Raw genomic sequence first — 72089 nt, forward strand, 5'->3', positions numbered from 1 at the left:
CTATGTGCCTGTGGTTCTGTCAGTGTGATCATGTGATGTATCTGACCCCAGGAATGTGTCAATAAAGTTTCCCCTTCCTGGGACAATGAATTCACGGTGTTCTTATTTCAATTTCCAGGAGTGTAGATTATTTATAAAAAGTACATGAAATAAAGATCAATTTCATATTATCATTATTCATAGTTACCTCCTTTGCACTTGTTGCATCTTAATATTGCTCAGAAGGTAATTATTTTGGCAATTGAAATCACCCATATCCCAAAAAGAATTGAATATCTGCTCTACACATTCATGAACTTTGCTCCAACAGTTTGTCCTGTTGTATCAGGTATGTACACTCTGCCATAATTTCTACGACGTTTACATTATTCCCTTTTCCAATTGCTCACATTTCTCCTATTTTTTCTGCCTTTAGGTTCTTTAGCAGGTGATATTTCAGGAGACTTTTCACATTCATCAGCATCCTAAGCCAAAAAAGTATTCAGAATGAGAAAGACCAAAGCCACTTTAACACACAAACCAAACGTTAATATATTATACAAATAGGCTTATAATATTTAAATTATTACCAGTAATGCAGTAATTAATAGGAGAAGTAAAATTTGTTCATGATTCACATATACATATTTTAATTAGCGAGTATATAACAGTTATAATTACGCAATAATATTTCACTGTGATAAAGACCTAAGCCTCAATGTTTTAAATGTTTAAAAAGTAAGTATTTTAGACTTACCACGTCATTTTCAGATGAAAATTCATCAGAGGGACAATAACTGCTGCCACTGGACGAAAAATTGTCTTCAGAACTAGCCATTTCTCTATCTGAATCTTCTTTTTCGCTTATGCATGGAAGTAGCCTCTTCTTTGGAAGCTTTGGGTTGTTTCAGACGCGAAAGAGACTGCTTCCTCACAGTATGAGAACAAGTGTGAACTTCTGCCATCTAGTGAGGGAAAGTTAAAATATTTATGCAGTAGCTTCCTCTGTTGAGTAGACGTTGAACTAGCACAAAAACGTATTTTGAGAAAAGTGTGGCTTTGAGCTATATCATTCTCGCCCCCCCTTCAATTGTTTCTGTTACATGTTACGCTAACCGTATAAGATCACCAAATTTACTGATGAAATCAGCGCATAAAATTCACATCTATCCATAAAATAAAAATTTTGAAAAAAGGAGGAACTTCTGGAACGTCAAATTTTTAACCGACTGCTAACAAAACGACTGGCAAAAGAAAATACAGAAGGTAAGTGCAACAGCACTACTACGCCATAAGTTGACCGTAAATGTGGGACTGAATAGTATTTTTCCGGTACCCACAGCGTAGCACGAATTTTTTTCAAAATTTCAGTTTTTTAGATGATTATTAGATTTCTGTTAGTAAAATATACGTGAATGTGTCACAAGATGGCAAATCATTTTCATTGATTGCGCGCGAATAAGTCATTTATCAGTCTACTGTTTTACCAGAGACATATTTTACAACATTGAATTACACGAAAGAGCGCGACGTCATATGTGATTTGTTTACGTGCAGTACGAGCCACAATAGTAATGAAGTTCGGCTGGTTTACGATTACATACAGCTATGGTGAAATTAAGATCACAAACGAAAACGATGTATAATACGTCAGATGAGGAATCAGTTGCCCAACCTATAGCTGACACAGAGATAGAAAACACTGCAGATACAGATACCGCAGTCGCAGCGTTCGTGGTACTCAGTTATAAGCGACAGACGAAAATGTCAACTCTAGAAACTGTTCCGGATTCCGCAGATGTACCAGATCAAGCAGAGCCAAGCATTATGCAGATGTTAAGAATAACAACACAGATAGGGAATGTAACAGTCCAAATGAATGCACAGATAGAAAATGTCACAGCACAGATCGGGAATGTAACAGCCTAAATGAATGCACAGGCCAAAAACGTCACAACGCAGATAGAAAATGTCACAGCACAGATAGGGAATGTAAAAGCCCAAATGAATGCACAGGCCGAAAATGTCACAACGCAGATAAAAAGTGTCACAGCACAGATAAAGAATGTGACAGACCAACTGAACCAGCTAGACAGTGATGTAAAAACCCTTACTGAAATACACAGTAACCTGACGACACAACTAAAAAGAGAGGTAGCGGACCAGGTAATAGAAGTGGTGCGTGAGGATCTAAACTGCATGAATCGGGATATTGATAATTTGGAAACGACAGTTAAGGATGTGCCAAATCAGATAAGTTAACTGAAAATTTCAATGTCATGAGTGTACAGCAAACCGAGCTCAATACAAAAATGCAGGAAGCTGAAAATCAAGTTGAGGATTTGACAAAACAGCAAAAACAGCAATTCGAGGACTTTTTAGAAGAAACACACATAAACAGTACTCTAGAAACAGAGCTACAAAAAGCAATAAGTAACACAATGGAGTAAGTATACACTACACAAAACACATCTGTAATTAAACTGCAAAGTGATATAGGCCAGATACAGAAAACTTCGATACAGGACTTAGCAGGTTGGCAGAATCAAATAGTTCAGCAACTAAACAGGAAACTTGGTACAATGAAAGAACGAATCCAACATGCAACAGAAGAACTTGTCAACAAACCCAAAGGCAAGAGCGATAGTGCGGTCAGTGAATATCCTACCCCTAATGTTCTAAACTATGAGGTGTACGGTAACCAACGACACCGTGACGAAAGAAGAGAACAGCAGATAGCTGAACCCACTTTGTCATCAGTTTTGTTAGAAGAGTGTCTTATAAAACACCGTAAATTCCGAGTGTTTATCCCGGAAAAAAAACATGCATCCGATAACTTTTTATAAAGTCATTCAAAAATGTTGCCTAAAACGTGATCGGAACGGCAAAAGATACAATTTGTTACGGCTTATATCGAAGGCGATGGAGCGTTATGAGCGATGGAAATGTCAGAAACTTGTCAGACATTAGAACAATTTGAAAACGCATTTCTTTCAAAATATAAAGAAAAGCCTTATTCAACCCTGAACAATATAATCCAAAGTTTGGATCACTCCGAAAGTACTTTGAGAAATATTTAAATAAAACCAGTGACACACACACAGACGTCCTACGCATTCTGAAAGCTAAACTACCGCTAAATATCCGGGAAAAGCTAGTACAAGTACCCGAATGCAATTTGGAGTATTTTCTATCTGTCTTAGAGTCTATTGACTTAATTAATGAAGACGCAAGACAAAGCCAAACCAATCAAATTAATGTCCGTAGCAGCGGCGGCAACCAGTCTGCGCAGCGCCAGCCGCAGTACGGCGTCAACAATGTAGCGTGCGCGCGGCTCAGTCTGCCAGGCCCGAATTCGGGAGGCAATTTCAATAACTATCATCAAAATTTTAATCCAGGATTTAAAAGAAAAAGAAAAAAATGGGGCCAAAAACTACTCTGGCTATTCCGATAACCGGAAGCGAAACTGGAATAGCAACGATAACGGAAACCTGTAGGGTAACGCACACAGTAACTTTCAGCCTCAATTTAGCAACAACACAGCTAACCCACGAAATGTGCATTGGCGGTACCCGATTAGCAATCAACAGTATCAGTACCGAGATCAAATTAATACGATGCCTGTAAACTCAGAGCAAAATCATGATTGCAATGTGCAATGGAGTAACAACACGCCGGGGGTGAATAATATAGAAGTGACGAGTGAAACACCTACAAACAGGAATAACGGGGCGTTAAACTAAATGTGGCCTCATTATGCTCCCCGATGTTGACAAAGGATAGCCGTGGGGGCGATCCAAAGTAAGACGGGTATTGATCTCTAATACAAAACAATCTCAACGCGTAAGAAACATTTTGACAAACAGCTACACGATGTTACCAGATTTGTGGTTATAGAAAAAGTATTACTTAAGACCCATGTGAAATCTTCTGTCAGCGAAGAAAAACGCAAAGTGGCAAATAAGATATACTGGTCCGTATATTATTGTACATATTCCGCATGACGGATGTTATTTACTTACGTATCCTCACAACCGTAAAATCAAAGGACTCTATGCACACAGAGACTTGAGGAAATTCCACCATGTTTAAGTATCACACTTTATATCTATCTATGCACACGAGTGAAATTGGTAAACTATGATAAAAAGAAGAAATACGATTAGGTTCAAGTAGGTAGATCTTCCTACGCAGCTACGTGAATCAGAGCATTTCACTACTTCCGTTTACATTTGTCAGTGATTGTGTGCTCAATACACAAGCAAGCTAGGACATATACGTCAATTGATGACTAGCACTGTTAACATACGATGTACTTGGAAGGTCGACTGAATAGTTTCTGATCACAGTGGTATTTTAGTTTTAAGTTTAAGTACAAAGGATTCTGGAGCGAACAATTAGCACAGACCTAGGAACAATGTAGATGTAAGTTTTTTTTTTTTTTGCCACTTGTGTTTAAAGATTATAAGGTACATGGTAAGTTACAGAAAATATTGGACTCCCTAAGGTACATAAGTATACGGTCGCGCAAGTACATGCCATGTAAAGGGGGAAAAATTATTTTTTGTTGACGTGTCCACACCACTAGGCTTTATTTATGAATATAACGAGCAAAACGATATTAAATTTTTTTTATGCTCCGATGATATGATTTCTGGCTGCTAATGAAAGTTTAGCGTGTTATACACCATACGCACGACAACCTGATCTAAGTGCATCCCAAGATATAGTTTAGGAATAATAAGAAAACGAGTGTGATCTTACTGAAATAAAAATAATTTTTCAGCTTTATACACAAGTTTGAGTGCAAGTACACTGCTAAGATACGATTTGTAAACATGATATGAGGCATACATAACACCGTCTCTTCCAGACTAAAGTAAAAGACATATGCACAAGGTAAGTTACAGGAAACTGACGGGCAGAGAAATTGGACAATGCCGAAACAACCTTAATTCTTTACAGGCGGCATTCATCGAGATGCTACGAGGCTACAATCGGCGAAGAGAAGCAACTATATTACTCTTACGTCACTACGACTTACGTACGATCTACGTTACAGAATATTACCAAGATCACTTAGAAGTACACTATTTGACACTCAGCAACACCAGAAAGTTTTAATTATTTGTCTAATCTTCAGCATGAGAGTACCAAGGATCTATGCTGACTTTAGAGCAATGTATGTTTACAATATTTTGTCTAATTCGAGTTGGGAACGTTTTGTGAAGAATTAGAGTAAGGAAGGACTTAGGTCACGTTCGATTATATACATTATCCAACGTGACCTAAGTCCTTTCTTACTCTTATATATTTTTTTTCACAATAAAGGATGACAGCCAAAAACAGTTGCAGGATAAAATTTTTTATTAAAATTCTTGACCAAGGTTTCGGTACATATAAATATACCTTCATCAGAAGTAAAACTTCTAAAATTACATCATGCAATGGAGAATAATAAAAACAATTATGCCAAAGGCGTCGTCAGTAATTAAAACATCTCCATTTGTACAACATGTGTAATGGGCACAGTGTTTTAATTACTGACGACGCCTTTGGCATAATTGTTTTTATTATTCTCCATTGCATGATGTAATTTTAGAAGTTTTACTTCTGATGAAGGTATATTTATATGTACCGAAACCTTGGTCAAGAATTTTAATAAAAAATTTTATCCTGCAACTGTTTTTGGCTGTCATCCTTTATTGTGAAGAATTTTAACAGTTGCTGCCGCAGCCATGTTTAAAATCATGACTCTTATATATATAACTTACGTGTGCCGGTGATACAATGATGCACACAAGTAAACGTGAACACAGACACAGCCTCAGAAATCAGTACAGCGGCCAAGCTTCATTATCAATCTGTTGTTCGTACTGCTTAACATTTAAATTTTTCTATTTATGTATGAATATTAGTATTGATTTTTTTCTTTCTACTTGTTTTTGATGTATACCATGCATTGTTACTATCTTCGGTGACGTAAAGATGAAATTCTTCCCCCCACAGTAACTCGCAGGTAGTAAATGAACATATTTTGCCTCATTTGGAGACAATTTCTAAAAGTACTTATTGTGCATTCATTTTTTGTAGTGTCATTTCAGCGTGTAAGTGCGTCTATAGCACGACCTAAGTTAGGGAGGTGGTGCTGTTCACGAAAACTTGTTCTCTTATGCCCTGTGAGATGTCAGATAGTATCGCGATTACGAACTGTACAGGCACGTATGTTCTGTGAACACATTCACATAACTTCTATAACGAAATATTTTGAGCAATATGTACCCCCGATAAAGTTTTTAAAGAGGAGCAAATAACGAACGTGGGTATAATACTACTACTAAGTGATCAGGCCCAGTGGACCGCACGCATCTAAAAGTTTCCTCCTCCACTGTATTCTGTCCATTGCTGCTATCTGCCATCCGTTCACGACTATTGACACTTGGATTAAATCTTCATTGAGTACATCCCTCCAACGCTTCTTGGGTGTCCTTGGCGGTATCTTTCCTGAAGGTGTGAAATCCAGGAGCTTCCGAGGCCATCTGTGATCCTCCATCTGGGCCACATGGCCGGCCCACTGCATTCGTTTGGCTTTGACAGTTCCTGCTATGTTGGGCTGCTTGTATCGTTCATGAAGCTCTCGGTTGTATCTGATCCTCCATTCCCCTGTATCTGCATCCAGAAACGAACCGAAGATCTTCCGAAGTACTTTTCTCTCAAAAACAAGGAGCTGATGGAAGTCCTGTTTCCAGATACTCCATGTCTCACAGCCATATAGAACAACAGTCTGGATCAGGGTTTTGTACAGTCGAATCTTGAACTGTCTGGAGAGATATTTGGACCGAAGGAGTTGTGCTAGGCTGTGGTAAGATCGGTTTCCTGCTTGTATTCTGGCATTGATCTCTGCTTCACATGACGAGTTCTCAGTGAAAAGCGCCCCTAGGTATTTCAATTCTTGAACTCTCTTGTGGGAATGGTCCCCAACCTGCAGTGATTGTAGATGATCAGCAGTCTGACAATGACCACGCATCATAACGAAGTACTCTGTCTTGGTTTCATCTATGTTTAGCCCAAATTTGCTGGCGGCCTCCTTTAGTGCTTTGGTCGTTTGCTCCAACTCCTCTTCCGACCTAGAGAGTAAACAGATGTCGTCTGCATAGGCTAAGTATGCCAGTCTCTTTCCTTAGAGTTCAATCCCTTCGTTCTCTTTGAAGGTCTCGCACGATCTTCTCGAGGGCAAAGTTGAACAGGATAGGAGACAACCCATCTCCTTGCCTGAGTCCTGTCACAATTTCAAACTCCCCAGTTAAGCGATTTCCCATCTTCACCTTTGTATAAACTACTAAATACTAGCCAGTGGTCTCATGAGCTATATATATATTGTTTCGGACAGAAAGAAAACCAACGGGACGGTGTATAGTTACCCAACGACAGTGAATTATTCAGTGTCAGTGACATCTACGCATAGGAAAAAGTGAGAATACTATTATACCACAAGCCTTCTCCTTCGAAATAAAGAAGACTTGGTAAATCGAGAAAGCCTGTTACGGCACGAGTATTTGTGCAAAGTATAGGACAGTGTGCCGTTGGCAAGCTAAATAATAAAGTGCAGTACTTACCTTCGTGCAGAGACCGTAGGAGGTGCCCTATGGTCCCTTCTCACAGCCAAGGTGTACGAGTGGAAGCAGATACAGTAGAATCGTAAACGCTACGAACCCTGCATAAAAAACTTCACGGAAATGTATTGATCGGCACGCGCGATATCGCTATCCGGCAGTGTTTGCAGGACTATTGGACTCTAATCGGCGCATAGCGTGCCGCCAGACTCATTGTTGCGCGTGCGGTTGCTTGTAACTGACACATTGTTGACTGACAGCGTGAAGCTGCAGGGCAATTTGAATAGGAAGCAAAAATCTACGTCCAAATGGACGCTCACCATCGTGCAAAGAGGCGTAGATACTCGATTTCCTGACCTACTAAATAAAGTCTTACCACTACAGCTCATGATTTACGTCCCACGTTACAAACAAAATATAAGAAACGACACCCATGTTCATTGAACAGTACCCATGTTTGTGTATATGTTAGTGTTAAGCTATAATAAGTACTAATCTCTGTGAATTTCATTTGTTGTCCGCAGCTCGTGGTCGTGCGGTAGCGTTCTCGCTTCTCGCTTCCCGCGCCCGGGTTCCCGGGTTCGATTCCCGGCGGGGTCAGGGATTTTCTCTGCCTCGTGATGACTGGGTGTTGTGTGATGTCCTTAGGTTAGTTAGGTTTAAGTAGTTCTACGTTCTAGTGGACTGATGACCATAGATGTTAAGTCCCATAGTGCTCAGAGCCAATTTCATTTGTTACATGTTTATCTTGCCCATGATGAGACAACTATGAAACCCAGGAAGGACATGATCAAATAGATCCTGGTATAAAACAGAAAGTGGAGAGCATAAGCAACTATGATGAAGAATTTCTCCCAGTTACTACTCCAGATACCCTTGCAGACATACTGCCTGCATCGATACACTAAAATATACGGCGTTCTTGTAAAACATTCTTGTTTTCAGCAAAAATGTGACTGCAGAATCATAGAAAAGACTTGTGAAATGTAATGTTATTGTCGACGTGCGACTGAAGATGTTTTTTGTACGTAGGAACAATGACACTGTGAATCGTCGTAAAGAACTGAACTATAAATTTGATCTAAAAGACGATGTAATGTAATTTCCAGGTATTTGATCAAAAAGATGATGTAATGTAGTGTCCATGTATTTGATGTAAAATGTGATGTAACGTAATATCCATGTATTATGTAAAGGACGATGTAATAATTTTTGTATCTAGTATGTATTTATTTTGTGTGCCCTAGTGTGTACGCTTTGTTTTCCTTGCCAAGTGCCAGAACTATATAAACTGAGTGGTGATGAGAACTTGTAACAACAACTACTGTACATATAATAATTTTTTCTTCTGATTTTCGATAAATTAGTGTAATCGATGTTCTGAATTCATTTCTTTTCTTTTCATGTCATTGTGTTGAGGAAACTATAAACCACTTTCGATGTGAATATTAATATTTATGTCAAATTTCAAGCAATATTATAACAAAATGGAAATGTAAGAAATGTTGAAACTGTTGTAAGATGTTAAAGTTGTACTTGTGTTTCTGGTCCATACGTATGCAATGTATTAGGATATGTGGAATGCAAAACCTAGGGTGAATACCCTGTCTGTAGGGGGAGCGGTAAAAGGTGGATGGCAAGCGAGCGCGGGAAAATGCACACGGGCGCGGCACGGCATAACGGGCTCAGCAGTAGTAGTCGGAGTTGGGCTTTGATCTGAGCAACACGTTCTGGATCGAGGAGGCTCTCCTGGAAAACGTGATTTCGTTGAGCCTCGGATGTGCCGTTTCCGACGCCTATACAGCATGGCAACATTCCAGAGGCACTAAATGGAAAATATTGCGACGCTATGAAGAAGTAAAGTGCCGATACATCAAGAGCCATTGCTGTGCTTGTAAGTATGCTCTGCGCCTCGCCATCTCGCCGCCCGCCAACCGCCGCATCGATACGAACAGGTTGAAACTTTTAGTACCGTATTCGTGTGGACCAGTGTTACTTTTGTTCCTGACTGTTCAATAACAACTTAACTTTTACCAGAATTGTCCTATCATTTAATTATCCACATCACTAACCTAGGCAGGGTCCTTTCCACATGTTGTGCAATCCGAGTGTCCCGAGATGAAGATTCAAAGTTTGTTAATAATAATTACCTCCAGACCTGTCTGTTAGAATAATGTTTAAAGAACTTTGCTGTTAACGAATATTTAGGCAAATAGTATAGGTCTGGCAAAGTTGGAAGATAATGTTGAAATTGGTTTAGTAATGAAGTTTAATTAATTTGAGACAAAAATAATAGTAGTTACATGAGCAGATAATATGATAAAAAGAGTAGAAATTCATATATTGGAAATCTTGAGTGCTAAATGCTTTCAATAGTTAATAGTTTCAATACAGTGATCATAAGTTTCAGGGCCCCCCCCCCCTTTTTCTTTTCTATTCATTTAAATTCTGAAGTGTACTGAACTGATTTGACCAGCAAAGTTAAAGTCAATATAAAACCAAAATTTATTAGTGTTTTACCTTCTTCAAAATGGACATTGTATGTGTGTTTCGAAAGTGTTATTTCTAGGGTAATCTATGCCCGATTTTAATCAGATCAATAGACAGTACGAAGTTGGTAGTAAACATTATAGTGTATTGTTGTGTATTTATGGCTTGTTCATATTAGTACAGAAAGTGAAATTATTAGTTCAGTAGATTTTACCATATTATGCAGTGTTGTTACGTGTTGTTTGGTAGGAACGTACTTCAACTTGTACTTGGGATGAAACTCAGTTAATGCCTAATTAGGCTGGCGACCGTATTATTAACAATTTGGTAGCATCTGCGGCGTTGTTTCTTGTCCGACTTAACGTGTAGTTGCTCTTCAGACTTGCTTGACGTATCAATGTTGTTACTGAGTGGGTGTAAGTCCGATTTTGCTTCCATTCATGTACACGCGGTCAACATATATACCAAAATCCTTTCTTATAAGGTGAAGCCCGTCAACTTATCATAGTATAAGTTTTAATGACATATTGCGTGTGACACTTGAGTGTTACAAACTCCATTACAGAAATCAGCAAAGCCATTTAAGCACGCGTGTAGAGGAGTCAAGAACTACCACTGTGTACAGTGGGGAAGCTCATTACCCAGAATTTGACATTTCTTCAGACAATTCGCCCAAGGGGCAATGTAGAGGAATTATGTAAATTTTTTTGTGAATTTATAGACACTAGTTCAACTACCAGAGATTACTGTGTAAAGTATTTGCTAAACAAAAGGAGCTTCACGCTCTTCGTTTATTAGTTTTAGAATAAGTTACCTTTCGCTGTTATCCTGTCCTAGTGTTAAGCAGTGTTGTGCCATTTCTTACTGATAACATTGGGTTAAATAATGTGATTTTGAAACAGAGCAATTTCGTCTTTTGTGATACCATGAGTCCCAGCTCCTGAAATTCTGTAAAATTATTACTATTATTTTAATTTTATGCTGAGAATTTAGGTGGAGGCGACGATCTTCAAGGCGACGCTGCTCAACAACAGAAGTGAATGTGTTCATCTTTTTCCATTCGTGGCCGCTACCGCCAATTTCAATATATTTACTGCGACATTCAGAACATGCAGTCTTTCTTTTAATTTATTTTCGAAGTTCACGCATTTACGTTCTGAGATGAATAAATGCATTTAACTGTAATTCTTTATTATCCAGGTCACCGGGGATGATTACACTCAAAAGGGACGTGCCTATATCCCATTAGTTATGTTCGCATATATTTGAGTGTGTGCAACCGTAACTATATTTAAGACTCTTTTCCTGCACAGTATTGACTTTATTCTTTTTTTTATTTTTATTTTTTTTTTTTTTTGACCACTCATTCGCGAATGTAAGTGCCGTCTTATTTGATGTAGTCAGTCGGCCGTATTCTTTAACAACATTATTTGTAATATTCAGTGGCTTAGTTTCCACAATTCATCTTTGCCTGTGTCGCAACAGCGCTTCACGCGAAATATTTATTACGCGACATCCACAATAACTTTTATTTCAAAATTTCGAAGACGGACCCAATAAAGATTCTTCTAACAACAATAGCAAAACGTAATAATATAAGAGGACGCGTTACAATCTCTTGGTGTCCCTCTACAATTTTTACGCTCCAATGCTAAATTTGTGCCCGCATCTCGTGGTCATGCGGTAGCGTTCTCGCTTCCCACGCCCGGGTTCCCGGGTTCGATTCCCGGCGGGGTCAGAGATTTTCTCTGCCTCGTGATGGCTGGGTGTTGTGTGATGTCCTTAGGTTACTTAGGTTTAAGTAGTTCTAAGTTCTAGGGGACTGATGACCATAGATGTTAAGTCCCATAGTGCTCAGAGCCATTTGAACCATTTTGGTAAATTTGTGATCCCTCGATGCATCAGAACATGTCCTACCAACCGGTCCCTTCTTCTTGTCAAGTTGTGCCACACAATCCTCTTCTCCCCAATTCTATTCAATACCTCATTAGTTATGTGATATACCCATCTAATCTTCTGCATTCTTCTGTTGCACCTCAGCTTACTGGTTTATAATTTGTAACACGCCTGAGAGGACATGTAAAAGTGTCTTACTAGCTATCAGCTGTTACGAATAGCTTTGAAGCTTCTCTTTATTTGTTCTCTTCTTTGCACCACACACGTATTAACAAGAAAGTTATTCCCTACTAACGCCTTGTTCGTCACAGTGTCTGGATATACTTTGCTAGTATTATTTTATTATGTAAGTTCCAGGTGATGACTGATTTTGTCGAAACTATAGCTATGCTGTTTGCCTAGGTGGACGCTGCTGATAAGGAAATACCTCGTAAAGAAATGGAGGAGGGGGCAGCTGTGGATCTCAGCACCCATGCTTAAGTTGCTGCTTCCAGCAACTGAAGAAAAGATTTCTTTATTTCAGTAGTTCTTGTTAGTTGCGATTTTTTTGTTATCTGTGAGTTATTTGTTCAGTTTTAGTCGTTTTTCATCTGTTAGAGTTGGTTTCTGTTCAGTTTTAAATTTTCATTAACAATCTTTGGTTCATTTATAAACAAAAAATAATTTTTTGTTTTTCGTCAACTGTTGTCTAGTTTTTTAAGTGTGTTACTGTGAAATGATAGTTTACGAACATACTTTCTAAGAAGTTCATTTTCCTGTCTTTTATAGCAGTAAATAATAGACTCTTCGCATTCTGGAAACTAATAAAAGATAGCAATGTATAACAAAACGTCACAGCCGGCTGTTAACGAATGCCAAACACGCAATCCCCACGTCCACTGCACTACACATAATGTATAGTAGATTTCTCATTTGGTTGACAGCTAGATGCCATTAAGAGAAATAATATTCAGAGAAATAATAAACAACATCGATTCGATTTGTACTTGAGGCGACTGTGAAGATGGGACTACATTCACCATACGCAGCTGTATTACAACCAACCACTACGATGTGCGTCCAAGATAGTCTAAGGCACTTGAAAACCTCACTACAGTGCCATAAGTAAGGTAAACATGTACCTCCACCTGTGCCACATATTTTAGCTTAGTGTACAATACCACATTCACTTCACAGTTACACACTTCATAGGACGCTGAGAGGCTCATATAATTTTATAGTTTTTGGAGTGGGTTGGATAAGTGTGTGTAATGAGGTGTAGCTCCATGTCTCCAATGACTATGGGTAAAATCGTGGCCTGAAAATATGTCCACACTTGTGAACAACTTAGATGGGAGTATATACCGGCCATAAGATGTTCAGGACTCCGTTGGATAAAACATTGATGGAACGTTGCGGAGGACACCCCTAATCTGCCTTCTCCTACGAAGCTAACTTCCATGTAGCAGATGCGTACATAACCGTAGATTATGCGCTTGTACCGATTTAAATCTGCGCCTTAAATCTGATGATTGGGAGATTTGTTACATATTTTCTGTGATGCTCCTTACGCCTTCCTAGAGTACCGTACCTTTCTACTCGTAGTTTGTTTAGGAATATTGTATTCTTTATATACACAAATTTCTCACCTCCGTCTTCCATTGATACAGGGAGTAGCTACTTCAGAAAAGGCAGTTAAACTGTCAATAAAAGGCAAGCTCTCACGGAAGAGGTTTGTCTCGCTTTATTTTCAGGTACGCATAGCTGTATGATTGTATGTATAATACATATGCATTAATGTAAAAGTACAATTTTTATTTCCTATATACATGGAAAGTGTTTGATTGTTCTGCCTCTTTCCAAAATTGTGATTTTATTCTCTGTATCCAGCCATGGATTTCACCGAGATACATAAGTGGATCATAGGTCGGTACAAACTGATTTTAGCTCTGTTAATCCTGGCTCTGCTAGTTCGTTGTTATTCAAAGAGTTCGCGAGCTGCACTGATCTCACCTTGCTCATAACTTTGAGTGAGGTCATTTGCGTAAACCTGTTCTGCTATCTTCACCCTACAGATACAGCATCCACTGACTGCGATCAGAAACTACGGAGTAGAGGTAACGTAGCTTGGCATATGACATCCGAGAACTGGAAACCTAATAGAGCCTAAGAGAGATATGAAAAGGCAAACGCCTCTTGGGCCGATATGTTTTGTCCCAACTGCGGAGGAACGTATGAATGGACCATAGCAGAACGCAAAGTTCACGAAAGTATCTCTGTCACTGAAATAAAAATAGAAAATAAAATTTGCAGAAAGACTGCGATGAACGTTATTTGAACTATTGGTTCGTTGCAAGACTAATAACACGTCTCGCTTTTGCTACTCGAAATACACGGAATGCATACTGTGAACGTAAAAACTATTTCGGCACCAACATACTCCTGATACGAAACTAATCCATCAGACATACTACTAAGTTAGCGAGAACACAGAATACATAGTTACGTGCTGTAAGAATTATTTTCCACGTCGGATGGAAGACAGAAATAAATACGTTAGATAAGATAAAACTGTAAAGAGCCGTCCGTTTCGTCGGTCCGCAAGTGTTTGAAGGCACAAGAAAAAGTACGGTAATTATATGCTTTTGTAAGTCATTCGTCGATTGAAGTTGTCATTCTCGAGTAACTCAAAGAAAAACAAGCGCTTCTGAGACTTCGTAATCGTTAACTAACCGCAGGAACGACATAAAAGAACAAATGTCACAAGAAATCAGTATCTATCTCACAGTAAATATTAATGCCATACTTAAGAAAAAAAATCTAATAGCTGCAGTATGTCATGAGACAGACTACGTGTCTTATAGTGAACTGTGCTTCAGCAACTAAATAAAGAAAAAGTGCACACAGTTAACCGTAATATCGGAACGGAAACAAAGCCTTCTGTTCTGAATCATAATAAAATTGAGATGAACATCCTATGTTGAGACAACCGCGCAAAGAGAAGTAACTTAAAAAATATTGGAAGCAAATCCAGGTTGTTGTATGCGCGAAATTTTAATGAAATATAATGCATCAATAATGAATAGTCATAACATGTAAGCTTTCACGGCAGGCGTCTTCCTGTATTAAAACTTCCGGGCTGAATTGCCGTGGTCCATATATAAAACTGCTTTTTCTTCCTGACGTTTCGTTGCCCACTGCAGCAACATCTTCTGAGGTGAGTCGGCGACTGGCTGCTAGACGCTGGAGGTCCCGCTTATATAGAGCGCTTAGATGGCGCCACCACCCATCACGTGCTTTCGACTTTAAAACTATCTCTGGCTAGTGCCATCTCTCTCGATTACAGGTAATCGATAGTCACTCAGTTCGTACAGAGTCGACCGCCATATCTTGTTTAGTTTTAATCCTTCTTCTTTTTTATTAAAATTATTTTCGTGCTTGTAAATCTCTATAGCTTCTCTATACAGGTCCTAGCTATCACGTTTGTCTCACTAAATTTTATTTCGTGACCACCGTCTTTGCAAACGTGTTCCGCTACAGCTGATTTGTCAATTTGTCGAATTCTACACTTCCTTTTATATATGGACCACGGCAATTCGACCCGGAAGTTTTAATTAATGAAGACGCCAGCCGTGAAAGCTTACATGTTATGATTAGACGCCTCTACGGGGAGGATATGTCGATTATGGTACGACGACTGGAGAGCCTACGTAAGAAGAAAGCTCAACAACTTTGTTCGCTCACTTTTTTGCTACGTTTTCGTGACACTGGGACAGTTCCGAAGTGTTTGAAGGCGAGAAGAATGTTCCATACAGCGCAAGCGAACCGTATTTATTTACGCATGGAATTGGCGATGCTGCGGGAGCGGATCCATCAAACACGTCGAGGACTTGCGGTAACTAGTAGTCAACTGTTAAATCTTCATTTACGTATTAGCAATACTATGCGGTTGGGTGATTGGAATAAGGTGGATAGATTAACATTTAGATCTATGGAACTTAGCGCAGAAGTGTCTTCTAATAGGCAGAAGAAGTAGTTTGAGCATTTACATAAACCGGAAACATTGACTACAGACAATTCCCACACAGATATCAACTTGTCCGGGAAAGAACTATCCAAGGAGCATGTCTCTGTTCTCTCGAAAGGAGGAAATTTTGCTATCACTCCATCACAGATTCCCACGGAAGATATTGTTTCCAATACAGAAGCAGGGATTCGTCTGTTATCACCGCATTCTACCGATGAAATCAGGATGGAAACAGCCAGGATATTACGTAAAGCCAAGCCACCGAGCAGTAATTTATCCCTAGGAGAAAGGAAGGCGTTACGTGAGATCAATGCGGACAGGAATGTTATTGTACTTACTGCTGATAAGGGTAATGCTACTGTCGTGCTGAAGAGTGAGGATTATCATAGAAAGATCAGTGACTCTTGGATCCTACCACCTATAAAAAACTGAAAAAGGACCCTACAACGAAAGTGTTAAGTGCTACCCAGCGATTAATGAAAAGCTCTTCCATTCCTACAGAAGATGAAAAAATACCTTTGCAAAACAGAAGCTTACCCTCCTAGACTGTATGGCTTACCTAAGGTACACAAGCCCAATGTCCCATTGAGACCGATAGTAAGCGCCACTGGGGCTCCTACTCAAGAGCTGGCTAGATATCGTGCTTCTTTGTTGCAGCCGTATATAGGTAAAACTGACACTCATATTAAAAATTCCATGCATTTTATCGAAAAACTGAGGGAAATCACAGTTATTCCAAGTGACATCCTTGTCAGTTTCGATGTAGTATCCCTGTTCACCATGGTCCCTGTTGACGAAGCTCTTTCTTATATAGCTGATAAGTTTCCTACTGATATAATAGCTTTGTTTCGACATTGTCCATCCTCGACTTATTTTCAATGTAACAACGAGTTTTATGAACAAATTGTTGGGGTAGCCATGGGTAGCCCTTTGAGTCCCGCTATTGCTAATCTATTTATGCAATTTTTCGAACAACAAGTGCTGCAGTCGGCCAAAAAAAGCCCTTTGAAATGGTATCGATACGTGGATGGCACCTTTGTGATACGGAATCATGCTGAAGCGGAACTGAGTGATTTTTTGGTGCACATAAAAAGTTTCAATCCAAAGATACAATTCACCATGGAGAAAGAGAGTGATGGACAACTACATTTTTTGGATGTATTGGTTATTAAACGGGCAGATGGGATTTTATGACACAAGGTATATAGGAAAGACACATACACCGATCGTTACCAACATAAGGATTCGAATCATCATCCTAGGCAGAAGAGAGGAGTCATCAAAACTTTAGTGGATAGGGCTAATAACTTCCGTGAGCCAATTTATTTGCATGATGAATTAAGCCATTTGCGAAAGGCTTTCAAGAGAAATGGGTACACTGACAACGAAATAGATCGAGCGCTCCACCCTAGAAGATAAGTGTCCGAAAATACACGACGACAACAACCGTCGGCTGGAAAAGTTTTTCTTCCATTTATTCATAACATCACGGACCGTATTGGCAAAGTTTTGGCCAAGTTTCAAGTGGAGACAATCTATCGACCTACCAAGAAAATTAGTGAAAGTTTAAGATCGGAAAAAGACGCACGACACCCCTTAGCTACCCCAGGTGTGTATAAAATTCCGTGTAGCTATGGCATGGTTTATATTGTAACAACTAAAATGAGAGTTAATACCCGCCGAACGCAACACACAAGGAACTGTAGATTGGGACAAATTGACAAATCAACTGTAACGGAACACGTTTTCAAAGACGGTGATCACGAAATAAAATTTAGTGAGACAAACGTGATAGCTAGGACCTGACATTATACCCGCATGTATAGAGAAGCTATAGAGATCTACAAGCACGAAAATAATATTAATAAAAAAGGAGGAGGATTAAAACTAAACAAGATATGGCGGTCGATTTTGCATCAACGAAGTGCCAATCGATTACCTGTAATCGAGAGAGATGGCACTAGCCAGAGATAGTTTTAAAGTCGAAAGCACGTGATGAGTGGTGGCGCTATCTAAGCGCTCTATATAAGGGGGACCACCAGCGCCTAGCAGCCAGTCGTTGACTCACCTCAGAAGATGTTGCCCGCAGTAGGCAACGAAACGTCAGGAAGGAGAAGCAGTTTTATATATGGACCACGGCAATTCAGCCCGGAAGTTTTAATTAATGAAAAATGAATAGATTCAAATACTCGGTGATGCGTATGATGTTTACAGGAACAAACTGAAACATTCACTTGAAACTCTGACAGTGAATGTGAGTATAGTGAGGTAGCAAACAGTTATCGTGGCAGACATCCCTTACAGAAATCATCAAATAGATTCTTCTTGTGTAAAAGACATCCAAGAAGAAAGGCAGTGCGTAAAGAAATATTTGCCAGTCAATTGGGAATGTATTATTTTCTGTTTGCTTTATGTTTCCTCTGTTAACTACAAATGCTCACTGATTGCTTCTTTCCTTATTCCGTGGAGATACTCTATGTGACATTTTCTCCGCGAAATAACGAAGTGCATTTTCAGTAATTCATTAAATATGTAATGATAATGCAATACAAGTTGTACCAATACCTATTTGTTATTTTGTATTTAAGTGTAAATGAAAGATGAAGAATTTTAGATATTCTAATGTTACAAGCAATTTGGATTGTATGCCGTGTATACGTATAGAGATCGCTTTCGTCTAGCAGCAAAACTTTTATCTATGCAAAATTTTGTCAGGGAGGAATTGACAAATGATAGGAGCCAATCGATGATGGGGCTCGATAACCTAATGACGAACAGACAGGGCAAGTCGGTTAATCAGTGGGAAAGAGTGATAATTTCGAGGAAGGCTAACGAGTTTCTTTGTGACGAAAAGTCACAAGATTTTACGTAGAGCATGGGATTATCGTAACGAGTAGAAAAATGCAGTTTGACCATGCAGAGACAAGCAGAGTTTTAAGAATAGACACAGATCTTGATGTTATCACCGAGGAAGAGGAAATGCTACACGAGAAGATTACAAGCAAAAAGATAGCAAGAAAAAATAGCAAAAAAGACGATTCAAGACTGGAAAATTTCACAATGAATGGATGCAGGAGAAAATAAAAATCAAGACATCAGAAGTATGAGAAGAACAAGCAGTCATCACAGAACGCTAACGTACAGTGAATTTGCTGAGACTGAGCACACTGAACAGTTATCGGCTTTATTTTGATTGAGGGAAGACTGTGAACCTCAACAGTAATGTTGATGGTGTTGCGAAAAGTGACTGTTTAGCGGCCTACCACGGTTATAGAATTTGGTCTGAGAATTGACTATCTATTAAAATATTACCTGTAATGAGCACCAAGGCAAATATATTTTGTGCATACGTTAATTATAATTAGAGACATTTAAAATACTTTGAAGGTTGAAGAATGTTATCCAGAAGAACAATTGTTGGGCTGATATATTCTTATATTCAATGAAACAAAGATTTGCTTTGTAATTAAATGTTGTTTTCATGCTATTAGAGAGTGCAATATCTCTGTATAGTCAATATTTTTCTTGTACTTTAAAGTACAGTACTTTAAAATAAAGTGGTTACGTCCTGCATAAGATTTGCCCTGCCTGCGAAAATGAATGATTCTCAATTATTACAATGTAGTCGGGCTACTCTCAGCGACGATTCTCAGACCATGACACTAAAAAAGTGCAATGTACTTTATATTTGGTGTTTGAAATAGTCCGTTTGTCAGAAAAGTTTCAGGACAGAGTATTTTAAAGAATAGAAAACTGCGCTTACTAAGTCCTGATCCTAGTTCCGATTTACAGTTACAAACCTACAAACAGTTGCCAACGTCGTTGCTGGAGGTCTTAACAAGCAAGCAGGGAAATTTTCAACTGTGCTGCTTGTAAGTTTATTTCTCACAGCCTATTGGATATCTGCGATATCTTGGTGCAACTTTCCATTCAGTCACCTCTTCACTCGCGGAAACAAGGAAAAAATCGGAAAGCTAGAGATCGTGCGAATATGGTAGATGTGGGATGTCAATAATAGAATGACTGACCAGATACTCCATAACAGGTAAGCAGTAAGGGGTCTTGCATTGTCCTGCGGTAAGAAGCAGTCTCGTGAATGCCGCAAATGAGGGCGGCGACGCCGTATTGCTTGTCACAAACTTTTCAAGGCTTCGATGTAAGCAGTTTGATTTTCTGTTTGACCTGGAGGAAAATATTTGTGGCGAACTAATGCTTTAGTATCAAAGAATGCGTTCAACATTGTCTTTGTTGTCGGAAATTGTCGTTTGACTATTTTCGAGGCTCATGATCCAGAACTCCTCCATCCAGCACTTGACGCTTCATGTGAGGATGTTAACGGTAGCATCAACCCTAAGCACTAACAATAATCTTTGACAGAATTGTGGAATGACTCTGTCCAGTAGTTCAGCAGAAACTCTTCGTCTTTCTTTTTTCTGTTCGTCTGTTAGTGTGTGAGGGACGAGTATTGCAGTAATTTTCTGTTTGCTTAAATCATCGCATAAAATCGTAAGACACGCATCAAGATTCAAATTGAGTTCTTCTGATATCACACGAACAGTTGCAAGTCGCTTGCAATAAAAGCCTCACACGTAACACGTTTCCATCGGTATGTGCTGTAGACGGGAGACCAGGTCGTGTTCGTCTTGGTCCGAATCTCAGACTTCACGAAATCGTTTGTGTTCTTGAAAGTTCCTCGCTTGCATTTATTGCCCAAGTTTGACTAGAGGTTTTCCAGAGCTTAAGCCAGAACTTCATATTCACTCTTTGTTCACGATCAGCATCCATTGTGTCAGCTTAAGTAAAGTGCCAAAACCCAAACAGTGTGTTGCTAAGCACAGCACTGTCACATGGTTAGTTTGCACGGAAACATGGCCGAGGTCATTTCAAGAATGCAGACATACCGGGTAACATGAAACATTTGTTCCGTTTTAGTACTGCAAACTCAGAAACAAAAAACCTTGTCCTAGAACTTTTCTGACAACTGGAGCAATTAAAAATATTTACCGGTAGTTAACTTTCCTATTACTGAACTCAGTTTGAATGTTCCTAGTATCTAGCTTTCCTCTGATTAGTAAGATATGGGTAGTAGTTGTGCATTAATACAGAATATGATCATCTCTCTGTGGCGATCTTGTAATACCACAAAACGTGTAATCAGATTAATGAAGCAGCCCTCTCAAAATAACTAGCTTAATAACACAAAAAGTATCGTATTTCTGAATATTCATCATGGGCAACTAGTTCTGAATGAAATATAATTTGAATTAGCCACGAGAGTATTTAACTGGTTACCTCCACTCAAGGCTTCCAAAAAGGCTTATTTAGTAACTAGCTGATGTTACCTCACAAGAACTGTGCTTCCTTTAACTGAATTCGTCATTGGTATGGATTTGAAATAAAACGTAAAGGATTTATTACTTGGGCTATTATTGTGCCTCATATATAAAAGATCCCCATAATGATATCAACTAAAGTAACAATAATCACATGTTGTCCTTAGCACAGATCTACAAAAACCAGTTTTTCAACGGATATTAGAAGATCATGTCAGGTACAGCTTATTCGGTGAATGAAATACCGATTTGCCAAAGCCGACAGTAAGATAAAGCCATTTCATAAACAGAAGGCAAGATATTTCAATGAATCGTATTCATAAGGGTCACTCAACCATGAGCTAGACAGATTCGCACTAGCCGACATGGCTCGCCCACTGCCAGATTTACGTAGTGCATAACATATAGATTTGCCCAGACTCGTGGCACGAGGGGAACTTTGTTCTTAATAAAGTGTCTGACACCTACAAACTATTGCTGATTCACACACACACACACACACACACACACACACACACACACACATATATATATATATATATATATATATATATATATATATACTCCTGGAAATGGAAAAAAGAACACATTGACACCGGTGTGTCAGACCCACCATACTTGCTCCGGACACTGCGAGAGGGCTGTACAAGCAATGATCACACGCACGGCACAGCGGACACACCAGGAACCGCGGTGTTGGCCGTCGAATGGCGCTAGCTGCGCAGCATTTGTGCACCGCCGCCGTCAGTGTCAGCCAGTTTGCCGTGGCATACGGAGCTCCATCGCAGTCTTTAACACTGGTAGCATGCCGCGACAGCGTGGACGTGAACCGTATGTGCAGTTGACGGACTTTGAGCGAGGGCGTATAGTGGGCATGCGGGAGGCCGGGTGGACATACCGCCGAATTGCTCAACACGTGGGGCGTGAGGTCTCCACAGTACATCGATGTTGTCGCCAGTGGTCGGCGGAAGGTGCACGTGCCCGTCGACCTGGGACCGGACCGCAGCGACGCACGGATGCACGCCAAGACCGTAGGATCCTACGCAGTGCCGTAGGGGACCGCACCGCCACTTCCCAGCAAATTAGGGACACTGTTGCTCCTGGGGTATCGGCGAGGACCATTCGCAACCGTCTCCATGAAGCTGGGCTACGGTCCCGCACACCGTTAGGCCGTCTTCCGCTCACGCCCCAACATCGTGCAGCCCGCCTCCAGTGGTGTCGCGACAGGCGTGAATGGAGGGACGAATGGAGACGTGTCGTCTTCAGCGATGAGAGTCGCTTCTGCCTTGGTGCCAATGATGGTCGTATGCGTGTTTGGCGCCGTGCAGGTGAGCGCCACAATCAGGACTGCATACGACCGAGGCACACAGGGCCAACACCCAGCATCGTGGTGTGGGGAGCGATCTCCTACACTGGCCGTACACCACTGGTGATCGTCGAGGGGACACTGAATAGTGCACGGTACATCCAAACCGTCATCGAACCCATCGTTCTACCATTCCTAGACCGGCAAGGGAACTTGCTGTTCCAACAGGACAATGCACGTCCGCATGTATCCCGTGCCACCCAACGTGCTCTAGAAGGTGTAAGTCAACTACCCTGGCCAGCAAGATCTCCGGATCTGTCCCCCATTGAGCATGTTTGGGACTGGATGAAGCGTCGTCTCACGCGGTCTGCACGTCCAGCACAAACGATGGTCCAACTGACGCGCCAGGTGGAAATGGCATGGCAAGCCGTTCCACAGGACTACATCCAGCATCTCTACGATCGTCTCCATGGGAGAATAGCAGCCTGCATTGCTGCGAAAGGTGGATATACACTGTACTAGTGCCGACATTGTGCATGCTCTGTTGCCTGTGTCTATGTGCCTGTGGTTCTGTCAGTGTGATCATGTGATGTATCTGACCCCAGGAATGTGTCAATAAAGTTTCCCCTTCCTGGGACAATGAATTCACGGTGTTCTTATTTCAATTTCCAGGAGTATATATATATATATATATATATATATATATATATATATATCAACAACACGTTATTTCACGCTATAAGACGAACATCTTATCCGCACCTTACTCATGGACAGATGAATAAAAGTCTTCATTACTGTTCTGCTTTTATATGGACAATGGTTTTGGTGCAAATAACTTCGTTGGCTGGGACACTATTGCGCTTATTAACCTTATCATGTACACTATCACAGCAGACCACATAACGAAAGTCAGTCAGTGGGTTCAAAGGTCAAAGAGAAAGTCCCTTGCAGATAACTGAAATGAAACAAACCGAATCTATAACATTTGGCAAATATCCAAATATAATCAACAACTTTCATCAGACTCTCTTGAAATTGGAGAACAGTAAACAGAAGAACACATTCCAAGCCGATCGCTTTTCACAACCTCTACTGCTAGGAAGTCGTACTTATTCAGAAAGTATAATCAGAATTAAAAATTTCAGTATCTATTAAATAGTAGAAAATTTCTTTGCTAAATAGTCTTGATAAATTTGAACATGTTCCTCCTGAAATTATCATCAATGTCTGTGAGAGTAATAATTGTATTCTACGCTCTTGAGTAATAACATTAGTAATATTTTTTTACATGTAACACTGATCTAGTAAAATGTGAGATGTTTCTAGGAATGATACTTGAAGGATGTTACCCATATCGAAGACATGATTGTAATATTATTTAAACTATTTACGATTAATAATAGAAGTTGTGAAAAATGCTTATATTGAGAAAGCTCTTGCATAAGAGGCAAATGTAAATCCTCACAAAAATGAAAATGTATATGATTTAGGCAAAGCTATGGCCTCACTGTGGTCGTGATGTTAGAGAATATCAACAACTAATACGTGAAAGTAATTCTAATTACAAAAATATGACACTAAGCAGTGTAAAATGTCAACTCAAAATATGGCCTCACTGTGGATATGATGTAAATGAAACATTCATAGCTAGCATATCAATAGAGTTATTCTAAAAAGCTCAAGCTTAAGGTTACTCTCAATAACTAAACTACAGGTATGTAATTTGCGTTTACTACCTTAACTATTCTATAAATTTGAGCACCCATTTCATTCATGCTCTTCTTAGGCGTAGAATTGTACATACCAAAAATGGAAGATTATTGTTTTTGCAACTTCATCATGGTCGCATGAAGGACACATTAAATGCGTAAAGTCACTAAGTCGATGGAGATCATTTAGATACAAAAGATCAAACAAACAGTAATACTCGAGACCAGATTGTTTATCACACCAACGATATTATTGCAAAAGATTATGAAGTGGCTTCCAGTATAGCCTATTCATACACAAAAGATTGCCTTAAGTAGCATGTGCAGTTATTTAGCTAATGCCGTAGGAAAATATTGTTCATAGGCTAATATTTACCGAATTATAAGATTAACTACAAAGTCTCAGTATGTGAGAGCATTAGTGAATCGAGATGGGTCATTGTTCTGTTCAACGACGGTAGATGAAATTACGGGTGTCATGCCAATATTCTGTGACACAGAGAAGGATGAGAAATGAGCTTGTATTTATAAACTTGAAGTAGCAGACACACACGTTATTCGCTAGTGTAGCAGGGAATGGCTGATCTTTTAGTGACACCAGAATTATTTTACACGCCGTTTGGTAGCTTAAGGAGTATGATGTATGACACATACTCAAAGACAGGACGCTAATCGTTATCTTTGGCGCATCAAGTACACGAAAAGTATTTAAGTACATACTACAATGACAATATATTGTTTCATTACTCTCAGGATTGTTCGCTTCTACTTAACTACAAAATTTGTACTTAATTTAATTTATGAAAGGTGAGAATCAGAAATAACGATTTGAGATTCCCGTTGACGTTTATAAGTATTGTTGTATCTCGGGAAGACAAATGTTTTACGTTGGAAGGGAGCAGTAACTTTGATATGTTCTGCAGAATATCTCCTTTCTGCTTGCGTTCTCTTGGATTTTTTTTTATCATGCTAGGGGCAAAGTTCACACTGGGAACGGATTTGAATTTTATTCTCATTTTAATTACGCTCGATATTCAACATATTACGTACCTTTACCCACCTTTCCTAAACGTGCATTATTGGTAGATAGCGTGACTGTCTGTGTAAATACGAATGCACACACATCGATAAATTTAGATGGTCCTCTTCGGTTCCGTCTTTGGGTCAGGGAATGGCCGTTGCGAATTTTCCCAGAGGCTGCCCTGTGGTGGCAGCCTAGCGGGTGTGAGCAGAGGGGAAGAGCTCTGTCTGCTTGTCCATTCTAAATGAGTGGCTTCGCGATTGGTTCCTTGAAGATCGTGTGAGCGTGTGGGTGCTATTCTGTCATTCTTTGCAACGGATTAATCTGACCTGTGGCTCCTGCAAGATGCAGTTTCCACCCCCACACGAGTACAGAAGACAGACAGACGCTACTAACGTTCTAAAGAGAAATGCCTGAAAAACTTTGAGCAACAAATATCTTCTGGAGTCGTCCGCTGTAAGGAAATGACACAAACATTCACAAAATTTCTTACGTAACCAGTGGGATACTTGGGTACTGGAGTAGTGCTAGTTAGTGTAAGAAGAACATGAAACTAACGAAATTTGTTATTTATTTTGCAAAAATTCTGAGAAATCACAATGGCACTATTAGTTTTGAACTGAACAATTTATTTCTGGGTTCTTTTCGGAATGTAAAGTTACCACTTAAGAATAGGATTCGTTAACGAAATTTCTATACAAAGTTTAAGATTGTTATTGACTTGGCAGAATGGCTGAGAGCCACACCTACTCAACTTGAATAACTATCTGTTAGAATGTTGCTAGGCATGGTCGAGGCTGTCGCATGTGAAATGCAGTGAAGTGTACTATTGTCGACGAAATATGGGGCTCGCAAGAGCTGTAGCACACAATACCATAAGCTGTGATGACTGCTGTCTGCGTCGCTCGCTGCTGACAAATAAGATAACTCTCGTTCTATCTGGATTGACCTTCGCCAATCAAACTCTCCCTATGCCTTGATGAAGTCAAGGACTCCTATTCGCCCCTAGTCTAACTATTGGCGTGGTACACCGGTCAGATAACCAGTCCACCGCGATGCCACTAAAAAATTCGCTCGGAGGCGCTTAACTATAACTCTGTCCATTCACACCGCATAATAAGTGTGGCGGCAAACACAGTGAACAATGCTTAACCGCAAGGACTCAATATAGAGTCGCACTCCGATTCGTTCTCGACAGAGGTGCTCTCCCAGTGAAGTACTGAGAAGAGACTTGTTCCTCGCTCTACGAGTACACGTACGAGCGCGCACACTCTCGTTACGTGTTCTCGTTCCAAGAGCGACAACGGAACGGCCCCTCTCCACGCCAGACATGAAGGGGTATATCTTTCGGTCTCTTCCATTACTTCTTCAGCTCAAGGCATCAGAAATATCGTCTGCCAATCAGCATTGCTCTTCTAAAACGGGAGAATGATGTTTCGTTTAAGGCGACCAATCCGGAAATCTGTAGCATCGGCTTTTGGCGTTTGCTGTCTCCCTGTGAAAATCTCTGAAACTGCGTGCTATGTTGTAAAGAATGCATAGGCTGGGCGCTCCCACACAATGTAGCGGAATTTGCTTTTAAGTCAAACACGAGGTCGTTCTTCCTTTCACTCGGGCAAATGCTGTCTGCTCTATGGGCCGTCACCGGCCGACATAGATAGTCTGAGTGATCCTCTGAAGGGACCGGCCCCCTGGCGTGCGGTTTGCATCTCCCGAACTAAAAGCCCCTGTGACCGTCATATCTTCAATGTGTGTGTGCATGCCAGCCTCGAGTATTTCCACCACGGAGAGCATTTGCGATTTACTAGTTATTTTGCATATCGTTTACATAAATTCATACAACATTGACTTTATCTTATCGAGTTCGTGTTCGAATGAAGCGTCTTGATGTGCGGAATATGATTGTGAGGGCGGAATATGTAAGCAATGAAGGTCAGGAGGCCACAATGTCTTACAATCGTTGCGCAAGGTAAACAATTGTTTCAATATTTGACGCTTAGGAAATACTGAAAAGAGAAACCAGGAGCTGTGCCTGCTGTCTCCTGATTGGAGCAGACGCTCAGTACCACTGCAGAGTCGCTTTTCCCACTGGTCAGTTCGCCACCTCCCAGGTTTTATCTGTCTCTGTCCTTGGAGTTGCTACAGACTGAAATTTTTTCAAAGTCGGCAAAAGCTGTTCGGGGTCTGTTGAGTGTGACTGCCACTGCTGTGCTCACTTGAAATGAGATTTTAGTTGTGAGATAGTAAGTATTTCCATGTTATGAAGCATCTACGATTGTTAATTCATTTATTGGAAGCATTTCTTGAGCACTTTGTTAGTGATAAATATCTGGTAGTTTAACTAAATTCAGTTAGGGAAGGCCTTGTTCCTCATCCAGTCATGATTTACTTCTTGCATTGCGATCCTTATCATGTTTCTTGATGTCATTCCATTGTCGGCTGCAAGCCAGTTTTCACAGCTCGTCTGCCCTAGAGATGGTAACTTTGTCTTCTGCTCTGTTTAAGTGTCTGGATTTTTGTGTGACTTGAGTGTCCATTTTGAATTTTTCACTTAACATAATCCTTACGCAATACTGTTGACTAAATTTGTTGAAGCAAACACCCCTCAAGGATCCATAGTGAAAGGACTTTGTACATTATAAGTGATTACAAGAGTTGAGTATTTCATTCCATTTCGTGAATAAATATAGCTGGGAATCAACCACTAAACCAAACTTCACCCTACAGTACATTGCAGCACAAAATCCAATATTCCTTTGCTCATTAACACCAACTGCCTTGTAATTAAAATCTATGAAAAGACACATTGTATCCCCTCATCGGCCGTCCTGAAGTTTGAGTTAGAATTCCCATTGCACGCTTTAATAAAAAAAATAAATTAGGACCAAATTTAATTAAGATATCGTGTGACTTCAGGCAGTGTGGTGCAGTGGGTGTCAGAGAACGAAAGACATTTGTGGGGCTCTGCCCACTCGCCTCGCATAGGGTGCCTAAAGGATGCTGCGTTCTCGGAATGCTATACAACAATTCAAGCAAAATCACATTAATAGTTTTTATTACAAACAAGAAGAATGACGAAACTTAACTTGTACTTACAATAAGTGGTTGCAAGCGATGGGCGACATGTATATAAGCGTCCCTTGCTATATACAGTGTTAATACAAGCAATTGATATGGATCACACATCACTGCTACCGTAGCACTCTCTGCCGGGCCGTGTTGATGCTGTCCGAATACTGAGCAGCCGAGGCTGGCAGGAGCAGCGCTTGTATTCTCCTCCTGTAGAGGCCGCTGCTGTCGTGGTGCGGTCCTAGTCAGCGGGCTATTGGCTAATGTCGTTTCACCGCCTTCTCTTCTCTTGCGTTCTTCAGCTCCGTTTTGGCGCATGTTGTTACGCCAGAACAATATTGTGCAGAAGGAAACATGGAACTTCGAAAATGATCACGATACATGCCAAAAGCTCGGGCTGCAGAACAGTCAATTATCAAAATTTCGACGATATCAGTATTTTTTTAAGCAATGGACATGTTTTAACCTAGACGAATCTAGTTAAGGCTAGATGAAACAATTCCTGGTCTCAGCACAGCATAGAAAGACCAGTTCTTTCACAAAGGTTTCAAAGGAATAGGAAATGCAATCCGTATGTGGCAAATGAAATACTGACTAGCCTAACCTGATGGCCAATTAAATGCAGTTTATAAACGGAAACTGCGAAACTGAACTGTAATCGCAGAAAGGCACTCTCCCATCGCATTCTGTGTCTGACCTAGATATACTTTGACAACCCAACATTGCTCGCCAAATACTTAGTGAAGAAAAACTGGTCCTCTCTGATGCAGGATAGTCGTATAAGAGGATCTTTAATTTCACACAAGGACTTCACACACACAAACCCACTCCTGCTTTTATGAATTGCTTACTCTGTGGTTTGATTGCGTGTTGTACAATTTCAGCAAGATTAAAATAGAACTGGTTACTCCTTATTAATGTAACATGACGTTTTATTTAATAACTACTTTTCCTGGCTAGCGATCGTTATTTTGTTAAAGAAATCTCTACTTGGAAACGTGTAGCAATGTTTTCTGTCAAGCAGTGTAAATGCCACTGAGTTCACGCAGATAAGTAATCATATACATATCAGCAAACAAGCTAAATGTATGACATGTAAGCTGAACTAAACAAGAGTAATGATTTTTAGTAGTTTTCAGTGCTATTGCATAAGTCTCTTTACTAGTTGCAGATCGTTTATCGAATTTAGCGCTGCTGTTATTCCAGGTAGCAAAACTTTTGTTTAAGCAAAATGAACACTTTTGTCACACAATACAACACTACACTAATGTATTTTTTCGAGTCAAAATATTGCATAAAAGTCTTTACGAAATAATCAGTCTTCATAATCAGCTTATAAGAATTTGTATTACATAAGCTGAAGTTTCCTTTCATACAAGTTCACAATATTTAGAGATTATTCACAGTCTAACTGGAATTTATCACCTCATATTGGGTTGTGGGCGACCAATACACAATTCTTATCGCTATTATAATCAACAACATTTTTGTCTGTATAGAAAGTCAATTTAAAACTTATGCTGCTATATTGCACTAAGATGGCGGCTAACGTAAGACAACCACTTTTCGATTCTGCTCCAACCCCTTGTTTGCAACTAACAAATAATACATATCAAATCTTTTTGTACCTTCACTGCATGCATTAACATTTGAACTGTAGATCAATAGCGCTAATGGCTGTGCTCCTTTGTAGCTGAACAGAAAACTTAACATTTACATAGGATGAGAATCACAATGAATTTTTACAGACCTCTGTGTTTCCAGACATCAGTCACATCCTATCAGTACAACAGTTCGAACAAGAAGAAGGATTATTCCAGAAGAATCACAGATAACAAAAGATTCAGATTTCCGTTATCTTTTTCCACAGGTATTGTCTGAGGTATAGTTTCTTAAATAATATTTAATTATGCCACTGACAATAATTATTTATTATTTTATTAACGATGAAGTCCTTCTTATTAATATCACGGGTATGTTCATTCACTTTCCACACACAATGCTGTCGTGAATATTGCTCCGAATAAAACGTAGGCGTGGAGATTACAACTCTCACAGTCTTCTCATAATGTACGAGGGGCAGTCAATAAGTAATGAAAGGCCTTTTCTTGCTCCACCATTTTGCTTAAAAAATGCATATTTTGTTGTGAGACATCGTGGTATATTCCTGATTCACACCCCCCCAGTATCATAGAATTCCGATAGGTGGTGGCGCTACACGTGGCCTTCAAAATGGCGCCTGTAGCGGAGGTGCGTTACAAGCAGAGAGCCATCACTGAGTTTCTGTTGGAGGAGAACTGGAGTATCGCAGATATTCAGGCAGCTTGCGGAATGTCTGCGGAGAGCTGGCAGTGAACAAAATCACGGTGGGTCACCGGGCGAGGTGTCTGCCGTCGTCGCAACGAGGCCTGCCGGCCGGCCACGCACAGTCGGCACTCCTGCAGTGTTGCCACGTGTGGACTCTCTGTCTCCAAGCGGTCGATGAGTCTCAATCAAATACCGTGGTGCACAACTGTACGCCTCTGTCGCTAGTGGTGACTCACCCAAAGCCGTGTGCTGAGATTTCGCACCTTCAGACTTCCATCTGATTGCCCAATGAAGGATGCACTCTGCGGGAAGCAGTACGTGGCTGACGGCGAGCTTACTGACATAGCGAGGCGGTGGCTCCGACGTTGGCCAGTAGAAGGGTACAGGCTCTCCTAGCAAGGTGGCGTAAGGCTGTCACACTGAACGGAGATGATGTTGAAAAATAGGATTCTGTAGGTAAATCCTGTGGACAATAATATGGCGTATTTGAATTCGTAATAATACCAACACGCTTTCAGGAAAAAATGGTTGTGTTACCGAACGCCCCTCATATATACACTCCTGGAAATTGAAATAAGAACACCGTGAATTCATTGTCCCAGGAAGGGGAAACTTTATTGACACATTCCTGGGGTCAGATACATCACATGATCACACTGACAGAACCACAGGCACATAGACACAGGCAACAGAGCATGCACAATGTCGGCGCTAGTACAGTGTATATCCACCTTTCGCAGCAATGCAGGCTGCTATTCTCCCATGGAGACGATCGTAGAGATGCTGGATGTAGTCCTGTGGAACGGCTTGCCATGCCATTTCCACCTGGCGCCTCAGTTGGACCAGCGTTCGTGCTGGACGTGCAGACCGCGTGAGACGACGCTTCATCCAGTCCCAAACATGCTCAATGGGGGACAGATCCGGAGATCTTGCTGGCCAGGGTAGTTGACTTACACCTTCTAGAGCACATTGGGTGGCACGGGATACATGCGGACGGGCATTGTCGTGTTGGAACAGCAAGTTCCCTTGCCGGTCTAGGAATGGTAGAACGATGGGTTCGATGACGGTTTGGATGTACCGTGCACTATTCAGTGTCCCCTCGACGATCACCAGTGGTGTACGGCCAGTGTAGGAGATCGCTCCCCACACCATGATGCCGGGTGTTGGCCCTGTGTGCCTCGGTCGTATGCAGACCTGATTGTGGCGCTCACCTGCACGGCGCCAAACACGCATACGACCATCATTGGCACCAAGGCAGAAGCGACTCTCATCGCTGAAGACGACTCGTCTCCATTCGTCCCTCCATTCACGCCTGTCGCGACTCCACTGGAGGCGGGCTGCACGATGTTGGGGCGTGAGCGGAAGACGGCCTAACGATGTGCGGGACCGTATCCCAGCTTCATGGAGACGGTTGCGAATGGTCCTCGCCGATACCCCAGGAGCAACAGTGTCCCTAATTTGCTGGGAAGTGGCGGTGCGGTCCCCTACGGCACTGCGTAGGATCCTACGGTCTTGGCGTGCATCCGTGCGTCGTTGCGGTCCGGTCCCAGGTCGACGGGCACGTGCACCTTCCGCCGACCACTGGCGACAACATCGATGTACTGTGGAGACCTCACGCTCCACGTGTTGAGCAATTCGGCGGTACGTCCACCCGGCCTCCCGCATGCCCACTATACGCCCTCGCTCAAAGTCCGTCAACTGCACATACGGTTCACGTCCACGCTGTTGCGGCATGCTACCAGTGTTAAAGACTGCGATGGAGCTCCGTATGCCACGGCAAACTGGCTGACACTGACGGCGGCGGTGCACAAATGCTGCGCAGCTAGCGCCATTCGACGGCCAACACCGCGGTTCCTGGTGTGTCCGCTGTGCCGTGCGTGTGATCATTGCTTGTACAGCCCTCTCGCAGTGTCCGGAGCAAGTATGGTGGGTCTGACACACCGGTGTCAATGTGTTCTTTTTTCCATTTCCAGGAGTGTATATACAGTCGGCTTCAACGGTACACCGTTTTACATTGTAAGAAAGGACACCTTCCTCTTTCACAGCCTCGTACAGAAAAGAAAGAATACGAAGGCTCTGCTTTCCTTCGAAATTTGTAAAAGCATTTCTAACGTCTGCGCTCTCTTTCCCGTGGTTGGCTCATGTTATCGTCCTGAAGAACTCAGGCAGAGAAAGTACCGTAGAAGACGCTGCAATGAAAGTCGATCAGTGGGTTCTGCAATAACAACACATGTTCGTCGCGAATAACCGACACATAAGTATCTGAAGGTTAGCAATGTGCAAATAGAACAGACAACTTTCATTTTGATACGACACGTCAAAAGGAATCTAGGAATGCCAGTTTCGAAATGGAGGAAGTGTGGAGGGTTCAAAGTACATCAAATTGATGTAAATTGTGGTTCAAATTTATGTAAATTGCAGTAGTTACGCAGAGCTGAAGAGCTTTACACAGAATAGGCTAGTGCAGAAGACTGTACGAAGCAGTCTTCGACTGATCTCCACAACGACACAGACATGTGTAACGCTAAATTAATTACAGTTGCTAAATTAATTACAGTTGGTAATCAGCTAGATAGGTAAAAAGACGAGGGCTGCTAGATATCCTTAGGTAACGGAAGAAATATTGAATTTAATTGATGAAAGGAGAAAATATAAAAATGCAGTAAATGAAGCAGGCAAAAAGGAATACAAACGTCTCAAAAATGAGATGGACAGGAAGTGTAAAATGGCTAAGCAGGGATGGCTAGAGGATAAATGTAAGGATGTAGAGGTTTGTCTCACCAGGGGTAAGATAGATACTGCCTAAAGAGCCTGAAAAGAAGACGTTCGATTGTATGAAGAAGAAAAAAATCTGGTTTTAATGTAGAAATTCCTTTTGCTGTTGTAACACTTTAATAGAAGAGATTTCTTAACTATTAATTAGTCTGATTGAAAACTTTATTCAAATTGCCTTAAATCAAATTACCAACCCAAAATTTAATGAATATATTGTAATGGGCATTGAGGTTTCTACTATTGTTTCGTTTTTTCTCTTCTTTCATTCCGTACTATTTGCGTGCAACGTTAAAGTGCACTTTATGTACTAGTTTCCTTTGCAACTGCATAATACCTAAGGCTCCTAAATTAAGATTTTAGTGTTTTATCTCCTTGTTAAAGTTTTGACAGAGCCTGCAAATCATTTAAATAGCCACAAAATTCATGTTGTCAGTGTGTCAAACTACAATTGCATCTCCCAGTTTTCTTTTAAAACAAAATATTAACAGCAGCAATGGCATAGTTTCCTGATTCCACAACTGACAAAAAAGCGATTTGTCACTTTTCCTACAACCTCCGCCTCGACAAATCTCTACAAAGGAAGATTAAAAAATACTTTCTAATCGAAGGCGCCACTTCCTTCCTATCAAACAAAATCCGATCCGCTTTAGACACGAACTGGCTGCTTTATTCTCCAACTGGGGCAAACAAAAACGCTGTTGTTCTTTATAATACTGAAATATCCATAAAAGGACGTTTCTCTCTAAACGTGCGTCCTTTCTGAATGATTGGTAAAATGCGACTCTACTTTGAAAATGCACCCGTTCAGACGATCAATACAGTATGACTTCTAGCTTCATTAAACAAGCAAAGGAACAGCACTTTTCTCCCGTCACAAGAACGCCAGACATTGTTGGGTATGCAAATGGCGTTCACATTTAGCTGCTGCAGAGCCCGCTATATCTCACGCTCCTCACATTCTTTGTTCCACGCAGATCCAGATATTTCATGTCACACAAAATAACAAATTCATCAAACTTTCATGCAAACATCGCTTAAGTTTTAACCATTCTCATTTAGATGTTGACTACGTCTGGTGCAAACAAAACACAGAAAGTGGCCTTTATCAATTTTCTGACTGATTTGATGGGGACCCGCCACGAATTCCTCTCCTGTACAATTCTTTTCATCTCATAGTAGCACTTGCAACCTACGACCTCAGTGGTTTGCTGGATGTAACCCAATCTCTGTCTTCCTCTACCATGTTTACGCTCTACGTCTCCCTGTAGTACCATGGAAGTTATTCCCTGATTTCTTTATAGATATTCTGTCGTCCTGTTCCTTATTCTTATTATTGTTTCCTATATATTTTTTTCTTTTTCTCACCGATTCTGCGCAGAACATCCTCATTCCTTACCTTATCAGTCCACCTGATTTTCAAAATTCTTCTGTAGGTTCACATCCCAAACGCTTTGCTTCTCTTCTGTTCCGCTTTTCCCATAGTCCGTATCTCACTACCATACAATGCTGTGCTGCAGACGTAGATTCTCGGAAATTTCTTCCTCAAATTAAGATCTCTGTTTCACACTGGTAGACTTCCGTTGGCCAGGAATGCCCTTTTTGCCAGTGATAGTCTTTTTTATGTCCTCCTTGCTCCGTCCATGAAGGGTGCCATTTAGGTATACTTAGTAACGTAAAAGTTTTCTTAATGAACAGTATCTTATGTAAATGTGCCATAGTGCCATATATACAGGGTGATAATTATTGAGTTATACGAAAAAAAACGTAAATTTGTTACAAACTGTGGCGTGCTACACTTTATTCAACATTTAAACGTCACTACAGATATTCGGATTTAGGTTATGACATGTTCTACATGCCTGCCATCATTGGTGATTATGGTTCGCAGACAAATAGCGAAATTCTACATGACTCACTGAAGTGTCGGAACATCGATGCTGTCAATGACCTCCTGAACTCCTGTTTTCATCTCATCAATGGTTTTGGTGTTATTGCCTTAGCCCTTGTCTTTAATATAACCTCGCAAAAAGGAGTCGCATGTGTTCAGAACTGGAGGATACAGCGGCAAAAAAAAAAAAAAAAATGTTCAAATGTGTGTGAAATCTTATGGGACTTAACTGCTAAGGTCATCAGTCCCTAAGCTTACACACTACTTAACCTAAATTATCCTAAGGACAAACACACTCACCCAAGCCCGAGGGAGGACTCGAACCCCGCCGGAACCAGCCGCACAGTTCACGACTGCAGCGCCCTAGACAGGTTTTTTTCTTTTTTAATCTCATTTTGTTCCGTTTCGTTCGTTGTATCTGCTCGGGGCGGACGTCGCAAGACATCCGTTTTAAGTTCGTTGTTGATCGATTAACTCAGTTTTTTATTACAGAGGGCAGCTAACCCTCTGACCGAACACGCTGAGCTACCGTGCCGGCTCCGGCTAATCCCGCTCGGCGATACAGTGGCCATTCGAGGCCCGTGCCACTGCCCTCTTGGTACCACAGAGCCACAATGCGGTCTCCAGAATGCTCCTCTCGGACATTAAACACTCTCCTTCTGCGATGGGGCGAACTCCGTCTTGCATGAAACACATCTTTTCGAAATCAGGGTCACTTTGGATAATGGGCATGAAATCATCTTCTAAAACCTTCACGTACCATTCGGTAATCACCGTGCCATCAGGGAATGACGCAGCGATTATGCCGTATCTGGACACTGCACACAACACAGTCTCCCGCTGAGTATGAAGAGACTTCTCGATCTTGAAATGCGAATTCTCAGCCCCTCAGATGCGCAAATTTGGCTCACTGACGAACCCATCCAAATGAAAGTGGGCTTCGTCACTAAACTAGATCATACAGTCATACTAATTCCCACTATGCCACGCGGCCAACCATGGAGTTTGATCGTCCTAATGCAAACCGGACAGAAGTTATGACGATTTTATTTCATATAGTTCAATAATTGTCACCCTGTACCAAGCTCAGTTTCTGGGAGACAATTCTTTCTAGTGTAGACCATGCGAGATTTTTGATTCGAGTGCGCATTCGTTTTTGTAGTGTGTGATTCGATGGAATCAGTTGGAGGCATTCAGAATTCCAAGTTATTCAATATCAGAGGAGTGGCATCATATGGAACAGTAAATAATATGAAATGTGAGATTAATGTAGAAAATTTTAAGGTAAAAGTGATGATGATGATATTTGGTTTGTGGGGCGCTCAACAGCACATTTTTCACTGTCCAGTCTCTCCTGTTGCCCGAATGATGATGAAATGATTTCTACCCAGGCTGAGAAGATCACGGACCCGGCTGGCAATCTAACCATCGAGCCACTTATTAACATTCTGACTTGCCAGAATGCTCAGAAGTAGCACCCTTCAGTTCATACAAGTACATATAAAACAAATTAGCCGTCCGTGGTGGCCAAGCGGTTCTAGGTGCTTCAGTCCTGAACCGCGCGACCGCTACGGTCACAGGTTCGAATCCTGCCTCTGGCATGGGTGTGTGTGATGTCCTTAGCTTAGTTAGGTTTAAGTAGTTTTAAGTTCTAGGGGACTGATGACCACAGCAGTTGAGTCCCATAGTGCTCAGAGCCATTTGAACCATTTGAAAACAAATTACAAAGAACAGAATTAAGTGGTTAAAACGCCAAGCCAATAGTCATCATCATCATCATCATCATTTAAGACTGATTATGCCTTTCAGCGTTCAGTCTGGAGCATAGCCCCCCTTATACAGTTCCTCCATGATCCCCTATTCAGTGCTAACATTGGTGCCTCTTCTGATGTTAAACCTATTACTTCAAAATCATTCTTAAACGAATCCAGGTACCTTCTCCTCGGTCTGCCCCGACTCCTCCTACCCTCTACTGCTGAATCCATGAGTCTCTTGGGTAACATTGCTTCTCTCATGCGTGTAACATGACCCCACCATCTAAGCCTGTTCGCCCTGACTGCTACATCTATAGAGTTCATACCCAGTTTTTCTTTGATTTCCTCATTGTGGACACCCTCCTGCCATTGTTCCCATCTACTAGTACCTGCAATCATCCTAGCTACTTTCATATCCGTAACCTCAAACTTGTTGATAAGGAACCTGAATCCACCCAGCTTTCGCTCCCATACAACAAAGTTGGTCGAAAGATTGAACGGTGCACAGATAACTTAGTCTTGGTACTGACTTCCTTCTTGCAGAAGAGAGTAGATCGTAGCTGAGCGCTCACTGCATTAGCTTTGCTACACCTCGCTTCCAGTTCTTTCACTATTTTGCCATCCTGTGAGAATATGCATCCTAAGTACTTGAAACCGTCCACCTGTTCTAACTTTGTTCCTCCTATTTGGCACTCAATCCGTTTATATTTCTTTCCCACTGACATTCCTTTCGTTTTGGAGATGCTTATCTTCATACCATAGTCCTTACATTTATGATCTAGCTCTGAAATATTACTTTCAATCGAATCTGCCATCACAACTAAGTCATCCGCATATGCAAGACTGCTTATTTTGTGTTCACATATCTTAATCTCACCCAGCCAGTCTATTGTTTTCAACATATGATCCATAAATAATATGAACAACAGTGGAGACAGGTTGCAGCCTTGTCTTACCCCTGAAACTACTCTGAACCATGAACTCAATTTACCGTCAACTTTAACTGCTGCCTGACTATCCATGTAAAGACCTTTAATTGCTTGCAAAAGTTTGCCTCCTATTCCATAATCTTGTAGAACAGACAATAGCTTCCTCCTAGGAACCAACAGTGTTTACAAAATTTTTGTAGTGATGTGGGAGCATGATGAATTTCGAATTAAACTTAAACTAACGCAAATTATGAACGAAAGGGCATATTAATAAATGCCCGCGTTCCAGTTATGCATAAACGACTTTTTTGGACAAGAAATAAAATTTTTTTTTGCACTTTCACTTATGTGCGATTTTGTAAGCACTTCTTGTGGAACCCACTCAACGCTAAGGCGCCTTCTTGCACTAATTTTTCCATCGCACTAAACACGCTCACATGGATTTAAGCACGAAGTATTGATCAACTCACATCAGTATTTGACTACGTGCGTCGCAGAAATCGTGTCTGCCTCTTAATTCCGAGCTCCACCGTTTAACGTGACAAACCTGTCTAACCAAAAGTAGAAACCCATCAACAAACCATTTCCCGAACTCAACCAGGATCCTCGCTAAAGATTTCCTCCAGTGGGAAAAGATACTTTAGGAACAAAGTCACAAGGCAAATGACTGATTGACAGTAAGCTCAAATTCCCACAAGTTCTAGTTAATTGACTTTAATAAATTCTTCCTACCTCCACACACCAAAAAATGCGTGCACATACAATTACAATTTTAATATCCTTCAAATTGACCACTAAATTCCTTGCCACGCTCTTATAAAATGTATATATCAATACATATTTTACTTAAATTCACGAGGTCACTGACCTCCACGTACCCTCAGTGCCTAAACGTCCCCCTCTTGCACGCGTAGAGTGTCACAATAAGCTAACAAATTACTACTGAATCCCCAAGTAAAACATATAAAACTATCCCTCCAAAATTAATATCACTAATTACAAATTAAATCTGCTTTTCATTTCTCCCCTTTCTCTATATACAGCCTCAACTCCGTGACGTTTCTTAGACCCAAAGGTTATCCTGAGACAGGATATTTTAGACGGTATGCATTTGGGTGAAGGCACTCTTCTATAACAAATGGTCCCTAGTTTAACTCGAATAATTTCTTAATCTCCCCGTCCACTTCGCTGGAACGCTCTTTGGTGCGTACAAGCACTTTGTCCCCCACTTTATACTTCATCGGTTTGTATCGCCCATAGTGTCGCCTTTTCCTTTCAGCAGCTAACTTTTTCTTGTGGGCCGTTACTACCTGCTCTCTCCCAGCAGCCGATTCAGCTTTTCACGGAGGGAATTCTACCGTTTCTGTGAGTAGGAACTTTCCTTTAAGGTGATTGATTAGGACCTCTATCGATAGCATGTGTTAGTTGCAGAAATTACTGCGTAATTTCACTATTTCCAGAAATCTGCTTGCGGAATAAACCGATCTGACACTGTTTTGTGAGAGGTTCACTCTACAGAAATCTCCACTGGTTTTGGTTTTGAAAAGGTTTTTACACTTCACATAGTACGCTGATTAACAGAGAGCAAAAGAATTACCACTTTGCAGGACACAAATCCTGGACGAGCCCCCAATTGCGGGCTTTCAAGTAAAACATGTGGCCCTTAACTACGTACACTCAGACTCGGAGTTGAAATATTAAAAATTTTGACTGGTTTCGTTGCCTAGGGGCTGGGATACGTAGTTGCAGCATTGCATGTCAAACACTGCTGAGTCTGCAGTATACAATATGAATACACACATGAATCAAATGGTCGAAGGTTCCTATCACTCGGCAATTGCGAATTTTGAATGTAACATAGAAATTTATAAATGAAAGATTGCAATTAAATAAAATCTGAAGGTACTATTTTAACAACTTTAAATGATGAGTACGATAGCAGAAGTACCTTTAAGAATGCCGTTTATTACTGCAAAACACTTATTGGTGTCGATGGTTCAGCAATTAAATAAAATATAACTTGAATAACAGGGAAACAATAGATTCCCACTTAATGTTAGTTATGAACAACAACATAGCTCGCGAGATGTTCACTTATAAACGCATATTACTTCTTCACTGCAGAAGCCACGGAAATCTCACAAGTGCACCAGTCGGCACTACGAAATATTTCTATCTCCCGCGACCATACGCAAACTGCCCAACACTCTCCAAGTATCTCCTGCGCCCGTTTGTAGTGCCTTCCCACCTAGCACTCCCCCATGTCCTGTGTCGCCCGATGATCCTCCCCCACTTCCATATAGTCTCTCCATTGACTTCGGTAGTCGCCTACCGTAGTAAAGCGCCCCCGCCATTTCTCCAAGCCAACGCACACATAAACATATTGAAATACATACGAAATACTGGATATACAGTTAAATAACTTTAAATCAAATAAATATTCCTACAGCTGGACCATAAACATTCTCTCACACATATTAGTAAATACATAATTAAATTAAATAAACATATACGAAAGAAATAGAAACAAGAGTAGGCCAGTAGCCTAATGTCTGTGTGCTTTCTAGAACACAGTAAACACTTGACCAATTTCTTCATGAATAATATATATCGGATATAAACAAAGACACAGACGAATAAATATATTTATAAGCATGATCTACCGTTTTTTCGTGTAACTGTGGAGTAATGGCCTGATGTGATCAATACTAATTGGCTAATTTGACCTCCAATAACTCATGTACTATTCAAGTTACATGCCTATAATTTATACCAATTTCTGTTTACACTAATATCTAACAGAGATATTGAAAATCTGATTACACCATCAGAATCGTCGTGCAAATAATGGCAATATACATGTTTCCCTTAAAGGGTATCATGATTCCTCTGGCTATTATTAATTTGTAAATGAACTGTGAAATGTCTGCCACTATGGTTTCACGAAGACCGCCATCTTTGGCACTACCGGCATACAAGTCTCCTTCATCGACACAAAACACAGTCCTTGACACAGTGTCAACATGGAATTCCCAGCCACGCAGTGGGCCTGGGCCACGCGCTGGGGCGACCCCTCTTGCTCCGGCTAATGTTCGGCACCACGCGGTTGCTGACCAGCCCCTGCTTGCCGAGCAGCCCGTGCAGCCACGCCAACTCCGAACTTAGAATATTTTCAGGGCGCCACAACTCACCCGTTACCTCACAAGCCCATGATCCACGGGCCACAATACTACTGTAGCTACAAGACCACGAGCTGCGGACTAAACGTGATGAGACACAGTGTATTACTTAGTAATACAGATGAAAGTGATAAATTAAATACATATTGTTTTGTTTAAAAATGGCTTCAGTGGTTAAATTTAGCAATCGAGCATATAACAAGATATAGTAATTGAAGTAATTGATGCCTTGAACATAAGCGTTGTAGTTTTCATAGGAAACCATGAGGATTGACACTAGCCTCAATGAAAATTGTAACAAAAATGACGAGTGTGTATGTTTCTAAAACTGACAAGTTGAAATAGTTGTCAAAGTGTCTGTATGTTCTTATTTTGGTCATTCTGAAATACCAAACGTAAATCGTTATCATACTATTAACTGGTAGCACTTAAATGAATCATTATCAAGCTAATCTATTTTACTAAACGGCTAAAAATAACTACTAAGTGGATTGTGTGTCCGCTTTTATCCACGTTAGCCAGATGGAAGTTTAAAGAGAGTCCTTGTGTGCACCATCATTTGTAGCTTAACCTTACTACTCTGCGCCTGAGGCAACTCGGCGACTTTCAATACAGCCTATGCACTGCATCTCCTGGAGGAAACAGGAAACAGCTGGTTACAAGTCTTCGAATCAACCTGATACTTTGTCGACGTAGGCGTCCTTTTCTTAAGCACAGGGATTAGACATCTACACTATGTGATCAAAAGTATCGGGACTCCCCCAAAAACATACGTTCTTCATATTGAGTGCATTGTACTGCCACCTACTGCCACGTACTCCATGTCAGTGACCTCAGTAGTCATTAGACATCGTGAGAGAGCAGAATGGGGCGCTCCACGGATCTCACGGACATTGAACATGTTCAGGTGATTGGTTATCACTTGTGTCATACTTCTGTATGCGAGATTTCCACACACCTAAACATCCCTGGGTCCACTGCTTCCGATGTGATAGTGAAGTGGAAATGTGAAGGGACAAGTACAGCACAAAAGCATACCGTCCGATCTCGTCTGTCGACTGACAGAGCAGCCGACAGTTGGAGAGGGTCGTAATGTAATAGGCACACATCTATCCAGACCATCACACAGGAATTCCAAACTGCATCAGGATCCACTGCAAGTACTATGACAGTTAGGTGGGAGGTGAGAAAACTTGGATTTCTTGGTCGAGCGGCTGCTCATAATCAACATATCATGCAGGTAAATGCCAAACGACGCCTCGCTTGGTATAAGGAGCGTAAACATAGGACGATTGAGCAGTGGAAAAACGATGTGTGGAGTGATGAATCACGGTACACAACATGGCGCCCGATGGCAGTGTGTGGGTATGGTGAATGCCCCGTGAACGTCATCTGCCAGCGTGTGTACTGCCAACAGTAAAATTCGGAGGCGGCGGTGTTATGGTATGGTCGTGTTTTTCATGGAGAGGGCTTGCACCCCTTGTCGTTTTGCGTGGCACTATCATAGCACAAGCCTACGTTGATGTTTTAAGCACCTTCTTGCTTCACGCTATTGAAGAGCAGTTCGGGGATGGTGATTGCATCTTTCATCACTATCGAGCACCTGTTCATAATGCACGGCATATGGCGGCATGGTTACACGACAATAACATTCCTGTAATGGACTGGCCTGCTCAGAGTCCTGACCTGAATCCTATAGAACACCTTGGGGATGCTTTGGAACACCGACTTCGTGCCAGGCCTCGACGACCGACATCGAAACCTCTCCTCAGTGCAGCACTCTGTGAACGCCTACGAGAGAGGAAACTGTTATCAAGGCTAAGGGTGGGCCAACACCATATTGAATTACAGCTTTATCGATGTAGGGTGCCACGAACTTGTTAGTAATTTTCAGCCAGGTGTCCGGATACTTTTGATCACATAATATATCTGTTTTGTCTTCGCAAAGTGTATGTCCATCGTTTCCTTGTTCAACCTATGTTTCTCCTTCCTCTCGGTTTCTAGTCATAATTTTCTTGGCTAACCTTACATTTCTTATTCAACTGTCATGTTGTTTCCACCTCTCTCTGACTTTAGATATTTCCTCATGAATAGGATGTATGTTCAACTAATTACCAGCGTTTTAGTATCTCATCTTGTACAGCCCTTGACTGTCCTCGAGAATTTCATCTCCGCTGTTGATATTTTGCTGTCATCCGAGGAATACTATAGTTGAGTGCCATTTACGCGATAAATGTGAACATGCAGAAGAATACATAGATTCTTTTTATGCCCATGTACCTTTCATGTTCGCTTTAAAACACTACGACAGAATCCCACAGCCACGACTTGTGATAGGATCTAAACGTTGCGTCACGTACTCAACTTCTAATGACTTTCCCATCGAAAGCCGCGCCAATATTAATGTCGCCGTTCGTATTTAGATAAGCAGACAGGCGCCGATAAGGCAGCTCGGATGTTACGACAGATGTTTACGTTGTGGACGTGTGGATAAGCTACGACAAAGCTACTTCTAAATCACTTACGGACAAAATGAACAGGTAGAATGACAACGCATGAATGGAGCGCTTATAAGCCGATACCAATGACTATGCAGCCTGTCGGAGCTTCCACGTAGAATGTGTTCACGTGGCGCTGTATTTGGCGTTCAGTCACCACTACCCACGCTGATTCGTGACGTTCGGCCCCGACTATACACTTCTCGCAAATGTGTAATATTTCACCACTGGCTATTATCAGGATTTTAATGCGGTTTTCATTAATAGATCGACTGGTTTACGAGGAAGGTTTGTGCACGTAATTTATTTTTTTTATAGTAGCGATGAGGGTAGTATATGTTTTGCTATCGTTTAATTGGTGCGGTGACATCTTGTGGCAATGTTTGGAAGCACGAGCAAGTCAGCTACAGAAGAGGTGGTATGGGCAGAGAAAATTAGTAAAGTAATAGCCCCCAAACTCCAGAGAGCAGTGAAGGTTAAACGGAGTCTATACATGTTGTAAATTAAAATCCGTCGCCACTTTTTCCTGTTTGTATGTGTTTAACCTCACGAGCTATTGTAGGAATTTCGATATGGTTTTACCTTACAATTGGAGTGATTCATGAGAAAGCTGTGTATCGATATATATTAGAAAAAAAAGTCATCTTATATGATTTTTACGTTAGTGATACCCATACTGAGCGGCATTAAGTCCCTATTACGTGGTAAATGACATTTTCCGTTTGTATAAGCGTCAGTCTCAGGAGGTTTACAACTCTATCTTTTCTGATGACAGTAATGCCCAAATAATAACTAAAAATAGAGGAAAATCTGTTTGTGTTTTTGAGGCAAATTACATATTCGTAAATTTAGTTGTACCTTAGTAACTGAAAAAATTTAGTTGTACCTCAGTAGATAAAAAAATTGAAATAGTAGCTTTAGGAAGTTGTTGACTGTGTTTATGAGGAAAGCGGGAGATCCGGCAGTTGAAGGAGAAGGCCGTGCATGGAGTTATTAAGAAGTGCAAAGGGGGAACCGCTGTCTTCTGTAGAGTAACAAGGACTTGTAGCGTCCTAAGACAGGTCTACCGGACTCATGAGCTGGCGGACATTGTATGCCGAGGAGAGGCCCTTCGGCTTGCGGATTTACGTAACGCGCTCGCAGCAAACGGTGTCCTCATGGCGCAGGCGGAAGCGGGCGAAGTACTGTTCTGTCTTACACTACACGAGCAGTTGTACACAGAGAAACCTAGGCCGCGCTGAGCTGTCATGTGCTACTTACGTAACGAAGTACATTTAGGTGAGTACGGCGCATGCGCAACAAAAACCACCTGACATCTCACTAAATATTTCCAAAGAACCCACAAGTCTCAAGAGTTATTGTGGCAAGCATGTACCTTGGCTTGACTAGCTTTCTTCTAGCGAACTGATCGTTCAAGCCTTACCACCCCTTTGTGAGGTGTGTAAACCCACAAGGAAAACTGTAAGTGGAAGGACCGCCTGATTGCAATTCTCTCGTCATTATAAAAGCGGAAGGAAGTCGCTCAGCCCGCATCTCGTGGTCGTGCGGTAGCGTTCTCGCTTCCCACGCCCGGGTTCCCGGGTTCGATTCCCGGCGGGGTCAGGGATTTTCTCTGCCTCGTGATGGCTGGGTGTTATGTGCTGTCCTTAGGTTAGTTAGGTTTAGGTAGTTCTAAGTTCTAGGGGACTTATGACCACAGCAGTTGAGTCCCATAGTGCTCAGAGCCATTTGAACCATTTTTTTTTGAAGTCGCTCAAGCCCTATCAACACCTGTTTAGTGTGTAAACCTACAAGGAAAACCGTAAGTGGATGGTCCACCTGAACGCAATTTTCTCGTCATTATAAAAGTGCAAGGAAGTTGCTCATGCTTTATCGATCTCTGTTAAGTGTATAAGTCCACAAAGCAAACTGTGAGTGGATGGTCCACCTGAATGCAGTTCTCTCTCATTATAGAAGTACAGTAATAACGGTGTATTAAATAATAAGAATGGACTGAAATAATCAGAATGTATAAACAATTTAAATGAGAGTAAAGGAATGTGTATGTTAATCTGGAAGTTCCTACCCGCTATCTCTCTGCACGCACTAAGACATGTGTCTTGTGGGTCTTACCATATGACTAATAAGGAAGTCTGTAAGGGAAAAATCACAGAGATGAATTCAAGATGTCACTAATTATCCGTCAGTAGTATTGTCTAAAAATTTATTGGAAATTTTGAATTATGCTCAAAGGAATAACTTAACTTTAGACTTTAAAATATGCATTCTCCCATATACGTAAATCGTGTTTAATTTTTTAATTAATAGGTTTTTTTCTCTGCCTCGTGATGACTGGGTGTTGTGTGATGTCCTTAGATTAGTTAGGTTTAAGTAGTTCTAAGTTCTAGGGGACTGATAAGTCCCATAGTGCTCAGAGCCATTTGAACCATTTTAATAGGTTTCGGGTGGCATGCCCTGACTATTTTATTTTACACATTTTACTGAATGTTTTCCATTTGCTTTATTTCGGAAATTTCATCCCTGCGCTAGAATACGTTTCCGTTAGTCTCATTCATAACTGATATTTCACCTTATAAAAATGCGATTCATGGCTATACATTCATAAAATTTTAGCTGAGTCGCCAAAGTTGATTTCACTTTTAAATATTTCGTTGTTTTACACGTAACTTAGAATATACTTGGTTTGATCAGATGATTGTCCTGGACCTAACTACAGCTTTCTAAAGAGTCCGTGTTGAAAATACGGGTGTTTGACTCATTTAATTTTAACTAACATGAACTTTTAGTTGGAATTTAGTATTTTTTAAAAATATTCTCAAATTTTAGAAAATATATAACTCAGCTTTTGAATGAGATGTTCTAGCTCCAATATGTTCTCTTTTACCAAAAGCTCATGAGCAAGAAATCGTCTCCTTTTGATTTAATTTTTTCGCTCTCTTTGAGGTTGAATGATGCTGTCTAGATCCACCAACACAGACTTTTTCTATTTTAATAGTTTATTGCAGTGCTTATCCTAATTTTGCTGACAGTCTACATTCACCTCTAAAAACGTTTCATTGTCCAAATTTGTGTAGCTACGGTTTTTGTTTACTTTAACAGGACTATTTTGTTCGTTATATTACAGATAACGCTGTCACTGTTCTTTATAACTCATTACACGTTGAACAGTTAAAAATATCCAAGGACGCTAATTTTAATTTCTCTTACAATAGATCTAGCGCTTTACGAAAAACAGCATTGCTGTTCTGCTCAATCAAACGTAATCTGGCCCCCACGGAAAAATCAGTAGTGTAGGTTGAGGCCAGAGTTTTTCCCAACGGGCTCTTGGAAGCATCTGTATTAATATGTCTTTAATCTGATAAGTTCTACACCGACTGTTCGGCTCTTTAAGAAGTGTCGAGTATCACTTCTCTGAACGTTATTTTCCATTTGTGATAAGAAAGATAAATCAACTGAAGTCAGTTACATGACAAGAGGACCAATTACATTGCAGCACGCTCTGCTGATGTGAAAGCCCTCGACTTCCTTCTTCAAAGCTGCATTACATTTGGAGTGCGCTTTTTGCTCCCGTCTGCAGATCTGATTGACACACAACAGGTCTGACACCCTCTGCACAGTCTAAAGGTTATCGCTAACCTAATATCAGATGAGATTATGACGGCATCTCCAATACAGCCCTTTCGTTACAAAAATGACTATTTCACGAAATGTCTTTCGTTTTCCTTAATAAGTTTCCTCCGTTAGTTCCATAACTCTCCAATCTTTTTGCACGCACGTAAATCAGAAAGCTTTCGCTGAAGCACCTCATACTCCCTAAACCTGTCTCCGTACCTGACATCGCTAACCCACTCCTCCGCAGTTCAGCTCGATCAGTACGAAGTCAAGTGTAATTTTCACCATCAGAATTTAGCTGACACAGGTTTGAAGAGTAAGATGTGTGCCAGTCTAGGGGTGAATTTCAAAAGCTCCACAGTGTCTGAGAATAGAACATTGGACCCTTTACTTGAGAAATGACATGTTAAAATCATCACTTGATGAGTGTGAAGTAGTTCTGCCCACCCACTAAGAGAAACCACTGTGCAAACATCATCACTCGCTGAAAAAATTGCAACACCCATAAATAATTAATGTAGAGTAATGAAATTTCGGGAATTCATTAGTTTAGGTAACATACGTATGAGATAAACATTGAAAAATCACACGTTACGCGAGGTAAGCCATTGCAAATGTGAAATGCTGGTACGTTAATAATCCGCGTTGTTTAATTCAAGCATGCGAACGACTATCCATTGTGTTGTATGTGTGTTCAAATGTGTGTGAAATCTTATGGGACTTAACTGCTAAGTTCATCAGTCCCTAAGCTTACACACTACTTAACCTAAATTATCCTAATGACAAACACACGCAGCCATGCCCGAGGGAGGACTCGAACCTCCGCCGGGACCACCCGCACAGTCCATGACTGCAGCGCCTAAGACCGCTCGGCTAATCCCGCGCGGCATTGTGTTGTACAAGTGCCACATGTCACTTTCTGGTACGGAGTTCCATGCCTGTTGCGTTTGGTCGATCAATACAGGGACGTTAACTCTATTTGTGGATGACACTGGTGTTGTCATCAGTTGATGTCCCGTGTGTGCTCGACTGGAGACAAATCTGGTGATCGAGCGGGCCAAGTCAAAATGTTGACACTCTGTAGAGGATGTTGAATTACAATAGCGGTATATGAGCGAGCGTTTTCCTGATGGAAAACACCCCCTGTAATGCCATTCATGAACGACAGCACAACAGGTCCAACCACCACATCTACGTACAAATTTGCAGTCGACGTATGTGGGGTTCCTGCTGTCATACGAAACCGAACGCCAGACTCCAGGTGCAGGTCCCGTGTCTCCAGCAGGGAGACAGGTTAGTGCGGCCCTAAACTGGCCTCCTCTTGGTAACGGTCATCACTGGCACCGAGGAGAACCAGCTTTTATCAGAAAACACACCAAAACTCCACCCTGATTCCGATGAGATCTCACTCCACACTACTGAAGTCGCAAATGGCGGTGGGTTGGGGTTAGTTGAATGCACGCTACAGGGTATCTGACTTGTAACAGTTCGTTGTGTCACTGTGGTACCAACTGCTCCACAAATGGCTGCTGCAGATGCTGTAAGATGCAACAGAACCATAGGCCGAACAACGATGTTCTTCCCTCTCGGCAGTGCCACGTGACCGTCCGGAGCTCTAAATCAAATGGCTCTGAGCACTATGGGACTTAACATCTATGGTCATCAGTCCCCTAGAACTTAGAACTACTTAAACCTAACTAACCTAAGGACAGCACACAACACCCAGTCATCACGAGGCAGAGAAAATCCCTGACCCCGCCGGGAATCGAACCCGGGAACCCGGGCGTGGGAAGCGAGTACGCTACCGCACGACCACGAGCTGTGGACGTCGTCCGGAGCTCTGCCAGCAATCATGTACAGTGGCTACACTCCTGCAAAACCTTTCTGCAATATCGCAAAAGGAACATCAAACTTCTTGTAGCCCTATTACACGATCTCGTTTAAACTCAGTGAGGTGCTGATAATGATGTCTTTGTCGCCTAAAAAGGCATCAACTCACCACGTCTAATCTAAAAGGTAACTAATGCTCACGGCCGTTGCTGCGTGTATTTAAAGCCAGCCTGATTTGCGTCCTCATAGTCGCGTTACTAGCGCCACTCTTATGCGACTGGCGGGAAATCAGAATAGACATCATCATTCAGATGTAGAAACACTTCCAAATTTCGTTCACGTGACACAACTCCTTCTTGGTGTTGCGAGCTTTTCCATCAGTGCATTACTACACAGACGATGGTTAACCATCTGTGAGAAAGTCAAAAAGGCTCAATTAATCTACACGATCCTCGACAGGCGATTACCTCTGTAATACATAGATACTAAGATGCATGAACGTGACTCTCATTGAATCACTGTCGACACACACAGCTGTAGCTTGCGGTTGTAACATCACGGCACACGAAGCTCATACAGAGCAGGATTGTACCTGTACCGTGGGCACTGGCAATGAATTGCGCCTCGACTTCCTCGTCTAGGTATTCAAGAAACTCGCTATACGGCTATAGAAGAGCTCGAGGACTCCGAATAATCCATTCTAATTCTGGGAAATAGCGATAGGTGAGAACAGAACCAGCCAAGTATACTATTACGTAAGGCAACGTAACAAACTGTATTTAAGTTCAGGCCCTCACATTGCAGTCAATACGATGACGCTGAGTCCCTCTATATCGGCAAATCTGACGCGCTTCGCCACCTTTATTTCTGCAGCGTACCACCTCGTTGCAGTAGGGTAGATGGTTACAGACAAGCGAGAGACATCTCTTCTCACCAAATATACTGCGAGGCCGATTTAATATACCTATTTGTCTATTTGATGACAACTATAGCATGTTACTGGTACGAGAATGCTGCGGTTGGGCAGCTACAATTAAAATCAGCCAAACACCGGTACATCTTTGCACCCATGACTGTCGGAGCTGGAAAGCGTACTATCCGCATTGCCCTACAAGCCGCCCACACTGTTTCAGAGCTTTTCTTTTTCCATGGTTTACTTTCGTCTCACCGTAAACCATTACAGTTCAAATGCTCTATACGTATTGTCTCCTACTATGTTAATGAGTGTTTGCAACCTGACGTGTGGACAATATTACTCCTCATAGCAACTAATACCGTCCCAGTGCTTGCAGCAGAACTTTTTGTGATGGTCACCACGCAAGTGTGGATGTAGAGGCCACTTCATAAAAAGGAAAGAAGATTGTGGCTTAACAGCTCGTCGATATTGAAATCATTAGAGACGGAGTAGAAGCTCGGATTGATTTCAGGATGGGGAAGGAAATCGGCTTTGTCCTGTCAAAGAAACCATCCTGGTATTTGCCTGTAGAGATTTAGGGAGATCACAGCAAACCTAAATCAGAACAGTCGGACGTAGGTTTGACCGTCGTCCTTCCTAATACGGGTCCAGTGCCATAATCATTGTGCAACCGCGCTCGGAGCCACATAATAAAAAGAGAGGGCTAGAGAGGGATCGTACGACATTTTATACAAATTGTCTGTCACGCTGTAATGTTAAGTTCGGCTGCCCCTTCAGTGCTACTCGAAGGGAGTAGTCTTTGAGCCGACATTGTGTTTCATCTTAACCCTGCTTTTCTCTTCATTTACATAATCTTCCAGATAACATAAACATGACACTATATAATGCCAGTTTGTGACATTCGTCCCGTCAGCTGTGGAAGTCGATTGGTGCTAATCAAACATAAGGTAGTCTGTAGTTCGGCAATTCAGGGCTAACTGTATCATCATTAGGCGTGTTAGCATCCAGAGCAATGGAAAAAAGGAGGCTTCACAACATCCTTGGCTTTTATCCATATTTTACAGAACGACATCCAGCGATAAAGACAAAGTTGCTGAAACAAATATACGCATCACCCCGGTCCCCAGAACTCCTGAAGATAATCGTAGACCGTGGATATTACATCACAGACACAGTCCCTTTGACTGTTCAGAGATGTCACTAAACCCGCCCAAAGAAGTAAACAACCATGCATGAGCAGCGCCTATTAGATGGAGGGGATCCGACAGCCGATCAGTTCCACTCATTCCACGAGGAAGGAGATATACGGCTCGTATTGTCTGTAGTTCAACCACGCCTAGACGGTCAATACCGCGGTTCGACCGCGTCCGTATTGTTACTCTGTGGCAGGAAGGGTTCTCAACAAGGGAAGTGTCCAGGCGTCTCGGAGTGAACCAAAGCGATGTTCGCACATGGAGGAGATACAGAGAGACAGGAACTGTCGATGACATGCCTCGCTCAGACCGCCCAAGCGCTACTACTGCAATGGATGACCGCTAACTACGGATTATGGCTCGGGGGAATCCTGACAGCAACGCTACCATGTTGAATAATGCTTTTCGTGCAGCCACAGGACGTCATGTTACGACTCAGACTGTGCGCAATAGGCTGCATGATGCATGACTTCACTCCTGACGTCCATGACGAGGTCTATGTTGGCAACCACGACACGATGCAGCTCGGTGCAGACGGTTCAAATGGTTCAAATGGCTCTGAGCACTATGGGACTTAACATCTATGGTCATCAGTCCCCTGTAACTTAGAACTACTTAAACCTAACTAACTTAAGGACATCACACAACACCCAGTCATCACGAGGCAGAGAAAATCCCTGACCCCGCCGGGAATCGAACCCGGGAACCCGGAGTGCAGACGGGCCCAACAACATGCCGAATGGACCGCTCAGGATTGGCATTACGTTCTCTTCACCGAAGAGCGACGCATATTCCTTCAACCAGACAATCGTCAGAGACGTGTTTGGAGGCAAGCCGGCCAGGCCTAACGCCATAGACACACTATCCAGAGAGGGCAGCAAGGTGGAGGTTCCCTGCTGTTTTGGGTTGGCATTATGTGCGGCCGACGTACGCTGCTTGTGGTCATGGAAGGCGCCGTAACGGCAGTACGATACGTGAATGGTATCCTCTGACCGATAGTGCAACCATATCGGCAGCATAGTGGTAAGGCATTCGTCTTCATGTACGACAATTTGCTTCCCCATCGAGCACATCTTGAGAATGATTTCCTTCAGGATAACGACATCGCTCGGCTAGAGTTGCCAGCATGTTCTCCAGACATTAAACCTATGGAAGATACCTGGGATAGATTTGAAAGGGCTATTAATGGGTGACGTGACCCACCAACCACTCTGAGGAATTTACGCGGAGTCGCCATTGAGAAGTGGGACAATGTGGACCAACAGTGCCTTGATGAAATTGTGGATAGTATGCCACGACGAATACAGCCATGCATCAATGCAAGAGGACGTGCTACTGGGTATTAGAGGTACCGGTGTGTACAGCAATCTGGACCACCACCTCTGAAGGTCTCGCTGTATGGAGGTACAACATGCAATGTGTGGTTTTCATGAGGAATAAAAAGGGCAGAAATGATGTTTATATTATCTCTATTCCAATTTTCTGTGCATGTTCCGGAACTCTCGGAACCTAGGTTATGTAAAACATTTTTTTGGTGTGTGTAATAAGGTGTCAGGTCAGAGGGGTGTTCTGAACACAATTTCGACACAAATCAGCTCAATAGGGTGTGGAGTGGAAGGGGTAGGCTAGCAATCGAACAGTGCATCACCATTGACTAGACACTCATTTATTGAACACATAAGTCAGGTATTACCCAAAAGGAACAATCAGTACAAATTACCAAATAATATTCTTTTCCTTTAAGTCACTCAAACATTTAAGCAGGCAAATAGCAATCATTTAACTGAAATCCTTTTAAGGAAGCAAGACTAGAAAACTTGAATGATGAGTTAAAATCATATTTAAATAGGCTCTGACCGAGCACATATTTTAAAACGAAATACTTCCGTTAGGGAACCAGCGATCAAAATTAATTACATAATCCTCAACAACTATATTACATCCTAGATATTTCAGATTAAACAGTAATATATAACATCAAAGAGCTGCAGTCCCAAGTTTTAAGCAGCACGTTGCAGATGGACTGCACTGCAACAGTACAATACAAGTCCCTCAGAGGATCTCCCCACACAGGAAGGTATTGCCGCAATCATCAAAATATCAACATCATTCAATGTACAGACCTAAAACAAATTAAAAGCTCTCTTAAGTTTGGTACAGTTAATTCCCTTTCAACATAACATATATCACAAGTCTAGCCCTAGGACGGCACCGACATCCCGCAATTTAGCACGCGAAAAACTACAGCGATACACTCATCACTTAGCCTTACAAAATCCAAGAACAGAGAACCGGCTCTCCAATAGCGGAACATTAAACCATGCGCAGCGTGCGGGTTTGCGGGATGCTGATCTCGCCCTTAACACCAGTTCAAACACTAGTCAGCCTACAATCTTGAACCACCATACACATTACTTCACTTACTGCATAGAAAGCCAATGTGATAAGCAAACAGACCAGCATATAAAAGCTTAAGCAATTTCCTTACTAAACAACCCTTATGAATAGCAGCCATAATTTTTTTTAAACGTGAGCACACCCACAATCAAAAGACAAACAACGCCAATCATAAGGACAGTAGCACATTAGCAAGTAGCAATGGTAACTTCTGCTTCGATTGGCTTCAAATCAGCGCGTGATTTAGCACACCAGAGAACAGTCTTTACAACATAACCATCAATACAATAGCAAATTACTCACACGTGTACTCCCCTACGATTTCGATTCACAAAGCCATAGACAAAACGTGGAGAACGTATCACCTAGACCAACATAACTGACTCCCTTAGTTGCACAGCAAAGAACCAGACCTAATGAAACCACCACAGTTCTCGCCTCTAAATTGTCACAGTACAAGTGAGACTCAATCACAAATGTAATTTCACATCACCAGTTCCCGTATAGTCAATAAAAGCGCCTGATTTTCACCAGTTTATAACGGCAGGCAGCAACATCGTACGGAAAAGAGCGTAGACACAAGCTCTTACCAATTCTCTTCTCCGAAAGCAGCCACCGCAACTCTCGGGAACCACTGGGACATCCAATGCAAAAATCGTTACTCCTTCACACAAATTACAGGACGCCCACTTCCCGCTGCTTGCTACGGCGTGCCGGCCGAAGTGGCCGTGCGGTTCTAGGCGCTACAGTCTGGAGCCGAGCGACCGCTACGGTCGCAGGTTCGAATCCTCCCTCGGGCATGGATGCTTGCGTTGTCCTTTGGTTAGTTAGGTTTAATTAGTTCTAAGTTCTAGGCGACTGATGACCTCAGAAGTTAAGTCGCATAGTGCTCAGAGCCATTTAAACCATTTTGCTACGGCGCCTTCCGTTCAGAGCCAACTTGTATATCTCCATGCGATAGGTCCGGTCCCACACTCGCTGCGTCAACCCGACAGCCGTCTTCCACCACGTCCCGGAGCACACCTCCCCAGGACCTCGCCTCGTTACTCCTCGCGTAGGCCCCAGAGGGCGCTGCTTACCTCCCTGACCGTGGCAGGAAAGATAAACCACCAGAGTGGCACTATCGATATGAGCCACCACGGCTCCTGTAATATAGAACGAGTGCGCTCAAATGTCAAAGGACGTGAAAGCAACTTTTCGGGATGTACATGATGTCAGGTCGTTAAATGTTGTCAAATATTTTTAATTACTTACTACATTTAACATTTACTCCTTCACTCGAACAAATTGAGAATATATTTAACTGAAATGCACAACTTCGCCGGAGCCAGAAAAATTAATTTATCCTATGTCTTCTCCATCTATTCCATATATTATTAGACTATACCGTGTAGACAATTTCAGATCGATTAGTTTGATATTATAGACTGACTATCATAATAACGGTCTTTTGGGGGAAGATGGAATTTGCACGTCATCAAAATACGCATTTAACTTGCAGTCACTATCTAGATTATACACAGAGCTATAACCTCTGACCAAGGATGCAAATGAATGTTTAAATTTATCAGCTACAATATTTACTCATAATCACTTGATTGCTAGCAGAAGAGAAAGTATGGTACAGAAATTACACATTTTTTTCGACCTTAAGAAAATGATTTAAACCATGAATCTTTGTTTGCGATTAGGTAAACGCTGCCGTTTACAACACTTCAACTGGAAGTAGATTATCTGTAGTTTTCATTTGCTAATAAGTGTGTAGAATCTTCAATAATGCTGCATGTTGTCTAAAAAGGTACGTTGTCCTGTGAAGTAAATGAATGTTAAATTAGAGTCTAACGATTAACGAGCTGTGTTCCACAGCTGAGGAACAGCTACCATGTAATATAGTTATTAATCGTTTAATGCAATGTAGTTCTACAGCTTTTCATTGGCAGGCACAATCAGAGCTGAAATGTGTGTCATGTATCTCCAGGAAAACAGAGCCCTTCTTTGCGTGAGAGCCGGACGAGTGACCGAGCGGTTCTAGGCGCTTCAGTCTGGAACCGCGCGACCGCTACGGTCGCAGGTTTGAATCCTGCCTCGGGCCTGGATGTGTGTGATGTCCTTATGTTAGTTAGGTTTAAGTAGTTCTAAGTTCTAGGCGACTGATGACCTCAGACGTTAGGTCCCATAGTGCTCATAGCCATTTGAACCTTTTTTTTTTTTTGCGTGAGAATTGCTTCACCAACTGAGCAATCCCAGCATGCTGTAGTTTGAGAGTGGGTCGTGAAATTCGGAAAAACTGGTATACTGTACCCTCAGGCTAAAAATCTCCGCATCAGTTCGGGGTTGTACTCAAACACATGATCTCTTATGTTTTCTTGGTGTGACTGATTCATGTTGTGCTTCCGGGAGTTTAGCCGAGTTGTTTTGTCTATTTTATGCACAAAACTTCGACGACTGACTAGAGATCGCAGTTATTGCTGAAAGACCCGTTTTCGGTTATATCGTTTATTTTTCAGCTACATTTTAGCCTGAGTGTTAAAACAGCTCAAAATAACCCGCTGTTGCAATAACCGATTTTCGGTTCTTTATTCCTGTTATTTCCATAATAAACGTAGAAATCGAACAAAAATTGATAAATTTTGCCTTCATTAGTTTCAATATACATTAAAAGTCTATTCAGCGTTCACAGCTTTTTTTCGAAAAGCGATAAGTGGCTGAGTATTAGAAAAAATTAGCAGTATTCTCACGCTAAGTCTAATTTTTTGAAGCTCTAGTCAAAGCATCATGTTTTAATCGAGGATCGTTTCACTATTCGGGCATTACGAAAAGTCAGTGCTAAAGGGTGAAAACTAAGGTCGAAGACGTATTTTTCGCGTTAATTTGTCCATTTTCTTTGACTACATACAGGTGAAGGTATATTATGTAGATATAGGCAACATATAAACCAGTTCCTATTTTTATATGAAATGATGAATGAGTTCAGAATGAAATTTTCACTTTGCAGCGGATCGTGCGCTGATATGAAACTTCCTGGCAGATTAAAACTGTGTGCCCGACCGAGACTCGAACTCGGGACCTTTGCATTCCGCGGGCAAGTGCTCTACCATCTGAGCTACCGAAGCACGACTCACGGCCGGTCCTCACAGCTTTACTTCTGCCAGTATCTCGTCTCCTACCTTCCAAACTTTACAAGTGCTCTACCATCTGAGCTACCGAAGCACGACTCACGCCCGGTTCTCACAGCTTTACTTCTGCCAGTATCTCCTCTCCTACCTTCCAACTTTCTCAAGTAAAAATTGCTTTTTTTTTAAAAAAAAAAAGGTGTATTTAAAAACCAAAAAGTTTATCACTGCTGCTATGAGTAACTGATATTTCGTTTTTCTAACCGATTATTAATAAACAACAAGAAACTCTTACTATAACCGAGACCAAACAAATACCGCAAGTATTGGTTATTGAGAACCAAAATACCGGTATCGGTTTTAACCAGACGGTTTTTTCCATTCCTACAACTGACCAAGCCGTATTCTTCAGGTACACCGAATCACGCTATTATATGTACACTTTGCCTGACTCTAATCGCGCAGAGAGTACATACAACAGTGCAACTCGCAGCACCAGACGACGGTTTGGTCGGCCATCGAAAGTTTGTGCAGATAACGGAAAAAGCAACTCGGCTAAAGTCCAGGAAGTACATCATTAATATTGTAACAGTACATCGCTTCTAGAAATCGATGCTAATTGCAACAGACACTTTCGCATTATTTATTGATGACGGGATATGCCTAGTAAATTATCATTTTGGTACGTCTTATGCTGCAAAACACTGTAATAACTACAGAGGACACACTTACCTATAGCCTATACTACAAAAAAGCTTGCTTTCGTACGACCTTTGTTTCAAGTAATTAGCTTATTTTCTACAGTTAAAGACGTTAGCGCCACACTCTGGAACCTACACAAGCACAGAGTCCACAATACGCCGGAAGACTTTCCGCCAAAATTACAAACATCCCAAAAACAAGAAAAAATTTTTTCGCCTATCACAACGCAATGGGAAATACGCTGTTTCATTCTGGAGAAAGTAAGTTTCCTACGAACGAATGCACCACATGAACCGGACAACCGGGAGTTAAGGAAAATGGGAAGGACCGGGCCGTCAAATAGACTGGTTATTATTTCATGCAAATTGTTTATTGATAAGTTAAATTTTAACTGAAAATCAAAGTAATAAACAGCGCAATTTTAATCTTAAGGCCACATTTTAAAAGAAATACAACATGCTTTTATTATTAATAATAAAAGGGCCAGCTATGCAATACTTCAGGTGAAATTTGTAATTTAAATCTTAATGCAACAGCTTGGGGAAATATAACATGCTATTAATAATATGTCCGCAGCTTGTGGTCTCGCGGTAGCGTTCTCGCTTCCCGAGCACGGGGTCCCGGGTACGATTCCCGGCGGGGTCAGGGATTTTCACCTGCCTCGAGATGACTGGGCGTTGTTGTGTCGTCATCATCATCATCATCCATCCTCATTACGGTCGGAGGAACGCAATGGCAGACCACCTCGACTAGGACCTTGCCTAGTACGGCGGTGCGGGTCTCCCGCATCGTTCCCCTACGCTCTGTCAAGGAGTATGGGACATCATCATCATCATTAATAATATTAATAAGGAAATAGCCAGCTATGTAAAAGTTCAGGTAAAAATGGCAGTTTAAATCCTAAGGCCATAGTTTGGAGAAATATGACTACAAGGTTACTCCTTTCAGATCACTGTAGTCAAACGAAGCCACTCTTACTATTAATCTCGTGTAAGGTGTCGGCGCTGCATGGATGCAAGAGGTGCCTTGAGATGGAGCATCCGGCAGATCGGTCCAGGATGAAGCAGACGAACCAGGCTGCGAGCAACGTGAAGCGGCAGTCCAGCCAACCCGATGAATGAGGGTGTCACTATCCAGCGATGGGACGGCCACAGAGTGACCCCTTCCCACTAGCAGGCGGACGCGACGAAGGCAGACCCCACCAACCGACCGACAAGCCCCTCCCTCCACTCGTCCGACAGCAAATTTTCCGTGGCGGACGGATGAGGCTTACGCAGACCAACTTACTCAAACAGCCCAACTCAGCTCTCAAATGGGAACCCGATGTCACAAACAACTCGTCTGTAACCGTGCAACTTGTAACGTCTCCTAGCAAAATACATATTATATGTGGTAAAAAAGGAGAAAAGAATAATTGAACTGGATGATATTAATTGCGTGGACAACGATTGTGTGAACTTTATGTAATAAAGAGAAACCATTATGTGTCATGTTTTATACTTGTACAGAATTATGTGCCGATTTTTTTAATGATAATATCTGTGTCGGCGAGTACTGAAACCGCAACAGACGATACTTATTAAATATCAAACAAAGATGAGAATATGTCACAACGAGTATAAATAGTAGTGACCGAGCATTAATTTCTCTGTCGTCTTCTTGGAGTTACGTGAGTAGGAAGAGCCTGTGACGTTATATTGTACGCTTGTGTAGCATTCTTTTGTCAAGATTGAGAGAAGGACGCCATTAGGTACTGATTTGTAAAGGTGTGTAATAATTTAATCTGTCTAAATGTTTTGAATTGAGTGACTTAGTGAAAACTTGCATTATGATTTGTAATAAGCTTGCCTAGTATTTTATCCCATCATTTTAAGACATTTTCAGCTATTTAAGTATTATTCGTGGTGCGGAGCTGCGCTACGAACGAACGAGCCGCTGCCACGGCGCATTCAAACTGCATTAAATGAAACCAATCATACCGCAAAGAAGCGGACAGGTAACAGTGAACTAAAATTATTTCTTTCAGCTTTCGGAATTGCAGGGCAGAGCAGCAGATTTTATTGTGTGTTTTACAGATGGACGCGGGCAGCGGATGATATATTATTAACAGTGTAAAAAGATAATTTACCTTCATGACATAAAAGAAATCTTGCTGTGCGTAGTTCTGGACTAGCAAACATTATAGTAAAAACATCTTTTTCTCTGATAATAGTCTCATGTTCTCGTGTTAGTCGTGGTACTTATTAGTGTTTTGCTGTTAACAAAAATCCACTGCAAAATTTTGATGGTGAACAAACATTGCGTACTGTAACATCAGTATTGATAACGAAATAATTTTCAGTAACCTTTTCAATAACTGTAAAGTAAGGAAGATATTTTGAACTGTATAGCGAGTTACAGTAACGAAACAATCTTCCTTTAATAGAAAGCCAGATCCAGAATAATAAGAACATAATACATTTTGTTTTGTTGAAAATTCATGATCCAAAGAAAGTCACAGCAAAGCATCCCGAAAAAGTATTTCAAAGCTCTTTTCCTAGCAACATACATTATCTCATATATTAGTTGTTACGCGAGCAATAACAAAGCAAATAGAGAGCCAGCAAAAAAACTCCGCTGTCTCAGACCCAGAGACGCACCAGACAGCCAACACTTCCACCTAGGCCGACTTCGACCAAAGATACTTACTGAACAAATAGTAAATCGATAGCAAAGGCGAGTCAGTGGCGCCAGACAAGAGCCAAGCGCAATAAAGTATGGCGCCACAGCTCGCCATATACCAAAAGATCTGTACATAATACGGTTCGTACTACGTAGACATGGCAGGGAGATCAATGCGTACTAGACTGCGAGGACATAAGCTGAAAACTACTGTAAAATGATCCCATGTTTCTGTAACAGTGCCAAGAAGCAAAACACAAATATTCGTACTTAATACACTTAGATAGTTTAAACTGATACGGCAAAGGGGCTACTCATGGAACCAAGAATTTAGAAATAATATTCAAAATGAACATACGGCTTCTCTTAATGTAATTTTAAGTGAGCAAACCTCTCAATTACTCTCCACTGCAGAACTACAATGAGATAAAATGATACAAATCACTTAATTTTCCACTCTAGAATTAATTAATTTTTGTTCGCGTATTAGTAATGTGCCGCAAGTGGAAACGATCTTTATCATCAGCTGCGATCATAAAAGAAATCGTTGTTTAAATCGTAGCTGGCGCAGTTCTCCTAGGCCCCGTAAAGACGATCCTAACTTCTGAGCTAGGTGGTTTCGTCAGTGCCGAAATCGAGGTGGTTCGTCGGAGCAGCTTGCTAGCAGGCGTCGTACTGGCTTCCGAAAGCGAAGGTTCTGCTTATGGAGAAAGAACGATACAGTGTCCCATTATACAGCAACGTAAAAGAGATGATGATAATGATGAGGTTTGGATTGTGGAGCGCTCAATCGCGCGGATATCAGCGCCCATACAAATTCCCAAACTTTGCTCATTCCAATCTCGCCACTTGCATCAATGATGATGAAATGACGAGGACATCACAAACAAACAGTCATCTCGAGGCAGGTGAAAATGCCTGACCCCGCCGGGAATCGATCCCGGGACCCCATGTTCGGTAAACGAGAACGCCACCGAGAGACCACGAGCTGGGGACCAACGTAAAAGGGACTGTGTATTTCAGTGTCATGGTAATGCTCTGTGTTGGTTGCGAAAGTGCTTGTAACGTTTATCATCAGCTGTCCTGGAACTCACGTACACTGATCAAAAGCGCTTTCGTAATTGCTAAAATGAGACCACATCACAACCACGAAAAAACAAAAAACACCGCCTTACTATAACATCAACTCCTCCATATTTCACTGTTGTCACCGCACACGATGGCAGCTATTGTTCTTCAGGTATTCGCCAAAACCAAACCCTGTCATTGGATTTGCCACAGGGTACAGCGTGAGTCATCACTCCAAATGACTCCAGTCATCCACTGTCCAGTGACGTCGCTCCTTACACCACCAAAAGCTTCGCTTAGCATTGACGACAGAAATGTGGGGCTTATGAGGTGCTGCTCGGCCACTTTCTTGTGTTCCTAAGCACCGTAATTGTGCTCTCTGGACCGCTGATAGCACTTTGTAGCTCTTGAGTGATTCCTTCCGCTGATTTTACACTCATCCTCCGCAGTGCTCGACGGGGCCACACCGTCAGTACGTGAGGTCTTCCTGCTCTTGGTTTAGCTGTGATTGTTGATTAGTTGTTTCACATCACAATCACAACGCCAACAGTCGGCCTACACAGCTTTAGAAAGGTAAAAATGTCCCGGACAGATTTGTCACTCAGGTGACACCCAATGGCTAGACCAGGTTTTAAGGTTGCTGCCTCTGGATCGCGGGGTCCCGGGTTCTATTCCTGGCTGGGTTACGGATTTTCTCTGCCCGGGGACTGGGTGTTTGTGTTGTCCTCATCATTTCATCGTCATCATCATCATTTGTGACAGTGGCTAGATTGGTGTATAACAAATTGGACAGGGTAAAAATTGGGACTTTGTACCGGCACTGATGGCTGTGCAGTTGAGCGCCCCACGCACCAACCATCATCATCATCAGGTTTGAGGTCACTCGGCTCTCCTGACCGACGCATTCTGAAGTTTCTGATTCTCTACTGACAACACAACACTCGTACTCCCCGCCTCCTTGTGACCTGGCATGTGGACCATTCGTGACGTCTAGCGGTCAATTCTATATTACGAGGTGCATTCAAGTTCTAAGGCCTCCGATTTTTTTTCTCCGGACTGGAAAGAGATAGAAACATGGGCAGTGTTTTAAAATGAGGCCGCGTTCATTGTCAATACGTCCCAGAGATGGCAGCACCGTACGGCAGATGGAATTTTACCGCCAGCGTCGAGAATGAGAACTGTTTTAAAAATTGGCGACGTTTTCCTTACTTGAACAGCGTGCAATCATTCGTTTTCTGAATTTGTGTGGTGTGAAACCAATTGAAATTCATCGACAGTTGAAGGAGACATGTGGTGATGGAGTTATGGATGTGTCGAAAGTGCGTTCGTGGGTGCGACAGTTTAATGAAGGCAGAACATCGTGTGACAACAAACCGAAACAACCTCGGGCTCGCACAAGCCGGTCTGACGACATGATCGAGAAAGTGGAGAGAATTGTTTTGGGGGATCGCCGAATGACTGTTGAACAGATCGCCTCCAGAGTTAGCATTTCTGTGGGTTCTGTGCACACAATCCTGCATGACGACCTGAAAATGCGAAAAGTGTCATCCAGTTGGCTGCCATGAATGCTGACGGACGACCACATGGCTGCCCGTGTGGCATGTTGCCAAGCAATGTTGACGCGCAACGACAGCATGAATGGGACTTTCTTTTCGTCGGTTGTGACAATCGATGAGACGTGGATGCCATTTTTCAATCCAGAAACAAAGCGCCAGTCAGCTCAATGGAAGCACACAGATTCACCGCCACCAAAAAAATTTAGGGTAACCGCCAGTGCTGAAAAAATGATGGTGTCCATGTTCTGGGACAGCGAGGGCGTAATCCTTACCCATTGCGTTCCAAAGGGCACTACGGTAACAGGTGCATCCTACGAAAATGTTTTGAAGAATAAATTCCTTCCTGCACTGCAACAAAAACGTCCGGGAAGGGCTGCACGTGTGCTATTTCACCAAGACAACGCACCCGCACATCGAGTTAACGTTACGCAACAGTTTCTTCGTGATAACAACTTTGAAGTGATTCCTCATGCTCCCTACTCACCTGACCTGGCTCCTAGTGACTTCTGGCTTTTTCCAACAATGAAAGACACTCTCCGTGGCCGCACATTCACCAGCCGTGCTGCTATTGCCTCAGCGATTTTCTAGTGGTCAAAACAGACTCCTAAAGAACCCTTCGCCGCTGCCATGGAATCATGGCGTCAGCGTTGTGAAAAATGTGTACGTCTGCAGGGCGATTACATCGAGGAGTAACGCCAGTGTCATCGATTTCGGGTGAGTAGTTAATTAGAAAAAAAATCGGAGGCCTTAGAACTTGAATGCACCTCGTAGTTAGGAGTGACCTGATACTTTTGATAATGTATAGTGTGTAGTGTATAGTGTGGTGCTCATTGGATGTTTTAGACCAAGCTGTTATCAACGAAACTTTGGTACATTTGTTCGAGCGAACATGTGTGAGAACAGATCTAATTCACTCGAAACTTCATAATGGATACGGATACTAGCTTTTTTTTTCCCTGTTACTTATGGTGATTGCTCATGGTTTGTTTGTCGACAGGTTCTGTTTCCTTCTGCAAGTATTGGCTTCAAATAGAGCTTGCAGTCCGACACCACCACTGGTTAATTACGATTCCTCATAAATGATAATATTTTGATTTAAGGCTACCATACAGTAATTTTCGTATTTCATATCCAGCAACTATAACATGTTTAAACAAAAAAAAAAAAGGAAGAAGACCTTGCTAGTTGTTACCGCGTATATCACACTTCACCCCAGCTGGCATACGAATTGGGCGTCAGCTCTTACTGCACAACTACTTGTCGATGTATGCTGTGTGTGAGGTGAATTTTGGCCATTTGTAAGTGGTTTATGGTACTTACGAATTATGTCTGCTGCCAGTTGTGTTAACAAGACCTCTTTGGAAACTCTCACTTGTTTTTATTACTGTGATTGTGCATTGAACGTTGTCTCGTGGTTTTGAAATTTAAATTGTGTTGCGCATGCTAAACTTCTTTTTTTTTTTTAATTACTGTTTTGAACTTGTTGACTAACGTGATTCCTGCAAGTTTTTTCCACCAAGCATAGAGTACTATTTTTAATCATAATTTGTGTAAGCGTAATGGTTGTCCATTACATTAAATGAGCTAGCAAGTCATAATATTATGTTCTTGTAAAAAATTCAATTTGTGAGCCCTTCATAGGAAGTTATGTATATGTATTGTACTTATAACTATCTTAGTACGATGATAATGTGGTCTGTTTTTCAGACAAGAAAAATTGTCTGCTTGACTTGTGTACACTAACTGCCAAAAGACATGCTTTATTTAAGTTTGATGGCGAAAAAGCACCCTATGTAAATGATTGAATATAAGCTGCAGATTAAGAGATATAAATATATGTAGGTGAAAAAAAACAATATTACCAGGGAATGAAGGCAGATATTCTCGTTACATAGAGGTCACGTAATTGGTAATGGTATGAATGAAAACTGCTGATGCAGGCTATGTTATTTATGTATGTTGGAATGTACTCGAATTAACTGATAGATACTGAAACTGTGATATTTTCCAATTCCAAGAATATATAATATCACTGAACTATCAATTTAAAAAGACATGGTTGCGAAAAACACGAATTAGTTACAGAAGAATGAAATAACTGGTAGAGGCCAATCTTGGGGAAGATCAGTTTATATCCTGGAAAAATGTAGGAACATGCGAGGCAATCCTAACCCTATATCTTATTTTAGAAGTTAGGCAAACCTATGTTCCTAGCATTTGTAGATAGAGAAAAAGTTTTTAACAATGTCGTCTTCACTATACTCTTTGAAATTCAGCAGATAGAGAACACAGGGAGTCAAAATGTAGCTTCAATTTGTACACTAACCAATCCGTCGAAGAACGTGAAAGGGATGCAGTAACTGAAAAGAGAGTGAAACAGACTATCTCTGTCGTTTTTCAATCTGTATATTGAATACTGAGCTAGTTGTGAAGGAAATTAGGGAGAAGTTGGGAAATGAAGGTAAAGATCAAGGAGAATATATAAGCACTCATATTTGCTACTAATGATATAATAATTCCATCGTAATAATTTTGCTACTTTGGGGGGGCCACAACCTCTACAAATTTTATGAAGCAAAGCTTGATCCGTAGTAGCTATGTCTGTTCAGTTCTGTTTTATTCGATGATTTTCCATCGATTACTACGTACTGCCTCTTTTCTGACAGGAAGTAACGAATCCAGTCTCACAACTGAAGGAGTATTGTACAAGCACTCAAGTTGCTTAGAAGTCTGTTGTGAGTAACGGTAACAGAAGTTTTATGGAAGTCAAGATATATGGAATCGATGTGAGACCCTCTTTTGATAGCACTCGTTACTTCTGGCGAATAAAGAGAAACTTGCGTTTCACGAAAACGTAATTTTCTGAATCCTTGCAAACTGTTACTAGATCGTTCGTTACCTTATAGCTAATTCATAATGTTTGAACACAAATTCTATGATATGGGTCTGTAACTCATCGGATTACTCCTGTTTCCTTTCATGTGTACTGGTGTGACCTTTGCAACTTATAAATATAATGTTAGGAAGCCCCTTCTGAACATACATAGTGTCTGGAAATTCCCATTAAGATATCAAGGAGTAGTAGAGGAGAGTGAGTACATAATATTTTGAACAGGAAGCCATGTCCGGAAACATGCATTGTCCGTCCTACAACCGCTTAAGTAATCGTGCACGGGCAGAAGTTCTTCGGTTGTAAGTTGTAAGTCAGTCGGAGTATTGTTAGGGAGATCCTGCAAAACATTCGTCGTATCTGCAAGTCTTCAAGTAGTCGTGTGAGATGGAAACAGTGGCCGATAGATAGACAGTGGTTAGTCGTCGGCAGAAACTGAACAGTGAACAGAATAATCGTGTATGGACAGATACCACCTGCCTAGAGGTTAACTGAGTACTGTTCGTATGGAACTGTTCTTCGAATATTACATCAAGACAGAAGATTAGTTTTCTTACGACTTTAACTGAGTACTGATCGTATGGAACTGTTCTTCGAATATTACATCAACACAGAAGATTAGTTTTCTTACGACTTCAGTTCAGAGAAGACTATTTAGTTTGTGTTCATAGATCCGGCCGGAGTGGCCGACTGGTTCTAGGCGCTACAGTCTGGAACCGCGCGACCGCTACGGTCGCAGGTTCGAATCCTGCCTCGGGCATGGATGTGTGTGATATCCTTAGGTTAGTTAGGTTTAAATAGTTCTTAAGGTCTAGGGGACTGATGACCTCAGAAATTAAGTCCCATAGTGCTCAGAGCCATCTGAACCATTTTTGAATTGCGTCGTACTTCAGAAAAACACAGGCAGTAAAATATAATGGATGTATGAGTTCAGACTGTAGACATATGGTTGACGACATATGGAAGGTTGGATCTCGCCGCGAGTAGTGCTCGGATAGGCAATCTTGGGGCGACCGCTCCCGATAAGCGAGAAATCCGGGTTCGAGTCCCGGTTCGGCCCAAATTTTCGTTGTTATCACTCCATTATATAGCTGATGGTTGTCACATTCGCAACTGCGAATACATTTTTCGTACACCACATCAGAGAGGATTGGCAGAAGATATCGAAAAAGTTTATAGAAGGGCAGCTCATTTTGTAATATCGCGAAATAGGATTGCTGACAAGAAAAGTATTCAGAAGAATGGAAAAGAAAATTGAGGATCTGTTACTTGATGATCAATTTGGTTTTAAGAAAGGTAAGGCAGTTCTGACGTTCGCGGTTCGTAATAGAAGAAAGACTGGAAAAAAAATCAAGACACGTTCATAGCATTTATCGACCTGGAAAGAGTTCGACAATGTAAAATGGTTCAAGATGTTCGTAATTCTGTTAAGTTATAGTGAAAGGTGGATAATATACAATAGTTATAAGAACCGAGAGGGAACAATAAGAGTGGAAGATCAAGATCGAAGTGGATGGATTCAAAAGGGTGTAAGACGGGGATGTAGTCTTTCTTCCCTGCTGTCCAATACATACGTCGAAGAAGCAATGAGGGAAATAAAAGAAGGATTCTAGAGTGGGATTAACACTGACGGTGAAAGGATATCAAAGTTAAGATTTACTAATGAGATTGCTGTCCTCAGTGAAAGCGAAAAAGCATCACAGGACGTGTTGAACAGAATGAACAGTCTAATGAGTGTAGAATGTGGATTGATAGTAAACTGAAGGAAGACGAAAGTAATAAGCAGAGATAAGAACAGCGGGAAACGTAACATCGGACTTGCTGATCGCGATGTAGATGAACTTTAGATAGTAAAATAACCTGTGACGGTAGGAGATAGGAGGACATAAAAAGAAGACTAGCACTGGCAAAAAGGACATTCCTTGCAAATAGAAGTCTACTGACATCTAACATAGACCTTACTTTGAGGAAGAAATTTCTGAGAATACACTTCTGGAGCACAACATAGTATACAAGTGAAACACGGAGTGTGGGAAAACCGGAAAACAAGAGAATAAAAGCATTTGATATGTAATGCTATAGAAGAATGTTGAATATTAGGTGGACTGATAACGTAAGGAATGAGTAGGTTCTCCGTAGAATGGGCGAGAAAAGAAATATAAGAAAAAGATGGTTCAAATGGCTCTGAGCACTATGGGACTTAACTTCTAAGGTCATCAGTCCCCTAGAACTTAGAACTACTTAAACCTAACTAACCTAAGGACATCACACACATCCATGCCCAAGGCAGGATTCGAACCTGCGACCGTAGCGGCCGCGCGGTTCCAGACTGTAGCGCCTTTAACCGCTTGGTCACCGCGGCCGGCGTAAGAAAAAGACTGACAAGAAGAAGGGATAGGATATCTGTTAAGACGTTAGGGAAAAGCTTCCATGGTACTAGAGTAAGTTACAGAGAGTAAAAAATATAGAGGAAGACAGAGATTGGAATAGATCCAGCAAATAATTGAGGGCGCAGGTTGCAAGTCCTGTCATGAGATGAAAAGGCTGGCACACGACAGGAATTGGAAGTGGGCTGCATCAAACCCGTCAGAAGACTGATGACTCAATACAAAAAGAGGAGATATGCAACGGGTATGATACCCGAATTGGGTTGGCAATCATCAGAACAAAGGTATTTTTTGTGGCGGCAAGATCTTCTCGTGAAATTTCAATTACTAACTTTGTCCTAGTGTGTGAGGATATTACGTTGGCGCTCACCTATATAGGGGGAAATAATCATCATAATAAAATAAGAGAAATCAATGCTCGCACGAAAATAATTAAGTGTTCGTTCTTACCGCGCGCTATTTCTCTACCGTTCTAGAGAAATAGCTTGAAGGTGGTTCAATGAAACGTCTGCCAGGTTCTTAAATGTGAATTGCAGATATGATATCATGTAGATATAGGTGTAAATGTTCTCGATAGCACGTCATTTACGCCGCACACTATAAAACCCCAAATATAGAGCCCCTAAAGACATCACTTTTGACAAAAAAAGATATAAAAATTAGTTATCCTGACCTTGATGGTAGCTATTGGCAACAAATTATTACACTACTGAAAGTTTTACCAACAGAAATACATTTATGCAAGAAAAGAGTTGTAGCCGTATCGAGCTGTAAGTTCGCTGCGACTACAATGAAAAACTTCAATGGGGATGTTAATTCTCTCTTTTGTAGACGTCGCGATAAAAGCACGCTTATTGACCGATATTAAATTGTTTCAGGCCGATCTGGAATTTTAAAGTTCTTCAAGTATCGTCTTGCCATATTAGTCGAAGTTCTGAAGAAAAGTGATAGAACATTTACCGTTTAGCCAGACGACGGAACAGAGGGAAAAGTAACTCTTCTGATACTTAATTATTTCTGGGACTTAGTCGTCGTGATCTGTGTTTGTCACGAACATTGAAGGACACAGCAACGTACCAAACGCCGACATAAACTCTACAAATAGACTTGAGTAGGAAACGTATACACGCAACCATGAATAATTCTCAGTTACGCCGTGTTGTTGGAAGCTGTAGTCAATGTCAGAATTGCTGATGTAATTCGTAGCTTCAGTTCCTTGAATGGCAGATCAGTGTGCTTTCCAGTGCAGTGGTTAGATAACTCAGAAGTTCAATAAACTCAGTTATAACTTTAATACTTCGTGTTGTCTACATCATTTAATTGAACTTCATTGTGTAACTGTGAATAATTATTTTCTTGATAGAACTCCAAAGCTAAAGGTGATTGAGTGACATTATTAACAGGGAACAGTAATTGAAGCTTGTATTACGACGCTTTCTGTACGTTATTTACAGAATACATTATCTCTGCGTTTATGACATAGGAGTTGTTGAATTAGAACCGTACCGACGCTATAATACTTCACAAATCAACATCCTCGTAAGATTATAATGTGGCATCGGCTTGAATGGTGGAACTTATAATTCGAGATATCATATTATCTACGTTTGAACGTTCGTTTGCAAACCGGGCATAAAAACTACTGTTATCAAGTTTTGCGTAAGCTTATAAGCCCGTCGCGATCACGCGAAGGATATTTGGTTTATTGTTTCAGATAAAGGGAGTTGTTGCGGTACCGAGTGGTGCAGTCGTTGTGTGTAGCAGTAAAGAAAGACAGACATCCTTCGAACGCCATTGCTTCAATTATAAGCGAGAACCGCTTATACATTTCGGCGTGCTGCTCCATCGATACGCGGATATCTGTTAAAGGGAGATAGTATCTGAAACTATCCAAACAAAGTGAGGAGTTTTTTTTTAACAGTTACAGATCGGAGTTGTCGCGATCGACGGACGTCGACCTGTGTCAACCAGACTTGAACATCCACTTCCATCGAGCCGACACACACACACACACACACACACACACACACACACACACACACACACTCGCCACAACACCCAGTTACTGAAAACATCTGGTAATGGTTGCCGAAACGCCGGCTCGCCACTACTCACCGGCCACCATGGCTGAAGATTTCTGGCTCAGTACTGAAACAGCGTTGAATGAAGCAACCGTATCTGTTATCCAAGGTGAGCTCGAATCGACGCGCAGCCGGAGTACAGCAGTTGTTGCTGCTGTAGGTGGCAGCTACCTAATAAATTTCGTATGCAGTACATCCTCCAAATTTAGTCATATATTCTTCATAACATACCGTATTAATCAGATATTCTTCCTAATACTTCGTACATAAGTAATAAGTGAACTTATTGTTGTTTGCTATCCTTCCTGGTATTACAAATCTTATGGACCGCAGTGTACAACCCGAAGTTTTGTATTTACCTAAAATATTTAAATATGCACATCTATGTTTTATGTTATGTATTATGACATAATATGAACACTGAAAATCTCTTATGAAGGAATTAACGTGGGCAGCGCTCTCTTCGTCCACGAGACCCAGAAAGAAGCTAACACCGGCGTCCCAGGTTGACACACTGTGTTGCTTGTCTTCCGAAAGACGGTAGGAACGGTTCTGCACTGCCGCCTTACGAACAGAATACGAGTAACGAATATGAGATCAGCTGTACGAGTGGACTGAAGAGTTTCTGGCAAACAGAACACAGACTGTCATTCTGAACGGAGGCAAATCCATGGACGATAAGTAATTTCGGGCGTACCACAAGGTAATGTTGAAGGACCATTACTTATAACAACAAATATAAAGTAGGAAATTCGATGGGGCTTTTCGCAGATGCTGCTGCTGTATAAAGAATAAAATTACAATTAAACCAATACAATGAAATGAATACTCTTACATGCATACATGCATTGATATACATCAACGGGGACAGTTGAAAATGTTTGTCCCGACCTGGACTCGAACCTGGAATCTCGTGCTTACACGGCAGATGCTCTATCCATGCGAGCCGCCGAGGACACAGAGGATAGTGGGACTGCAGGGACTTACCCCTGGCGAACCTCCTGTGAGACCCACATTGGCTTTACCGATTCCCATAAGAGTTCGGGTAATGTGTGTGCATCGGCACAGAAGAATGGTCAAATGGCCGGTGAGCCTTAACTATATATATGAAGATGGAATCTGTATTTATTTCATTGTAGCCAATACAACATTAACAACCAAGTAGGCAGGACTCCCCCATGAAATAAATTAACGGTGCCCCAACAGCATAAATATACCCCAGGCTGAGAAGGACTTGGGTCCTCAACATTCACCACTACCCGCGAGGGTATGGCATTCCTTAAAAAAAAGTATTAATTGTAATTTCATTCTAACGAGTTGCACAGTCACCGATGGTATTTGTTCTTTCGGACATCTCAGAAAGAACAGATATCATCCTCAAATATATAGTTAAGGCTCACCGGCCATTCGACCACCTTCTGTGCGGATGCACACGCATTGACCGAACTCTTATGGGAATCGGTAAAGCCATGAGTAATGAGTATAATGGGCAGGGCCACTACGAATACAATGCGGGACAATAAGTTGGGAATGTGGGTCTCACAGGAGGTGCGCAAGCGGTATGTCCCTGCAGTCGCATTATCGTCTGTGTCCTCGGTGGCTCGCATGGATAGAGCATCTGTCATGTAAGCACGAGATTCCGGGTTCGAGTCCAGGTCGGGACAAACATTTTCAACTGTCCCCGTTGACGTATATCAATGCATGTAAGGGTATTCATTTCATTGTATTGATTTAATTGTCATTTCATTCTAACGAGCTGCACTGTCACCGATGGTATCTGTTCTTTCGCACGTGTCCAATAGAACAGATACCATCTTCATCTGTATATAGAATAAGTACAACGCTATGAAATTGTAACGAGATTCAGGGAAACTTGTATAGGATCGAAGATTAATGCAGGGATTGGCAGCTGATCCTCAACGTAGACT

Source organism: Schistocerca cancellata, chromosome 7, assembly GCF_023864275.1.
Source record: "Schistocerca cancellata isolate TAMUIC-IGC-003103 chromosome 7, iqSchCanc2.1, whole genome shotgun sequence".
Lineage (NCBI taxonomy): Eukaryota > Metazoa > Arthropoda > Insecta > Orthoptera > Acrididae > Schistocerca > Schistocerca cancellata.